We start from the raw sequence: 72089 nt of genomic DNA on the forward strand, positions 1-72089 counted from the left end.
TTGTTTTCAAGCACTTTTCAAGATCTGTGACCCTTCACTTATATGTTTGCCACCTACCTCTGTATGGCCTTCAATTTTACGGTTCCCAGCCCCTTGAGAACGTCTGTCATGGACAGGGGACCAGATGTCTTGCCGTCAGTACTTCCTGTCCCAGCAGACGATAGCATGTCCTTGTTCTTGGTCATAAACTATGCAAATTTAGGAGTCTGTCTCTGGGAAAATAGTGTTTAAAGCATGTGTGCGCAAGCTAATCAGGGACCACATTTCAGATTTAAAATGTGCTTTTGTTGAAAGGGAGTCTTTTTTTAGCAAAATTCCAGTTAAAGCACAGTGTTGTCCCTTATCATCAGCCTGTGCATACTGCACAGACTAATCTGGGACAACACATGCATTGAGCCCTGTTTTCACACAGCAGGGCTCATATTCAGGTGAAAATGGCTTACTTCTAAAAAATGTGAACCTTAAAACACATGGCTTTTTGTATATAAAACAAGAGATGTGTTCCTCAGAAACACATTGCCCACTATTGCGCCGCTTTGAAATTTTGTTTACCTTTGACCTTGAAGGATGGCCTTGACCTTGAACTTCCACCACTCAAAATGTGCAGCTTCATGAGAACGCTGCTTTGAAAATCTTTTTTTTTTACCTTTGACCTTGAAGGATGACCTTGACCTTGAGCTTCCACCACTCAAAAATGCAGCTTCATGAGAACGCTGCTTTGAAAATCTTTTTTTTTACCTTTGACCTTGAAGGATGAGCTTGAACTTCCACCACTCAAAATGTGCAGCTGCATGAGATACACATGCATGCCAAATATCAAGTTGCTATCTTCAATATTGAAAAAGTTATGGCAAATGTTAAAGTTTTCGGACGGACAGACGCCATACATTTGACATTTGACCTTGAAGGATGACCTTGACCTTCACCTTTCATTAGTTGAAATGAAATGCAATAATACGATGGTGGGCATGTACAAATGTACAGGTTAACGAATAAAAATTGTTTGGTTGTATGCGAAACAAGAAATTTACAATTGACTAATATGGCCCAAATAGAATGCCTGATATGAACTGCCCGTAGCAAATGAAACTGGGTGTACAAAATATGTGCGACCTGCCGCCTAGTTATGACTTACCGTTTGGATAAAAGACCATACGCGCCCCAAACGCTCAAACAAAAAATATCTTTAAAATAAGATATGTGTTGATGTTGTTTGTTTTAAAAAACTATCGTCACTCAGGGACCTATACAAACATGTATAGGTCCCTGCGTCACTTAAACCAATAAGACCAAAGAGTTATGACTAATATCGAGGATCTTTTTTCTGAACAATTCCTAGCCCTACACACATGCATAATCAAACAAGGGCGAACTAAGTTTACAACATAATAAGAGACCCTACTCAGCCAATGTACACGTCCTAATGAAGGCTTGTATTTGTGAAAACAAGTTTGGGGATGAATTTGTAGCGTCTCACGCTATTTATCATTCTTCTCGTCCTTCGCAGAACTTCAGTGCTCCAGATATTAATTTAAAACTGGTTCAGCCACTCAAAAAGTTTCCGTGTCTGACGGTGGTGGCAGATCAACATCGGTATATGGTCATTAAGTACGCCTTGTTTCAAATTTAGATTTAAAACGTTTCTTAGAAGACCTTAAGACATTTGCGATCTGGCAGTGTAACCAAATTAGGCTCCGATATTTACAATTTTACCGGAACTTATTTCGAGTACAAAGCCGATACCAATACGTTCACCCATATACGTTGCAAAACCAAAAAATGGGTCTACCGTATGTATGGTATGAACAAATTTAAAAAGTAGCGGGGAATTCCCAACGGCGTACACATCCTTAACACTATTCTGCGCATTAAAAAAGGTCAACCAGTTACTCATATGAAAATTTAACATTTTCGAAGGTCAATGCAACGTTTTCTATTTTGCTTAGTTTATGTTGTTTTCTTACAAATGCGAAAATTCCAGTTATTCATTCGGAAGTACTGGCGGGAAATTTCAACATTTTTTTCCGGCTGTTTTTAGAGGTCAATTAAGGTTAATACCTGGATCAGACAGCTACGCCGAAAAAGATGTACCGGTAACCGAAGCCTATATATATATGTTACCGTGGTTTTAAATTTATCTCAAAATTAATGTGTATGAGAAATGCTCTGTGAAAATGGGGCTTAATTCATGTGCAGTTCGCACACGCTGATCAAGAATGACTCTTTCTGCGTTTAGATTATTTTTCATTTAAAGGACGCCTCTTCTTAGCGAGAATCTAGTCTAGGCGGAAAGTGTCGTCCCTGACAAGCCTATGCGGACTGCAAAAGCCTCCTATTCAGCAGTGTCTGGAAGTGGCAAAACCGCCTCACATATAATGTAAGAATGATGAACTGAAATGTTGTTTGTGTATGTCGAACCTTACCATTTCAAGCAAACTCTTATGTGAGCAATGCCTGCTCTAACTGAAACAGGAAAGAGCAATGGCAATGAATGTAATGTTTATTTATACACAGGCTTTGATACAATTATACAGTTTGCATAAGAGCAAGGAACTATGGTACAACTAATAATAATACATAAAAACGCATCAAATATCACAAGACTCAACATGAATCCATTTCCAAACATACACACATCTGTGGTGTTTATATTTTTCCAAACAGGTATATCACAAGAAATATGACTAAAATGTCCAAATAATTGAAAAGGATGTTTAATGACTAAAATGAGTGTAAAATCAATGTTGTACCTAGATCAATCAAAATCTTACTAACAATTTGTGTTAAGTTCAAAAACAGAAATATATTATTTTTTATTAATGAAAATTATTAAACAGTTTTATTATTGATGATACAAATATCAAGGTTACCAAGTTAGCACTTTTCCTAACACAAACGTATGCCTGTAAAAAAATAATTAAACAAACGAGAAAACTGACAAAGAACAGTGTACATATTTCCGTTATTGGAAACTTAACTAAACAATTGAATAGAATCAGCGAATTAAAGAGAAATAAGATATAATGTGTCAGTTAACACATTAACACACAGATAGGTAAAAAAGAAGTGCAAACATTTGGAAAAACAACACAGAAATGGTTTTTGTTTTAGCATTCTAGGTAACAACCATGGTTGCAACCCAAACAGAGAGCGTTGTAAGGCTAGTTTGGCTGAAAGCTCTCGGCCTACAGACCTGGGATTTCTCCCTAGGTACACAGATTCTCCAGCCAACAGGTTATGTAGAAGTATTCGCCAGATAACAGGTTTGAGTATATCACTTGAGCCACGCTCTGGTATGGCTTAATGCCTGCGTGCAGTGTTGTCCCAGGGCTTAATGCCTGCATGTAGTGTTGTCCCAGGGAGGACACTTAATGCCTGCGTGTAGTGTTGTCCCAGGGCTTAATGCCTGCGTGTAGTGTTGTCCCATGGCTAAATGCCTGCGTGTAGTGTTGTCCCATGGCTTAATGCCTGCGTGAAGTGTTGTCCCAGGGAGGACACTTAATGCCTGCGTGTAGTGTTGTCCCAGGGAGGACACTTAATGCCTGCGTGTAGTGTTGTCCCAGGGCTTAATGCCTGCGTGCAGTGTTGTCCCAGGGCTTAATGCCTGCGTGTAGTGTTGTCCCAGGGCTTAATGCCTGCGTGTAGTGTTGTCCCAGGGCTTAATGCCTGCGTGTAGTGTTGTCCCAGGGCTTAATGCCTGCGTGTAGTGTTGTCCCAGGGCTTAATGCCTGCGTGTAGTGTTGTCCCAGGGAGGACACTGGTAGATCAGGGCTTAATGTCTGCGTGTAGTGTTGTCCCAAGGAGGACACTGGTAGATCAGGGCTTAATGCCTGCGTGTAGTGTTGTCCCAGGGCTTAATGCCTGCGTGTAGTGTTGTCCCAGGGCTAAATGCCTGCGTGTAGTGTTGTCCCAGGGAGGACACTTTGGTAGATCAGGGCTTAATGTCTGCGTGTAGTGTTGTCCCAGGGAGGACACTTTGGTAGATCAAGGCTTAATGTCTGTGTGTAGTGTTGTCACAGGGAGGACACTTTGGTAGATCAGGGCTTAATGCCTGCGTGTAGTGTTGTCCCAAGGCTTAATGCCTGCGTGTAGTGTTGTCCCATGGCTTAATGCCTGCGTGTAGTGTTGTCCCAGGGCTAAATGCCTGCGTGTAGTGTTGTCCCAGGGAGGACACTTAATGCCTGCGTGTAATGTTGTCCCAGGGAAGACACTTTGGTAGATCAGGGCTTAATGCCTGCGTGTAGTGTTGTCCCAAGGCTAAATGCCTGCGTGTAGTGTTGTCCCATGGCTTAATGCCTGCGTGTAGTGTTGTCCCAGGGCTAAATGCCTGCGTGTAGTGTTGTCCCAGGGAGGACACTTAATGCCTGTGTGTAGTGTTGTCCCAGGGAGGACACTTTGGTAGATCAGAGCTTAATGCCTGCGTGTAGTGTTGTCCCATGGCTAAATGCCTGCGTATAGTGTTGTCCCAGGGAGGACACTTAATGCCTGCGTGTAGTGTTGTCCCATGGCTTAATGCCTGCGTGTAGTGTTTTCCCAGGGCTTAATGCCTGCGTGTAGTGTTGTCCCAGGGAGGACACTTAATGCCTGCGTGTAGTGTTTTTCCAGGGAGGACACTTAATGCCTGCCTGTAGTGTTGTCCCAGGGCTTAATGCCTGCGTGTAGTGTTGTCCTAGGGCTTAATGCCTGCGTGTAGTGTTGTCCCAGGGCTTAATGCCTGCGTGTAGTGTTGTCCCAGGGCTTAATGCATGCGTGTAGTGTTGTCCCAGGGCTTAATGCCTGCGTGTAGTGTTGTCCCAGGGCTTAATGAGTGCGTGTAGTGTTTTTCCAGGGAGGACACTTAATGCCTGCGTGTAGTGTTGTCCCAGGGCTTAATGCCTGCGTGTAGTGTTGTCCCAGGGCTTAATGCCTGCGTTTAGTGTTGTCCCAGGGCTTAATGCCTGCGTGTAGTGTTGTCCCAGGGCTTAATGCCTGCGTGTAGTGTTGTCCCAGGGAGGACACTTAATGCCTGCGTGTAGTGTTGTCCCAGGGAGGACACTTAATGCCTGCGTGTAGTGTTGTCCCAGGGGGGACACTTAATGCCTGTTTGAGTATATCACTTGAGCCACGCTCTGTTAGTTCAGGGCTTAATGCCTGCGTGTAGTGTTGTCCGAGGGCTTAATGCCTGCGTGTAGTGTTGACCCAGGGCTTAATGCATGCGTGTAGTGTTGTCCCAGGGCTTAATGCCTGCGTGTAGTGTTGTCCCAGGGGGACACTTAATGCCTGCGTGTAGTGTTGTCCCAGGGAGGACACATGCCTGCGTGTAGTGTTGTCCCAGGGAGGACACTTAATGCCTGCGTGTAGTGTTGTCCCAAGGCTTAATGCTTGCGTGTAGTGTTGTCCCAGGGCTTAATGCCTGCGTGAAGTGTTGTCCCAGGGAGGCTTGATGCCTGCGTGTAGTGTTGTCCCAGGGAGGACACTTAATGCCTGCGTGTAATGTTGTCCCAGGGCTTAATGCCTGCGTGTAGTGTTGTCCCAGGGCTTAATGACTGCGTGTAGTGTTGTCCCAGGGCTTCATGCCTGCGTGTAGTGTTGTCCCAGGGCTTAATGCCTGCGTGTAGTGTTGTCCCAGGGCTTAATGCCTGCGTGTAGTGTTGTCCCAGGGCTTAATGCCTGCGTGTAGTGTTGTCCCAGGGCTTAATGCCTGCGTGTAGTGTTGTCCCAGGGCTTAATGCCTGCGTGTAGTGTTGTCCCAGGGCTTAATGCCTGCGTGTAGTGTTGTCCCAGGGCTTAATGCCTGCGTGTAGTGTTGTCCCAGGGCTTAATGCCTGCGTGTAGTGTTGTCCCAGGGCTTAATGCCTGCGTGTAGTGTTGTCCCAGGGCTTCATGCCTGCGTGTAGTGTTGTCCCAGGGAGGACACTTAATGCCTGCGTGTAGTGTTGTCCCAGGGAGGACACTTAATGCCTGCGTGTAGTGTTGTCCCAGGGCTTAATGCCTCCGTGTAGTGTTGTCCCAGGGGGACACTTAATGCCTGCGTGTAGTGTTGTCCCAGGGAGGACACATGCCTGCGTGTAGTGTTGTCCCAGGGAGGACACTTAATGCCTGCGTGTAGTGTTGTCCCAAGGCTTAATGCTTGCGTGTAGTGTTGTCCCAGGGCTTAATGCCTGCGTGAAGTGTTGTCCCAGGGAGGCTTGATGCCTGCGTGTAGTGTTGTCCCAGGGAGGACACTTAATGCCTGCGTGTAATGTTGTCCCAGGGAGGACACTTAATGCCTGCGTGAAGTATTGTCCCAGGGCTTGATGCCTTCGTGAAGTGTTGTCCCAGGGAGGCTTAATGCCTGCGTGTAGTGTTGTCCCAGGGAGGACACTTAATGCCTGCGTGTTGTGTTGTCCCAGGGAGGACACATGCCTGCGTGTAGTGTTGTCCCAGGGAGGACACTAAATGCCTGCGTGTAGTGTTGTCCAAGGGCTTAATGCCTGCGTGTAGTGTTGTCCCAGGGAGGCTTGATGCCTGCGTGTAGTGTTGTCCCAGGGCTTAATGCCTGCGTGTAGTGTTGTCCCAGGGAGGACACATGCCTGCGTGTAGTGTTGTCCCAGGGAGAACACTTAATGCCTGCGTGTAGTGTTGTCCCAGGGAGGCTTAATGCCTGCGTGTAGTGTTGTCCCAGGGAGGACACTTAATGCCTGCGTGTAGTGTTGTCCCAGGGAGGCTTAATGCCTGCGTGTAGTGTTGTCCCAGGGCTTAATGTCTGCGTGTAGTGTTGTCCCAGGGAGGACACTTTCCACCTAGACTGGATTTTTGCTAGGAAGAGACTTCCTTAAACAAACAATTCCATAAAAGAATAAATTGCAGGCTGCACAGGCTAATCATGGACGAAACTTAACAAACACGCATTTAGCCCTTTTTTCCCGGAACGTGGCTCACTTGTTTAGCCCCCGATGTCTCACTGGTTTCGCTCACTGAGTGGACTGGCACTGTTACGGCGCTCATGGAACAGCAGCGACCTTTTCTTGGTCTTCTTCAGCACATGTTGCCCAAACTGAAAACATAAAATATTGGTGCATTGGTAAGTGAATGTATCTCAATAATATGAGACCAGCTCTGTGAAAAGGGGGTTTAATGTATGTGGGAAGTGTTGTCACAGATTTGCTTGCTCAGTCTACACAGGCTTATCAGGAAAAACACTGTCCACTTTAATAGGATTTTTGCTAAGAATTGTTTTAAGCAAAATATAAAAGCGGAAAGTGTCATCCCTGATCAGCTAGTGTAGATTACACAGTCTGGGACGACACTTTACGCACATGTATTAAACCCCCTTTTCACAGAGCCAGGCTCATATAAAATGAATTCAGCAGTAGTCTTTACTACTTATTTGAGACATGTAACATAAGTAGTCAATTTGGAGATAATATGCATCACTTACAATCTAATTGGAAATGTATCAACGTAAATTAGAAATTAGAAATGAAAGTGAAAGTGGAACTTTAAGCAAAAGGAAAGCAATTATGGAAAGTAGTTCCAACATGAGTTAGTGTTGCCTGTTTAATTATTGGTAACTGAAAGGAGACATAATGTGCATAAAATAAGTAAGTGTATGTTAAATGCAATATAATGTAAAAAGCGTACGCCGACTGTCTTTGCATGCGCGTATGGTCCGTTTAGTATGTAAATTTTGGTAAAAAAACACTATAAAGCTATAAAATCTGTAAAAACATACATACACGTTGGTTCAATTGCGCTGGTTTAACTGGAGGGTATGTTTTGAAAAGTGTATTGTAAGGCTATGTAGTTATACACGGCTGCACGAGTAAAGTGATACAAAATCTGCCTCGCTTTGAGGAAACTAATGCATGTGCAAAATGTGTCGTTCCACATAAGCCTTGCAGTCTGCATAGCCTTGTCAGGGAATAAACGTTCCGCCTAAAATGGATATTCGCTAAGAAGAGACTTGCTTCAGCGGATACAGCGAAAAGTGTCGTCCCTGATAAGCCTGTGCACGTGCCAATGTTGGGTGATACTTTAAGCACATGCATTAAACACTAGTTTTCTAAGAGCGAGACTCATTTATGAAGTTTATGTTTCTGCAACTGATTTGTTACTCGAGTTCGAGTTCGGTATATGTACCAAATACAGTTATGTTCTTATGTATTTCTTTCTATACGCGTATTGTAATCATGTACATATATCTATATTTGTATTGCGCACTTCCCTTGCATTATCTGTCTTAAGAGCTTTCAAACTTTGATCTGTTAACTCTAAGTGTCAACCATAACAAAAAATGTTTGGCACTTCAATAGTATACATCAATCCTATTTTTATAAACGATGGCCTTTTTTATAATAACTAAATAATAACTTTAATAACTAAAACACATCTTTATGAAGTATAGAGAGGATTTTTGTTGGATTCGATGGCATGTCGATTTTATTTCACGAGTGATCATATAAATAATATTGCGCCACTCGTGAAAATATATTTTTTAATGATCACGAGTGAATTAAAATCGATATTCCATCGAATCCAACAAATTTTCTTTTTATTTTATGCTTTTTTAACCGTTTATTTCATTTCGTCAAAAAAATGACGTCATTTCACAGTAAATATAAATAGAGATTAATACGTAATAGTTTTGATTATAGATCAGGTTTACAATGCGAGGCTTAGAAAACAAAAAGCACGAGCCTTGGCGAGTGCTTTTTCGTTTTCGTGCCGAGCATGATAAACCTGATCTATAATAAACACTTATCTATTATTCTATTTATCCCACTTTTTATTTTGTAAACCTTTTTGTTTAAACAAAATTAGTTTGACTGGATAATTTCGCTGGATTTATGACGTCATTTTGTCGAAATATTGACGTCATTTCCTGCCGTTGATTATAGATGATATTTAATTACCGGGGCTTTAATCAACCGAATTCGCTGTAAAAGTGGGATAAAAGATTGTTTGCATTATCATTATTTTTCAGTTATTTTTCACTGTTTAAAACAGTGAAATATCAGATTTAAACCACCGGAAAACATAAAATAAATACCGGTAAGGCCAGCATTTTATATTATTTGTTTTACGGGAGCGCCCGACCCTATTTTTCGACAAATACAAATAAAAATAAAAGTCACTTTCTTTTTTTATTTACATTTCACCCGCCGACCTGGTATTTTATCCAAAACTAGAAAAAAAATTACGCAGATTGCCGAAAGTGTTGTTCAAAATTTGTTTATAATACGGGTTGTTTCGTTGTGCCAAGTCGACTTGTAAAGCTTCAGCGATTTTCATTGGAAATTGCAACCAATACCACACGCTTTTAGCCAATCGATGAGTATTTAACAAATGATTTTTATATTGCATTTCCGAAATGGCGGACATTAACAACAACGAGACAAATGTAGCATATGTTAAAATCAAATTAATTAAAAACGGAGCTGAAACAATTTCAATTAGAAAAGTTAATCTTCAGAACACCACGTTGACATCATTCCCATATTATGTGGTACGAAATTTAAAATAATTAGAGTTTTTGCAGATGATGCAGCGGTGTCACCATCAATAACTTTCGGTGTGTTAAAAAGTTTTGGGTAGGTTTAATAAATATGCGTGTTTATTAAAATGTAGATCCTGTAATATTTTTTATAGATAAAAATCAACATCCCGAAAATGTCCAAGAAGTATTACTTTACATTTCTTTATAATGAACATGAGGACTGAACCACAGGTACTTGCATCAATAATCCAATTCCCCATCCACCCATATGTATATTTTACTTAGATAAAAAGTATGCAACACAGCTTCTGAAGAAAATAACATTGGGTCCGGATGTTCGTATGTCCGTCAAAGCTATAAGAAAGTTTAAATTAGTTTTCTTGACACAGTATCAAATTAACATGCTTATTATTCTTCATTAACTTAAAGCAAAACTATTTTTCATATATTAAACTGTATAACTATAACTGTATGTATTGATCAATATTTTAACAATATTTCCGGTACCTTTTGACCAGGTTACGTCCCTTTGTTTGGATCAGTTCATTTTATTGAATTTCTACAGACAAAGCAAAAGTTTGACTTTCAAAATGTCATGAAAAAGTAAATGGAATTTATTTCTTAATTATTTGATCAGTTTTGTAAATCAGAAATACATCTTAATATATTTTTCAAAAATGAGTTGTTATTTAGCTTAAATATGATGTTCTATCAACTGTACATAATGTTTTCATACTGCAGGATTTGTACTGCAATGAATGCAAGTAAATTTATCACACCTCAGTAAATGTGCTCAATTGGCTTTATGTATTTGTTCCAAGGGTTATTATTATCTACACATTTATATAGCTCTCTTTGTTTGTTATATATCCACACAAATGCCATTGCTGTTTCTCCTTAAAATAATACAGACAACAAACTCCATAGAAAATTTTATTTGAACTTTAACTGTAAATAAGAGAGGAACAAAATAATATGTGCAAATGCTTACACCATTTTATTTTGACAATACTGTGAGTCTTTTACGAAATAATTAAAATATAATACTATTTTAAAATATACAATTACATAGTTCAAAAGTTGTTTTCTATATTAATCTTGCGAGTAACATATATACAGTCACCAGAGTAATTCTACTAGAACAATTTAAATCCTTGCTACATGTATATAAAATGTTCAATTAAATGAATCTAGGTTTCTAGGTAAATTGTGTCTTTTACCTCAATATTTTGTTGGGGCTAATGTGAAGCCAATTGACATGATACAAAAACTACGAAGATTACAACCATACAATGTCACATACAAAATAATTATCACCTAACCCATGCGTTTTGAGAGAATTAGATTGTTTAAGCTCTTTATTATATAAGTAAATATTAATCATGTGAAACAAGCCAATGACGGGTTATTTTTTACTCCAAATGTATGATTTGATAACACCTAGAAGAAGAAAACACTAACATGTTACACACCAAATATTGAACCCATGGCCTTTGCGGTTTCTGTGTTGTTAGGGATTATCAAATACATTAATGTATATAAATCAGTTGACCCCTGAAGCGCAAACAGTTTTGACCACGGAGACATGCTTTCAGGAAACTTAGCAAAGAACCACTATTTGGTTGGCATGCAACGTAAGAAACCGATGGGTCTTGCGGTTTCAGAGAATGAGTATATTATTTATATTTACATATATAAACAATATAACTCTCTCTGAATTTAAAAATGAAATGCAGCACATGTTTTATAAGTCTATAACTCTCGGTTTCTTAAATGAAAAATTCACATTTTATGTACTAGAACTTTCACTGCACAAAGTTTGGATCAACATCAATTCAAGCGCAGTCTGATCAGGATCCAAAGTGTTCGCTTAACATCTTTAGATGTACTGACTGAATGACAATTATGTTGAACATTTTGGATCCTGATCAGACTGCTCTTATGGAGCCAAAATGGTCGCAATCGCCTTAAGGTCCAAATTCCTGTTACGTGGCTCATTTTTTCTCATGATTGATACAAACTATCATGATATAAAGAAAGTCTGTTGTATATTAAAGAGTATTTTTAGTGTGCATATTCCACCCATGGATGAACGTTACAAAGTTGGTTGTTATTTAAAGGTATTAAACAATGTAAAAAGTTTTAAAGTCTTTTTTATTTTAGCAAAATGCATGCTATATTTGTTATAAACATACATATGATATACACTCAACAAAGTTTAACGATCACTATAATACACTAGTTACACACCTGGCGTGTTTAATAGTCTCTATTGAAGCAATATAGTATAATACATGTGAAAGATGCTTTTACCTATAAATATATATAAAAATATTTTTACTATTATTATAAAAAGCTTCTACAACAGTGTAATGAGAATGATATTTAAAACACTTAAAGGTTAATGCAAGTATACATAAGGTTAAATTTGCTGAATTTTAAATTTTCAAAAAATAAAAAATTATCGGTTTAGACAGTTTTATTTTTATTTTGTTGGTAGACTGCTCACTTTTCATGCTTTTTTATTATTTTTATTTATCCCCCCCTCCGACTCAATGTTTTTGAAAAATTTCCCGTAAAACAAATAAAATAAAAATGCTGGCCTAATACATTATACAGTACAGCTTACCATTTCAATTCATAGTTCGTATACATCCACAAAATATCATTCATTTATAGAAGCCCATCTGAACTTGCTTCTACTTTGATTTAAACATCCTCTGTCACGGTGTTTACCATGAATTGATCTCTGTTTTTATCCGATCGCGCGCATTGCCGTCTCGAATGTTGCTTGTCGCAGGTCCGCTTACATTTCTAGTTACTTCCCTTGATATATTGGATGCTGATTTTATTTTGTAAGTTTGCTTCACTTCACATGTAGCCATCGAACCAGTAACACGCAATAAAAGTATGTATATACAAACGTATGGAGTTCTTATGATTGATGAACACATAATTATAATGACCAACATTATGACAGCAACGACAAAAGAGAAATTCATTACCACGCAGATCAATGACAAACAATATGAAAGCACTATGTTCCCCTGGCTTATTTCCCCTGGAAATGGTTCCATAAACAATATCGGTCATTAATTAACCCATTTATGCCTAGTGGACTCTCCCATCCTTCTAAAGTGGATCAATATGATAAAATATGAGAATACCTTGATTTTCGTCATTAAGCGAGAGCTTTTTCCCCCATTTTTTGCGTACGATGTACTTTTGTGATCACGTGATTCCCCGCAGTGATAAAATATTATCCCTATTGAACTTTGTTATATAAGTACAAACGGAGCTGATGTCTTGCCTTGTATACATAACAGACTTTCATGTGTCTGGCTTTTCATTATTCTCATACAAATACAACTGATCATTAAGATTCCCCGCAGTGTTTATATACGCGCTTTGTCGTAGTTTGACACTTTTAAATCCACGTTTTGGCTAAAAGCTCTTCACTTAAAAGGTAAACTTAATATTTACAGCGTTCAATTATTAATAAGTAATTTGTCACTGAAATTCTTGACGTAATTTCTATTTATAGAATGACTACATCTAGATAACTTCATCGGGGACGGAAGTAGTTAAACGAGGTTATAATATTAGATCGGGGAAATTTTCATTCGTGTACATTTGTTTCGTAAGTAGATTAAATGTTATCTCTTACCTTTATTATCGTATTTAGAAATGTGTTATTTTATATGAAATAACCATTGACTTATATCAACTGCGCAGTATATTGCTAACCCATCGCATAACTTAACTACTTTGTTCGAAGGTTTTTGAAATCGAAAGTGCATGCATTTTAATAATGAATAATAAAAAACATATCCTTCTATGTGTCGTTTGTCCAAGCTGAATGGAAACTTTTATAAAATTTATTTGGTCGTATCATGTATTTGATTACACATGTATTAAATATAAAACTATGTCAGATACACTATAGTCAAATGGACCTTGAAATCGAAAGTGCAAAACATTTTAATATTGATACAAACTACATTACCCTCAAACTAGTCAAGTCAAGTTAAGTTAATTTGTAAACAAAGGCCTACGGCCCACAATTATTATACATTAACATTATTATTAGATCATAACATAGTTGTCAAGGTATTATAAAATTTTGTTTTCGTTCCTAGAATGCCAGATTGTTTTCGCGTATGTTTTGATCAGCATTTGATTGAGAATACGTGTATATGCGTTATGCGTATTTACTGATTCCTGTATATATTGGTGCACTTTGATATTATATGTTTAATGTTTATGAATACCACGTGCGTACTGTTTTTTCCTATTTCAATGACCTCTAGACGGTTTATTTTCATTAATAATATCAATTTATTTCCATGCCTATAAATCATTATTCACATATAAGTTTACTCTGTGTATCATGTCAATGTTTACTGTGCTGATCGCTAAGTTTACTCTGTGTATCATGTCAATGTTTACTGTGCTGATCGCTAAGTTTACTCTGTGTATCATGTCAATGTTTACTATGATGATCGCTAAGTTTACTCTGTGTATCATGTCAATGTTTACTGTGCTGATCGCTAAGTTTACTCTGTGTATCATGTCAATGTTTACTGTGCTGATCGCTAAGTTTACTCTGTGTATCATGTCAATGTTTACTGTGCTGATCGCTAAGTTTACTCTGTGTATCATGTCAATATTTACTGTGCTGATCGCTAAGTTTACTCTGTGTATCATGTCAATGTTTACTGTGCTGATCTCTAAGTTTAACTCTGTGTATCATGTCAATGTTTATTGTGCTGATCGCTAAGTTTACTCTGTGTATCATGTCAATGTTTACTGTGCTGATCGCTAAGTTTACTCTGTGTATCATGTCAATGTTTACTGTGCTGATCGCTAAGTTTACTCTGTGTATCATGTCAATGTTTACTGTGCTGATCGCTAAGTTTACTCTGTGTATCATGTCAATGTTTACTGTGCTGATCGCTAAGTTTACTCTGTGTATCATGTCAATGTTTACTGTGCTGATCGCTAAAGAATTGCACTATATTGTACTACGTATACTGTGCTAATCGCTAAAGAAGTGCACTATATTGTACTACGTATACATACTTTCATTACTCTTATGCTTTTGTTAACAATTGTGTCTTATTATTTGTTCAGCTCTTCGTGTATTTGGAGGAAATTAAGTAAGTCATATATGTCTAGAACATGCTTATAAAAAAACATAAGGGTTGTGTAAATATAGAATGTACATTATTCAGTTATTTATATTTCTTAGATCTTGGCATAGTTGGTTTGAACATATTCACACACACGCACATAAGCATGCTATTCCAACCAGATATCGAACTTAGTTTGCAGAACAATTATTGCATATTCTGTTTTCTTTTTGTACATTATTGCGTCTCCCCAGTTTGATTTGTAAATTGTGAGTGAGGCTCGGAATTTCAAAAGCCCAATCTTTTATTTGGTGCTAAATCAATAGATAAGTACATTTCTGTGTTATGTAGGCTTTTGTATGTTTATGATGATGACATCGACTCGAGTTTAAAACGTCGTCGGCCCATTTTTGCGTGCAGCAATCAATTACGCGTTTCTTAAAAGATTATTTAAATAATTTGCATCACCAACTGCACCATCTTGACTTATCCAAGCTTATCCATGTCCGCATATGAACAATATAGTTCTTATTTAGATGTCCAGCAGATTCTCACAGCGTCATCTAGTGATTTTAACAATCAATAACGAAGCTCGGGCATTCGTATATGGTTACACCAATAACTACCAGGTTCATTGATACGAACAGGACTTCACTGTCTTGACTCGTTTGATGGAACACCATTATATAACAGTTAAAGTTGAAACTAACCTACTGTTCAAGTCTTTAACTTTCTTCACAGAAATGTTATCTGGGTACTTATGATAAAAAAAAATCAAACTACAACATGTACTATTTTACACCACACTCATCAAACACTATTTTTTTAACGCAACCAGGTGCATATAGACCCATCGTGTACAGAGTAGTATATAAGACTTTTAAATGTTATGTTCATGTGCATATATATTATTAAGTGCTTCATAAGATGTTATGCGACATTAGGATTAAAGGATCAAACTTGCTGTTATGCTGATGTTTTATGAGAGTTTATAAGAACGTAAACTCTGAAGAAAAAAACATTAAAACAATAATATATATTATTACCATTCATTTTGCCTTTTTTTAATCTAATCACATTTTTGACAATTAAAACTTATATATATTTCCAGCATTTTACAAATGGCAGAAGGAGGCGTCGGATGTACAGAGTCAGAGTCTGGATACAGCAGCCTGTACAGTCGTCACCCTCGGGTAAGTCAGAGACTGGAAGCATTTGCAGGCACAGCAGCATGTACAGTCGTCACTCTCGGGTAAGTCAGTGACTAGAAGCATTTGTAGACACAGCAGCCTGTACAGTCGTCACTCTTGGGTAAGTCTGAGACTAGAAGCATTTGTAATCACAGCGGCCTGTACAATCGTCACTCTCGGGTAAGTCAGAGACTGTAAGCATTTGTAGACACAGCAGCCTGTACAGTCGTCACTCTCGGGTAAGTCTGAGACTAGAAGCATTTGCAGGCACAGCAGCCTGTGCAGTCGTCACTCTCGGGTAAGTCTGAGACTAGAAGCGTTTGCAGGCACAGTAGCATGTACAGTCGTCACTCTCGGGTAAGTCTGAGACTGAAAGCATTTGTAGGTACAGCAGCCTGTGCAGTCATCACTATAATACAGAGGCCTACGCAGAAATTATTCAAAGGGGGGGGGGGCTCAACTGGGGAGGGTGCTGGAGGGGGGTCCCCTCCTGCTGTCGATTTTTTTTAATGGCACCTTGAAATGATGCAATTTCCTGCTGTCTAATTATCATTTTTGCATGCTAAAAGTGCATGTAAAACAAACAAGAACTTGAGTTCAGACATCAAGTGTGACAGACACACAGACAGACACACAGGGTTAAATCAAAAGTCTCTCAAACCACTAAAGTGGTGGGAGACATAATCTTTATCCAGAAACTGTTTAACAGTGTTAGATGGGTGGGCCTCCTATTTAACTTTGTTGGATATCCTACAAGGTCATCCTGTTGGATGAGTGGATATTTATCAAACTTTGTTGTAATCGTATTATGTATACATTGTTGAGTCTTGTGGTTCAAAAACTGTCAAATAAGGCAAAGTCATTGATAAACCTTTTTACAAATTACAAAAATAACAGTTTAAGCAACACTCTTCATTTAAAGTTCAATCAAATATTATGTCATTTTTGTAACAAAAACAATACAACAAAATATATGCACAAGTATGTTCTTACAACTATTCAACTAATGTTATGATATTTGTACTTTCTCAGAAATGATCACTTAGATAATTCATATAACTCTTCGTACTATGTCTGGTTACAATCTACAACTCAGACATGATGTCAGGAAGATCCATCCGCCTAGGATGCTTCCAAGCAAACTCACGTACAACATTTCAAATGTTTATGTCCATGTCCCTATGAATGGAAAGCAGGCACAAAGCGAGCAGAAAATAGATAATAATAATAATAGTAATAGTAATCGAAGATAATTAATTACTTCAAAGTTTTCAATAAACTTTCTTTCCATGAAATTAAAAAACACAATTTAAAATTTATTTGAAAACATATGTAACCAAATTGTATTTTTTTGTATGTGTTTATAATTTAAATCAAATACAATTGCGTATTTTAAACTTACTTAAAAATCGTATTATTTTGTTCATAGAATCATCTTGAACACGTATCCATGGAGATCTGTACTATAATGACCCGGTTGGGTTACGGCGAGATGATGAGACGGTGGCGCGTTGAGAAGTACAGGGAGTATGACAGGCTGAAGAATGCACGATATTTGAATGAACAAGGAAACGCAGTTACATGTATCACAGCTGGGAGCAAGGCAGAGGGACTGACCTGCTATTTGGAAAGCGACTGGGACATATTATTTGTGCTGGAGGATGTCCTCTGTGTGGAAGCTGATATCAATCTGCTCACTATTTCAGACGACAAAGATGTGTTTAGGATGGATACGATGGATACACGTGTATATCCAGGGCACTGCAGACTGTTACAAGAGAGACCAGCTGCTCATGCACGTTATGATACAATTACCAAGGCTCTGTGTGATAATGGATATGGGGGCGTTCTATTAAGTAGTAGCGTATTGCTAGATGAATATGAATACTCACGTTCATTACCACATAACGCATCTGCGGAGCATCATAAACGAGCCGGGCCGTCGATACCTGATACAGTAGATGGTGTACTTCATTTTGACAGAGTAATCGCACTACGTTGTTCCTGCCCCAGCATCCTACAGAGATGGGCTGACAGACGTCGTAATTGGCCATCACCAACTATAGTTCAGAAAGTAGTATCATTAGGAGCCTTGGTTACTCCTGTAGGGTTTAAGGGAAGCGATTACAAGCACATGGAGTGGAGGATTTGTTTCAACACCGGCGAGGCAGAACTTGTAAACAACCTCAACGACACACAAGCAAAAGTATATGTCATTCTTAAAATGATCCTCAGAGATATAATAAAACCAAATAATAAAGAAATAACATCGTACGTGTTGAAAAACATCATATTATGGCAAGCTGAAAATACTCCACAGACAGAGTTTCATTCACGCAGCTTACTTTACTGGTTGCATGACGGACTGAAAAAACTTAGGACTGCTATTGAGAAAAAACGACTTTGCTATTACATGATTCCGGAAAGAAATCTTATGGAAGCCTGCGGTATGCATGATTACCAGCAACATAAATGGGTAGCAGATATCACGGACATGCTAGAGGAAGGGCCCAATGTAATACTGAGACTGGAGAAGATAAGAAAGGCGATTGTCGCGTCCCCAGAGCCGATGATGTGGTTCAGCAAGAAAAGGATGGAGCTAGAGATGCTGCATCTGGAGTTCATGCACCGATCCGTGGAAATTAGAGAGAAGAATGGGGATGTGGGTGACTCGGATTCCATCCTGAAGAAGATAAACAACCGCCATTGCGATCTATTGAGACAGGTTGCGACACGAATGTTCGTAAAAGTCAGTTCTGCTAATCTGATGGATATTCACAACAGAATACTTATGTGATAATGAATCAAATCGATTATTCCGCCCGTATATCAGGGCTACGTGCACGATAATTTAGTTGTTTAGGTAAACTGTTTTATATAAAGACTCGGTACTTGCAATCTGTATGTATGAAAACAATAATCTCGTGCAAAGCTATAGATGATAAGTCTTGTATTGTATACTTAAGGTTATGCAGACGGCCGTACTAAAAACAGTTTGTTAAGATATACAGCGGGAATAGTGTTTTGATAAATATCCATTTATTTTGCAACCTTAAAATAACCATGTTATTTTAGAAAAGACATCAACTAGTTTTGACAATCAAAATGTGCAGCATGTATAATGTTACCACACAAAATAAGCTAGACGATGTTTCCGGATGAACCAACTGATGAACACAGTGTGATCGCTGTATAAAACATTCTCACAATAAGCACTTAGGTGTCCTTATAATCATTTGTCTGTGACCTTTCATTCGATTTAGTAATGTTCTGACAACATCACCAGTAGGGCCCCGAAGGCGCTGACTTTAGACGCCACATAATTTAACTGTTAATAGCAGGTATTAATAACAATGTAACACAATAGACTTATGAGGAAAACTGTCCTAATTGCAGCCATGTTTTTAGACAAACAACGTCATTTTCGAACTCAGCCGAAATGTAATACTAACGCAATTACTTAAATGTTGTGAGCAACTATCATTATGCATGGGTCGACATTGTGATTTGTAGAGGGTTAACCCTTGCCACATAAGAAAACTTCCCCCCCCCCCCCCTAATTGCAGACATGTTTTAAAATTGGCAGGAACCATATCACACTCGGTAGACATATCATTAGATTAGAAGTGACGCACCTTTACATCTGAAATATGCAAATTTTGTCATTTTAGCAATAAATATTACATTTATATTTGAGCTACAGACACATGGTTTCCCCATAACACGCCGCCTTTAAAAAGTCGCATTTGTAGTGAGAAAATAAAAAAGTGGATCGCCATGTCGAAATTCCAAATTAAACCTTATAGGAGAAGGAAAATCAATGGTATCGAATATTTCCTACTTTATTGAGTTAAAAGTAAATTATGTGCAATCCATGAGGAGCGGTCATGCTTCATTATAAAGTATACCATTTGTTAATATTTTGAAGTAATATGTGTTCGAAAAGCTGGGGAAAAGATCTGGTTAACAGAAATAACACGTACATCGTAACATTACCTTCTGTAATGCTTCAATATTGTCACATTTAGTACCTCTTTTACTCTTGCCTTTACAGTATACTGAATATAACATTCAATTTTATGTTTATTTATAATGATCATATGTCTTCTTTTTCTAAGACATTGTTTTTTTATTCAAGAAAATCGTTTTAAATAATCTTAGCAGATATAAATTCACACATTAATAAATATACCGATATATCCGTCACAGCATCTGTTGCGTTTAATTCAGAAGTACGTGTAAAAGGTAAACTGTGAAATCGCTATAATTCTCTTTTAAAGAAGGTTAAGTTTTAACATATGAAGTACACTTTTGATTTAACTTTTATTCTTATTATGCCCCCCTTCGAAGAAGAGGGGGTATATTGCTTTGCTCATGTCGGTCGGTCGGTCTGTCGGTCCGTCCACCAGGTTGTTGTCAGACGATAACTCAAGAACGCTTGGGCCTAGGATCATGAAACTTCATAGGTACATTGATCATGACCCGCAGATGACCCCTATTGATTTTGAGGTCACTAGGTCAAAGGTGAAGGTCACGGTGACCAGACATAGTAAAATGGTTTTTGAATGATAACTCAAGAACGCATACGCCTAGGATCATGAAACTTCATGGGTAGATTGATCATGACTTGCAAATGAGTCCTATTGATTTTGAGGTCACTAGGTCAAAGGTCAAGGTCACGGTGACCCGAAATAGTAAAATGGTTTCCGGATGATAACTCAAGAACGCATACGCCTAGGATCATGAAACTTCATGGGTAGATTGATCATGATTCGCAGATGACCCCTATTGATTTTGAGGTCACTAGGTCAAAGGTCAAGGTCACAGTGACCCGAAATAGTAAAATGGTTTTCGGATGATAACTCAAGAACGCATACGCCTAGGATCATGAAACTTCAAAGGTAGATTGATTATGACTTGCAGATTACCCCTATTGATTTTGAGGTCACAAGGTCAAAGGTCAAGGTCACGGTGACCCGAAATAGTAAAATTATTTTCGGATGATAACTCAAGAACGCTTTTGCCTAGGACCATGACACTTCATAGGTACATTGATCGTTACCTGCAGATGACCCCTATTGATTTTCAGGTCACTAGGTCAAAAGTCAAGGTCACAGTGACAAAAATCGTATTCACACAATGGCAGCCACTACAACGGACAGCCCATATGGGGGGCATGCATGTTTTACAAACAGCCCTTGTCTGGATTTATGTTAGTTTTATAAACCAAATTAATTGGTTGAAGATTATTATCATTATTATAATTAATATTTTTAAATTTTCTTTTTGAATGTTCATATATTATTTTTCTTTGCTTGTTTCTCGTAAAATAATAAAAATCATAGATAAACTTATATAAGATAGATTTGGTGGTAATCTTGCATTGTGTTTATGTTGGATACATTAAAAATAAAATAACAGTTTGATAGATTTTATTTACACTTTGTTATAAATGTTAAATGTTTTGTCTTAAAGTGTTACCTGGAGAAAATAAAGATATTATTAATAGTAAAAGTTATAGTTATAGTATTACTATTAGTATTTTATATAGATAGGGCATACAAAAGGATATTGTTATAGATCACAACTTTATAAACTATTATCGATGGATTATTGTATTTATAAACACAAACATACGCATTCTGAACAAATATCATAAAGAGTGGTAACACGTTTTTTTTAAATCAATATGACGCACTTGGTCCAGACTTGGCTTAGACATCGCGCAGATAGTCAATCTGACCAAGTTTTATCAATATAAAGTTATAGACGTGGCCTCTTAAAGGGATCTTTTCACGGTTTGGTAAATTGACAAAATTGAAAAAAGTTGTTTCTGATTCGCAAATTTTCGTTTTAGTTATGATATTTGTGAGGACACAGTATGACTGAACATTTATAGCCATTATATGTATCTTTTGACCATTTAAAAACCTAAAAAATATAAAGCGTTGCAACGCGAGACGATTGAATAATTTGGAGGGTTCTGTTGTTGTCCTTTAAATTTACGAAACTACGAAGATTGCTTATATAAAGTATAAAATACGCGTTTTTACTTCAGACTAACTCCTGGACTCCGGGGGTTACTGGTTCGAGCCCTGGTACCGGCTACTTATTTTTCCTTTTTTTAATTTTATTCTTGATTTTTTACTGGAGCTTTTAAGATCCAGTGTTTACATTTATCAATATAAAGCATTTATTGACAAACTTCAAAATATGCCAAAATCTGTGAAAAGACCCCTTTAAATGGTAACAAGGCTTTTCTAAGATTTGACCTGGCTTTCGACGCACATAACCCAAATTCGAACTCGGCCTAGATATTTTCAATATAAATATTCTGACCAAGTTTCATGACAATTGAGTCTTAAATGATGTGTTTATAGACTGGTAAAGAAGGTTTTCTAAGATTTAGCCCGGTGATCTAATTTTTGACGCATGTGCCACTGATTCGAATTCTTTCAAGATATCGTCCAGATAAACATTCTGACAAAGTTTCAACAAGATTGAGGTTAATGTATGCAACGAGACGGATGTGTTCGCAGTCGGTGTGCAGTACGCAGACGTCAACTACTTCACTCAGTACTTCTGCATGCAGAACAGTCTAGACGGGAACCACTTCAACAACTACACAGACTATACCGGAAATACACAGGTACGACTGAAAATGCTCTTAGGATATACGATCGAAACTGAATGTAAGGTTTAACATCAAACGCAGTTGTAAAGAATATACTGGTATCATGTCATAGGTAGAACTATTTAAATATGGGATGCGCAGTGCTCACTAGCCAGAAATACTGTTTTCATAAATCCACGGTTACCGTAGTAACACTTGTGAATATTAATGCTCAAATTTTGTCCATTGCATATAGTATGAGGTAAAAAGGCAAAACTACAGAGGAATGACCCATGCATTTTACTGAAACCATTGTTTAAATTGAAGTGAATATGCTGTCTGGAAAATCTGCACGCAGAGTGTATTTCAGACACGACAGAAGCAGTTCTAGGTTCTTAAATTTACGTTTTACAATACCTTGATTCAATATTTAAATGTTTCTTACTATAACCTTTTTTCTAGATGCTGAGCGGTAACACGGATGGGGGAACTCATATGGAAACGTTACCGAGCGTGATTACGGCACGTTACGTCCGTGTGTACCCCTGACGTGGAATACGTCATACAAGCATGCGTTCAGACTGGAGATGTACGGATGCTACAGCTATAAGGTCAGTCTTGGATTTTGTAATAATATTCTAGCGTAAATGTCGATGAGTTTGCTACAAACTTATCATAAAATCCGCACGTGATCACTTCATATGAGCCTCACTCTAGGCAAACGGGGCTAAATACACGTCACGTGATCACTTCGTATGAGCATCATTGTAGGAAAATGGGGCTAAATGCATCACGTTATCACTGCATATGAGCCTAACTCTAGGAAAACGGGGCTAAATGCATGTCACATGATCACTTCGTATGAGCTTCGCTCTAGGAAAACGGGGCTAAATACATGTCACGTGATCACTTCATATGAGCATCATTGTAGGAAAACGGTGCTAAATGCATCACGTTATCACTTCATATAAGCCTCGCTCTAGGAAAACGGGGCTAAATACTTGTGCGTAAATTATGATAATCAGGGACATAACTATCCGTCTTAACTGGATTTTCGATAAGACGAGACTTCATCGAAACGTAAAATTATATAGAAGCGGAAATTATAGAAACGGAAAGTGTCGTCCCTGATTAGCCTGTGCGAACACTATGTGGGACGACACTTAACGCACATGCGTTAAGCCCCGTTTTTCGAGAGCGAAGCAAGTATACTCATATGATACGTGCTTATGTTTCTGAAAATAAATAACACGATAACAATCTACGTATCTAGAAATCTTCCTATTAATACAATGTACCTGCGAGTTCGCATAGTAAAATGTGGTTCTTAGCACAGGTGCTATTTTAAAACAACATTTAACAGTTATTTCCATAGTGTCGCTATTTATCGAAAATTGATCCAGTCTTTGTGTTTCGGTGTGTCTGTTTAACATCACGAGTTAACCTAAAGTGATTTCAGTATTTCCAACCAAAAATCAATATCGTTTTTATAGGACGGTTATAAACGATAAATTCTTATTAAATTAATATTTGCCTGCGCAGCTTTTTCTGTTTGAATATACCATAACTTGGGAACTTGTTAAATGGATAACTTAATACCCTCTAAGTCGTCATCGTCCCAGTGAAAAAAATCCGATTTTGAATAGTTGGACATGATGCACTGATGTCAAAATACGAAATGACCTGCGTAACACCGACCGTGATTTTCAAGAATCTTAAAATAATTTTAATTAATTGATTATTTAAGGTAAATAACCTTTCATATATAATTATACATAATTACCTTTTTGATAATTAACAACAAACGATGAATGTTTTTGACATCCATTTTATTTGAAGTATGCAAAGCCGAAAAATATCAAGAGGGTCCGCTATATACGTGGTCTCGTCATAAAATTAACACCCTTTCTGTGTTATAAACAAGAGCCGAAATTCTTAATTTATTAAGCTTCATTAATTATTAGCTTTATTGATAGGGTCAAATACTCGATTCATCTCCTATCAATATATACTCCGTGATCACACTAAGGTTTTAAAAGGAAAAAACACACAAATACAAGAGTAATGATATACACAGCGACAAAATTATGCGTAGCACAAAGCCGATATCGACACGTTACTAGTAAACGTCTCAGAACCAACCTTGTCGTATGAATGTCTGCACAAAAAAGGGATTTTCCGAAACTGAACATCCTTTACGCTTGAACATCCTATTTGTAAGCAATACGAAAATAAAACAGACATTTATTTATTCGAGCCTATTAACGGGAAATTTTCTCAAAACTTAATTGGAAACATAGGTCTACACAAGTCAAAACCTGCGTAAGACTGCTACTCCGAATAAAAACAAAATCAAAATGCTGGTAATAAGGGTCAACAAGCACACCGCAATCTGAACTATAAATGCTATTTGTACATGCATTAATAATATTAACTGGTAAAATCGTCGTAATTCAGAATTAGTTGAAATAAAATGCAATAATACGATGGTGGGCATGTACAAATATACAGGTTGACAAATAAAAATTGTTTGGTTGTATGCAAAACAAGAGATTTACCATCGACTAATATGGCACAAATAGAATGCCTGGTAAGAACTGCCCGTAGCAACTGAAACTGGTCGTACAAAATGTGTGCGACCTGCCGCCTAGTTATGACTTACCGTTTGGATAAAAGACCATACGCGCCCAAAAGCTTAAACAAAAAATATCTTTTAAATAAGATATGTGTTGATGTCAATTGTTTGCTTTGTAAAAACTATCGTCACTTAAACCAATAAGACCAAAGAGTTATGACTAATATCGAGGATCTTTTTTTTCGGAACAATTCCTAGTCCTACATACATGCATAATCAAACAAGGGCGAACTAAGTTTACAACATAATAAGAGAACCTACTCAGCGAATGTACACGTCCTAATGAAGGCTTGTATTTGTGAAAACAAGTTTGGGGATGAATTTGTAGCGTCTCACGCTATTTATCATTCTTCTCGTCCTTCGCAGAACTTCAGCGCTCCAGATATTAATTTAAAACTGTTTCAGCCACTCAAAAAGTTTCCGTGTCTGACGGTGGTGGCAGATCAACATCGGTATATGGTCCGTAAGTACGCCTTGTTTCAAATTTAGATTTAAAACGTTTCTTAGAAGACCTTAATACATTTGCGATCTGGCAGTGTAACCAAATTAGGCTCCGATATTTACAATTTTACCGGAACTTATTTCGAGTACAAAGCCGATACCAATACGTTCACCCATATAAGTTGCAAAACCAAAAAATGGGTCTACCACATATGTATGGTATGAACAAATTTAAAAAGTAGCGGGGAATTCCCAACGGCGTACACATCCTTAACACTATTCTGCGCATTAAAAAAGGTCAACCAGTTACTCATATGAAAATTTAACATTTTCGAAGGTCAATGCAACGTTTTCTATTTTGCTTAGTTTATGTTGTTTTCTTACAAATGCGAAAATTCCAGTTATTCATTCGGAAGTACTGGCGGGAAATTTCAACATTTTTTTTCCAGCTGTTTTTAGAGGTCAATTAAGGTTAAAACCTGGATCAGACAGCTACGCCGAAAAAGATGTACCGCTAACCGAAGCCTATATATATGTTACCGTGGTGTTAAATTTATCTCAAAATTAATATGTATGAGAAACGCTCTGTGAAAATGGGGCTTAATTCATGTGCAGTTCGCACACGCTGATCAAGAATGACTCTTTCTGCGTTTAGATTATTTTTCATTAAAAGGACGCCTCTTCTTAGCGAGAATCTAGTCTAGGCGGAAAGTGTCGTCCCTGATAAGCCTATGCGGACTGCACAGGCTTATATTGGACATCACTTAACGCACGTGCATACAGTCCTGTCATCCCAGAACACGGCTTATATTGAATATCAATTAACGCACGTGCATACAGTCCTGTTATCCCAGAACACGGCTTATATTGGACATCACTTAACGCACGTGCATACAGTCCTGTTATCCCAGAACACGGCTTATATTGGACATCGCTTAGCGCACGTGCATACAGTCCTGTTATCCCAGAACACGGCTTATATTGGACATCACTTAACGCACGTGCATACAACCCTGTTATCACAGAACACGGCTTATATATATTTCCTCCTATTCAGCAGTGTCTGTAAGTTAAGTAAATTTCGTTGAATATACTCTTAATTTTAAGAGTGGCAAAACTGCCTCACATATAATGTAAGAATGATGAAGTGAAATGTTGTTTGTGTATGTCGAAGCCTTACCATTTCAAGCAAACTCTTATTTGAGCAATGCCTGCTCTAACTGAAACAGGAAAGAGCAATGGCAATGAATGTAACGTTTATTTATACACAGGCTTTGATACAATTATACAGTTTGCATAAGAGCAAGGAACTATGGTACAAATAATAATAATACATAAAAACGCATCAAATATCACAAGACCCAACATGAATCCATTTTCAAACATGCACACATCTGTAGTGTTTATATTTTTTCAAACAGGTATATCACAAGATATATGACTAAAATGTCCAAATAATTGAAAAGGATGTTAAATGACTAAAATGAGTGTTAAATCAATTTTGTACCTAGATCAATCAAAATCTTACTAACAATTTGTGTTAAGTTCAAAAACAGAAATATATTATTTTTTATTAATGAACATTATTAAACAGTTTAATTATTGATAATACAAATATCAAGGTTACCAAGTAAGCACTTTTCCTAACACAAACGTATGCCTGTAAAAAAATAATTAAACAAACGAGAAAACTGACAAAGAACAGTGTACATATTTCCGTTATTGGAAACTTAACTAAACAATTGAATAGAATCAGCGAATTAAAGAGAAATAAGATATAATGTGTCAGTTAACGCATTTAGACACAGACAGGGAAAAAGAAGTGCAAACATTTGGAAAAACAACAAAGAAATGGTTTTTGTTTTAGCATTCAAGGTAATAACCATGGTTGCAACCCAAACAGAGGGGGTTGTATGGCTAGTTTGGCTGACAGCTCTCGACCTACAGACCTGGGCTTTCTCCCTAGGTACACAGATTCTCCAGCCAACAGGTTATGTAGAGGAATACGCCAGATCACAGGTTTGAGTATATCACTTGAGCCACGCTCTGCTAGATCAGGGCTTAATGCCTGCGTGTAGTGTTGTCCCAGGGAGGAAACGTAATGCCTGCGTGTAGTGTTGTCCCAGGGAGGACACTTAATGCCTGCGTGTAGTGTTGTCCCAGGGCTTAATGCCTGCGTGTAGTGTTGTCCCAGGGAAAACACTTAATGCCTGCGTGTAGTGTTGTCCCAGGGAGGACACGTAATGCCTGCGTGTTGTGTTATTCCAGGGAGGACACTTAATGCCTGCGTGTAGTGTTGTCCCAGGGCTTAATGCCTGCGTGTAGTGTTGTCCCAGGGCTTAATGCCTGCGTGTAGTGTTGTCCCAGGGCTTAATGCCTGCGCGTAGTGTTGTCCAAGGGTTTAATACCTGCGTGTAGTGTTGTCCCAGGGCTTAATGCCTGCGTGTAGTGTTGTCCCAGGGCTTAATGCCTGCGTGTAGTGTTGTCCCAGGGCTTAATGCCTGCGTGTAGTGTTGTCCCAGGGCTAAATGCCTGCGTGTAGTGTTGTCCCAGGGCTTAATGCCTGCGTGAAGTGTTGTCCCAGGGAGGACACTTAATGCCTGCGTGTAGTGTTGTCCCAGGTGGTAAATCAGGGCTTAATGCCTGCGTGTAGTGTTGTCCCAGGGCTTAATGCCTGCGTGTAGTGTTGTCCCAGGGAGGACACTTAATGCCTGCGTGTAGTGTTGTCTCAGGGAGGACACTTAATGCCTGCGTGTAGTGTTGTCCCAGGGAGGCTTAATGCCTGCGTGTAGTGTTGTCCCAGGGAGGCTTAATGCCTGCGTGTAGTGTTGTCCCAGGGAGGCTTAATGCCTGGGTGTAGTGTTGTCCCAGGGAGGACACTTAATGCCTGCGTGTAGTGTTGTCCCAGGGAGGACACTTAATGCCTGCGTGTAGTGTTGTCCCAGGGAGGACACTTAATGCCTGCGTGTAGTGTTGTCCCAGGGAGGACACTTAATGCCTGCGTGTAGTGTTGTCCCAGGGAGGACACTTAATGCCTGCGTGTAGTGTTGTCCCAGGGAGGACACTTAATGCCTGCGTGTAGTGTTGTCCCAGGGCTTAATGCCTGCGTGTAGTGTTGTCCCAGGGAGGACACTTAATGCCTGCGTGTAGTGTTGTCCCAGGGCTTAATGCCTGCGTGTAGTGTTGTCCCAGGGCTTAATGCCTGCGTGTAGTGTTGTCCAAGGGTTTAATGCCTGCGTGTAGTGTTGTCCCAGGGCTTAATGCCTGCGTGTAGTGTTGTCCCAGGGCTTAATGCCTGCGTGTAGTGTTGTCCCAGGGCTTAATGCCTGCGTGTAGTGTTGTCCCAGGGCTTAATGCCTGCGTGAAGTGTTGTCCCAGGGCTTAATGCCTGCGTGTAGTGTTGTCCCAGGGATGACACTTAATGCCTGCGTGTAGTGTTGTCCCAGGTGGTAAATCAGGGCTTAATGCCTGCGTGTAGTGTTGTCCCAGGGCTTAATGCCTGCGTGTAGTGTTGTCCCAGGGAGGACACTTAATGCCTGCGTGTAGTGTTGTCCCAGGAAGGACACTTCATGCCTGCGTGTAGTGTTGTCCCAGGGGGGGACACTTAATGCCTGCGTGAAGTGTTGTCCCAGGGAGGCTTAATGCCTGCGTGTAGTGTTGTCCCAGGGAGGCTTAATGCCTGCGTGTAGTGTTGTCCCAGGGAGGCTTAATGCCTGCGTGTAGTGTTGTCCCAGGGAGGACACTTAATGCCTGCGTGTAGTGTTGTCCCAGGGAGGACACTTAATGCCTGCGTGTAGTGTTGTCCCAGGGAGGACACTTAATGCCTGCGTGTAGTGTTGTCCCAGGGAGGACACTTAATGCCTGCGTGTAGTGTTGTCCCAGGGCTTAATGCCTGCGTGTAGTGTTGTCCCAGGGGGGACACTTAATGCCTGCGTGTAGTGTTGTCCCAGGGCTTAATGCCTGCGTGTAGTGTTGTCCCAGGGGGGACACTTTTCACCTAGACTGGATTTTTGCTAGGAAGAGACTTCCTTAAACAAACAATTCCATAAAAGAATAAAGTGCAGGCTGCACAGGCTAATCATGGACGAAACTAAACAATCACGCATTAAGCCCTTTTTTTCCTAGAACGTGGCTCACTTGTTCAGCCCCCGATGTCTCACTGGTTCCGCTCACTGAGTGGACTGGCACTGTTTCGGCGCTAATGGAACAGCAGTGGCATTTTCTTGGTCTTCTTCAGCACATGTTGCCCAAACTGAAAACACAAAGTATTGGTGCATTGGTAAGTGAATGTATCTCAATAATATGAGACCAGCTCTGTGAAAAGGGGGTTTAATGCATGGGGGAAGTGTTGTCACAGATTTGCTTGCGCAGTCTACACAGGCTTATCAGGAAAGACACTTTCCACTTTAACAGTATTTTTGTTAAGAATTGTTTTAAGCAAAATATAAAAGCGGAAAGTGTCATCCCTGATCAGCTAGTGTAGATTCCACAGTCTGGGACGACACTTTACGCACATGTATTAAACCCCCTTTTCACAGAGCCAGGCTCATATAAAATGAATTCAGCAGTAGTCTTTACTACTTATTTGAGACATGTAACATAAGTAGTCAATTTGGAGATAATATGCATCACTTACAATCTAATTGGAAATGTATCAACGTAAATTAGAAATTAGAAATGAAAGTGGAACTTTTCACAGATTTTGGCATTTTTTAACTTATTCATTTAATGCTTTATATCGATAAATGTAAACATTGGATCGTAAAAGCTCCAGTAAAAAATCAAGAATAAAATTAAAAAAAGGAAAACAACATTGCCCGGACTAGGTTTCGAACCAGTGACCCCTGGAGTCCTGCCAGAGTCCTGAAGTAAAAACGCTTTAGCCTACTGAGCTATTCCGCCGAGTACATATACTAGAAGTATTTTATACCTTATATAAGCAATCTTCGTAGTTTCACAAAATTTAACGACAAAAACAAAACTCTCCAAATTATTCAATCGTTTCGCGTTGCAACGCTTTATAATTTTTAGGTTTTCAAATCGTCAAAAGATGCATATAATGGCTATATTAGACCATGGTAAATGTTCAGTATTACTGTTTCCTCACAAATATCATAACTAAAACGAAAATTTGCGAATCTGAAACAACTTTTTTCAATTTTGTCAATTTACTAAAGCGTGAAAAGATCCCTTTAAGCAAAAGTAAAGCAATTACGGAAAGTAGTTCCAACATGAGTTAGTGTTGCCTGTTTAATTATTGGTAACTGAAAGGAGACTTAATGTGCATAAAATAAGTAAATGTATGTTAAATGCAATATAATGTAAAATGCGAAATCTAGTTGCACCATTAAAATGCAGCGTACGCCGACTGTCTAGGCATGCGCGTATGGTCCGTTTAGTATGTAAATTTTGGTAAAAAACACTATAAAGCTATAAAATTTGTAAAAACATACATACATGTTGGTTCAATTGCGCTGGTTTAACTGGAGGGTATGTTTTGAAACGTGTATTGTAAGGCTATGTAGTTATACACGGCTGTACGAGTAAAGTGATACAAAATCTGCCTCGCTTTGAGGAAACTAATGCATGTGCAAAATGTGTCGTTGAAGATAAGCCTGTGCAGTCTGCATAGCCTTGTCAGGGAATACACGTTCCGCCTAAAATGGATGTTCGCTAAGAAGAGACTTGCTTCAGCGGATACAGCGGAAAGTGTCGTCCCTGATAAGCCTGTGCACGTGCCAATGTTGGGTGATACTTTAAGCACATGCATTAAACACCAGTTTTCTAAGGGCGAGACTCATTTATGAAGTTTGTGTTTCTGCAACTGATTTGGTACTCGATTTCACGCAATATGTACCAAATACAGTTATGTACTTATGTATTTCGTTTATACGCGTATTGTATTCATGTACATATATCTTTATTTGTATTGCGCACTTCCCTTGCATTATCTGTCTTAAGAGCTTTCAAACTTGGTTTTGTTAACTCTAAGTGTCAACCATAACAAAAAATGTTTGGCACTTCAATAGTATACATCAATCCTATTTTTATAAACGATGGCCTTTTTTATAATAACTAAATAATAACTTTAATAACTAAAACACATCTTTATAGAGTATAGAACGGATTTTTGTTGGATTCGATGGCATGTCGATTTTATTTCACGAGTGATCATATAAATAATATTGCGCCACTCGTGAAAATATATTTTTTAATGATCACGAGTGAATTAAAATCGATATTCCATCGAATCCAACAATTTTTTTATTTATTTATGCTTTTTTAATCGTTTATTTCATTTCGTCGAAAAAATGACGTCATTTCACAGTAAATATAAATAGAGATTAATAGGTAATAGTGTTGATTATAGATCAGGTTTACAATGCGAGGCTTAGAAAACAAAAAGCACGAGCCTTGGCGAGTGCTTTTTCGTTTTCGTGCCGAGCATGATAAACCTGATCTATAATCAACACTAATCTATTATTCTATGTATCCCACTTTTTATTTTGTAAACCTTTTTGTTTAAACAAAATTAGTTTGACTGGATAATTTCGCTGGATTTATGACGTCATTTTGTCGAAATATTGACGTCATTTCCTGCCGTTGATTATAGATGATATTTAATCAACGGGGCTTTAATCAACCGAATTCGCTGTAAAAGTGGGATAAATAGAGAATAATAGGTTAGTGTTGATTATAGATCAGGTTTATCATGCGAGGCTTAGAAAACAAAAAGCACGAGCCTTGGCGAGTGCTTTTTCGTTTTCGTGCCGAGCATGATAAACCTGATCTATAATCAACACTGACCTATTATTCTATTTATCCCACTTTTTATTCAGTAAACTTTTTTTATTTAAACAAAAATAAGTTTTCATGAGTGTTTGTCGTACTTTGATAATGATTGTAGTGTAACCAAGGTCAGTGTATTACTCCGCGTTCCAAAAATAACCGCTGATCAAATAATCATTTTATTAATCAGAATATCGTTCTGTAACAAAGTGTCGAGCGTTATTAATTACAAATTAAATCATACTGAATTGCAAATCTTTACGTTTTATGATATCAATGTGACATTAAGTTGTTATATACAAGGAACTACATTTGTTTACAACGTAGCCTAACATCACACACAATTCACTTTCGATCTCAAACTATCGAGTCGATCACGAGGTGCACACTATTTGCTTCTTTGTTATAATATATGGTTATTTCGTGACAAAATAACAAAGATTACTTGGATTTAAGCTAATTATATACATTAACATTTTGAATGTTGAAAGTGGCACCAAAGAATTGAGAGGCAAAGTTGTTCGAACTAGAGAAAGACATTTGCTGGTGAAGTGACTGGGTGGGGCAAACATCAAGATCAACTTGTTCGACGGTAGACAGTGGTTGTCTAGGCTGCATTTCGGCCATATTTTCGGTGCGTGAAGGCGAACAAGAGGAATCTGTTGGATTGTTACATTTACTGGACTGAGCAAGAATGAACACTTTTGCTGCTGTTCAACAGATATGTTGGAATAATTGGTTATGGACTGGACATTTTTGTGCCCTGTTATGGCCATGGTTTCAGTGGGTGGAATGTTTGCATTTCGAAGTTTTTGGACCAGGAATTTGCGAACTGAGTGGTTCGTTATTCTCGTGTGCTTGAGAAAGCCGGCGTCTTTTGCCATGGCCTTCAGCATCAGACCTAACTTGTTGACACCCAATTGTTGACGCAAGAATCACCGGGATGCAGTTTCATTTGTGCGTATTGCCAGGTAGAAAAGATGCTTTGAAGAAAAATCAGATGGACGCATATCCGAGTACAGCTTGTAAATTAACACAGGATTTCTTGGTCCAGACGATTGTTTTCTACGGTCAAAGGGGAGCAACTCGAACTGACTTCTTCAAAGGGGAGCAACAACAACAGAACCTAGGTTTTAATGACAATAAATGACAAAAAACACACGTTTTTTGCTACTTTCCTTTCTTTTAAGGTCATTAAGATTGACAAACTTTTGAGATTGTTTTTATTACTGATGCACTTGGCAAATTCAGGTGACGAGGTGCGTGGGAAAAAGTAGTCCCGGTTCGGCAGTTGATGACGTTATTTCGTGCCATTGATTATAGCCTTGCCGTTGATTATAGTTGAAATTTAATAAACGGGGCTTTAATCAACCGATTTCGCTGTAAAAATGGGATAAAAGATTGTTTGCATTATCATTATTTTTCAGTTATTTTTCACTGTTTAAAACAGTGAAATATCAGATTTAAACCACCGGAAAGCATAAAATAAATACCGGTAAGGCCAGCATTTTATATTATTTGTTTTACGTGAGCGCCCGACCCTATTTTTCGACAAATACAAATAAAAATAAAAGTCACTTTCTTTTTTTTATTAACATTTCACCCGCCGACCTGGTATTTTATCCAAAACTAGAAAAAAAAATGACGCAGATTGCCGAATGTGTTGTTCAAAATTTGTTTATAATACGGGTTGTTTCGTTGTGCCAAGTCGACTTGTAAAGCTTCAGCGATTTTCATTGGCAATTGCAGCCAATACCACACGCTATTAGCCAATCGATGAGTATTTAACAAATGATTTTTATATTGCATTTCCGAAATGGCGGACATTAACAACAACGAGACAAATGTAGCATATTTTAAAATCAAATTAATTAAAAACGGAGCTGAAACAATTTCAATTAGAAAAGTTAATCTTCAGAACACCACGTTGACATCATTCCCATATTATGTGGTACGAAATTTAAAATAATTAGAGTTTTTGCAGATGATGCAGCGGTGTCACCATCAATAACTTTCGGCGTGTTAAATAGTTTTGGGTGGGTTTAATAAATATGCGTATTTATTAAAATGTAGATACTGTAATATTTTTTATAGATAAAAATCAACATCCCGAAAATGTCCAAGAAGTACTACTTTACGTTTCTTTATAATGAACATGAGGACTGAACCACAGGTACTTGCATCAATAATCCAATTCCCCACCCACCCATATGTATATTTTATTTAGAAAAAAAGTATGCAACACAGCTTCTGAAGAAAATAACATTGGGTCCGGATGTTCGTATGTCCGTCAAAGTTATAAGAAAGTTTTAATTAGTTTTCTTGACACAGTATCAAATTAACATGCTTATTATTCTTCATTAACTTAAAGCAAAACTATTTTTCATATATTAAACTGTATAACTATAACTGTATGTATTGATCAATATTTTAACAATTTTTCCGGTACCTTTTGACCAGGTTACGTCCCTTTGTTTGGATCAGTTCATTTTATTGAATTTCTACAGACAAAACAAAAGTTTGACTTTCAAAATGTCATGAAAAAGTAAATGGAATTTATTTCTTAATTATTTGATCAGTTTTGTAAATCAGAAATACATCTTAATATATTTTTCAAAAATGTGTTGTTATTTAGCCGAAATATGATGTTCTATCAACTGTACATAATGTTTTCATACTGCAGGATTTGTACTGCAATGAATGCAAGTAAATTTATCACACCTCAGTAAATGTGCTCAATTGGCTTTATGTATTTGTTCCAAGGGTTATTATTATCTGCACATTTATATAGCTCTCTTTGTTTGTTATATATCCACACAAATGCCATTGCTGTTTCTCCTTAAAATAATACAGACAACACACTCCATAGAAAATTTTATTTGAACTTTAACTGTGAATAAGAGAGGAACAAAATAATATGTGCAAATGTTTGCACCATTTTATTTTGACAATACTGTGAGTCTTTTACGAAATGATTAAAATATAATACTATTTTAAAAATATACAATTACATAGTTCAAAAGTTGTTTTCTATATTAATATTGCGAGTAAATTATATACAGTCACCAGAGTAATTCTACTAGAACAATTTAAATCCTTGCTACATGTATATAAAATGTTCAATTAAATAAATCTAGGTTTCTAGGTAAATTGTGTCTTTTACCTCAATATTTTGTTGGGGCTAATGTGAAGCCAATTGACATGATACAAAAACTACGAAGATTACAACCATACAATGTCACATACAAAATAATCATCACCTAACCCATGCGTTTTGAGAGAATTAGATTGTTTAAGCTCTTTATTATATAAGTAAATATTAATCATGTGAAACAAGCCAAGGACGGGTTATTTTTTACTCCAAATGTATGATTTGATAACACCTAGAAGAAGAAAACACTTACATGTTACACACCAAATATTGAACCCATGGCCCTTGCGGTTTCTGTGTTGTTAGGGATTATCTAATACATTAATGTATATAAATCAGTTGAACCCTGAAGCGCAAACAGTTTTGACCACGGAGACATGCTTTGAGGAAACTTAGCAAAGAACCACTATTTGGTTGGCATGCAACGTAAGAAACCAATGGGCCTTGCGGTTTCAGAGAATGAGTATATTATTTATATTTATAAGCAAAACTGTAACCACTAGGGAGGACAAATTTTCTGCAGGATTTTAACAAACTTCAAAGAGAACCTTATAACGATGTTACACACCAAATATTGTAATCATGCCCCTTGTGTTCACTTTACATATATAAACAATATAACTCTCTCTGAATTTAAACATGAAATGCAGCACATGTTTTTATAAGTCTATAACTCTCGGTTTCTTAAATGAAATATTCACATTTTATGTACTAGAACTTTCACTGCACAAAGTTTGGATCAAGATCAATTCAAGCGCAGTCTGATCAGGATCCAAAGTGTTCGCTTAACATCTTTAGAAGTACTGACTGAATGACAATTATGTTGAACATTTTGGATCCTGATCAGACTGCTCTTTTGGAGCCAAAATGGTCGCAATCGCCTTAAGGTCCAAATTCCTGTTACGTGGCTCATTTTTTCTCATGATTGATACAAAGTATCATGATATAAAGAAAGTCTGTTGTATATTAAAGAATATTTTTAGTGTGCATATTCCACCCATGGATGAACGTTACAAAGTTGGTTGTTATTTAAAGGTATTAAACAATGTAAAAAGTTTTAAAGTCTTTTTTATTTTAGTAAAATGCATGCTATATTTGTTCTAAACATACATATGATATACACTCAACAAAAGTTTAACGATCACTATAATACACTAGTTACACACCTGGCGTGTTTAATAGTCTCTATTGAAGCAATATAGTATAATACATGTGAAAGGTGCTTTTACCTATAGATATATATAAAAATATTTTTACTATTATTATAAAAAGCTTCTACAACAGTGTAATGAGAATGATATATAAAACACTTAAAGGTTAATGCAAGTATACATAAGGTTAAATTGGCTGAATTTTAAATTTTCAAAAATAAAAAAATTATCGGTTTATACAGTTTTATTTTTATTTTGTTGGTAGACTGCTCACTTTTCATGCTTTTTTTATTATTTTTATTTATCCCCCCCCCCCGACTCAAATTTTTTGAAAAATTTCCCGTAAAACAAATAAAATAAAAATGCTGGCCTAATACATTATACAGTACAGCTTACCATTTCAATTCATAGTTCGTATACATCCACAAAATATCATTAATTTATAGAAGCCCATCTGAACTTGCTTCTACTTTGATTTAAACATCCTCTGTCACGGTGTTTACCACGAATTGATCTCTGTTTTTATCCGATCGCCATTTGCCGTCTCGAGTGTTGCTTGTCGCAGGTCCGCTTACATTTCTAGTTACTTCCCTTGATATATTGGATGCTGATTTTTATATTGTAAGTTTGCTTTACTTCACATGTAGCCATCGAACCAGTAACACGCAATAAAAGTATGTATATACAAACGTATGGAGTTCTTATGATTGATGAACACATAAATATAATGACCAACATTATGACAGCAACGACAAAAGAGAAATTCATTACCACGCAGATCAATGACAAACAATATGAAAGCATTATGTTCCCCTGGCTTATTTCCCCTGGAAATGGTTCCATAAACAATATCGGTTATTAATTAACCCATTTATGCCCATTGTGTACACACCGGTCTTACTGACAATAACGTAGTGACGTCACCATCTATGTATAGAATGATTTATGCCTAGTGGACTCTCCCATCCTTCTAAATTGTATCAATAGTATAAAATATGAGAATACCTTGATTTTCGTCATTAAGCGAGAGCTTTTTCCGCCATTTTGTGCGTACGATGTACTTTTGTGATCACGTGATTCCCCGCAGTGATAAAATATTAACGCTATTTAACTTTGTTATATAAGTACAAACGGAGCTGATGTCTTGCCTTGTATACAATACAGACTTTCATGTGTCTGGCTTTTCATTATTCTCACACAAATACAACTGATCATTAAGATTCCCCGCAGTGTTTATATACGCGATTTGTCGTAGTTTGACACTTTTAAATCCACGTTTTGGCTAATAGCTCTTCACTTAAAACGTAAACTTAATATTTACAGCGTTCAATTATTAATAATTTGTCACTGAAATTCTTGACGTAATTTCTATTTATAGAATGACTAGATCTAGATAACTTCATAACGGACGGAAGTAGGTAAACGAGGTTATAATATTTATCGGGGGAATTTTCATTCGTGTACATTTGTTTCGTAAGTAGATTAAATGTTATCTCTTACCTTTATTATCGTATTTAGAAATGTGTTATTTTATATGAAATAACCATTGACTTATATCAACTGCGCAGTATATTGCTAACCCATCGCATAACTTAACTACTTTGTTCGAAGGTTTTTGAAATCGAAAGTGCATGCATTTTAATAATGAATAATAAACAACATATCCTTCTATGTGCCGTTTGTCCAAGCTGAATGGGAACTTTTATAAAATTTATTTGGTCGTATCATGTATTTGATTACACATGTATTAAATATAAAAACTATGTCAGATACACTATAGTCAAATGGACCTTGAAATCGAAAGTGCAAAACATTTTAATATTGATACAAACTACATTACCCTCAAACTAGTCAAGTCAAGTTAAGTTAATTTGTAAACAAAGGCCTACGGCCCAAAATAATTATACATTAACATTATTATTAGATCATAACATAGTTGTCAAGGTATTATAAAATTTTGTTTTCGTTCCTAGAATGCCAGATTGTTTTCGCGTATGTTTTGATCAGCATTTGATTGAGAATACGTGTATATGCGTTATGCGTATTTACTGATTCCTGTATATATTGGTGCACTTTGATATTATATGTTTAATGTTTATGAATACCACGTGCGTACTTTTTTTTTCCTATTTCAATGACCTCTAGACGGTTTATTTTCATTAACAATATCAATTTATTTCCATGCCTATAAATCATTATTCACATATAAGTTTACTCTGTGTATCATGTCAATGTTTACTGTGCTGATCGCTAAGTTTACTCTGTGTATCATGTCAATGTTTACTGTGCTGATCGCTAAGTTTACTCTGTGTATCATGCCAATGTTTACTGTGCTGATCGCTAAGTTTACTCTGTGTATCATTTCAATGTTTACTGTGCTGATCGCTAAGTTTACTCTGTGTATCATGTCAATGTTTACTGTGCTGACCGCTAAGTTTACTCTGTGTATCATGTCAATGTTTACTGTGCTGATCGCTAAGTTTACTCTGTGTATCATGTCAATGTTTACTGTGCTGATCGCTAAGTTTACTCTGTGTATCATGTCAATGTTTACTGTACTGATCGCTAAGTTTACTCTGTGTATCATGCCAATGTTTACTGTGCTGATCGCTAAGTTTACTCTGTGTATCATGTCAATATTTACTGTGCTGATCGCTAAGTTTACTCTGTGTATCATGTCAATATTTACTGTGCTGATCGCTAAGTTTACTCTGTGTATCATGTCAATGTTTACTGTGCTGATCTCTAAGTTTAACTCTGTGTATCATGTCAATGTTTATTGTGCTGATCGCTAAGTTTACTCTGTGTATCATGTCAATGTTTACTGTGCTGATCGCTAAGTTTACTCTGTGTATCATGTCAATGTTTGCTGTGCTAATCGCTAAAGAAGTGCACTATATTGTACTACGTATACATAATTTTATTACTCTTATGCTTTTGTTAACAATTGTGTCTTATTATTTGTTCAGCTTTTCGTGTATTTGGAGGAAAGTTATATATGTCTAGAACATGCTTATAAAAATACAAAAGGGTTGTGTAAATATAGAATGTACATTATTCAGTTATTTATATTTTTTAGATCTTGGCATAGTTGGTTTAAACATATTCACACACACGCACATAAGCATGCTATTCGCAATCCAGATATCGAACTTAGTTTGCAGAACAATTGTTGCATATTCTGTTTTCTTTTTGTACATTATTGCGTCTCCCCAGTTTGATTTGTAAATTGTGATTGAGGCTCGGAATTTACAATCGCGCAATCTTTTAGTTGGTGCTTAATCAATAGATAAGTACATTTCTGTGTTATGTAGGCTTTTGTATGTTTATGATGATGACATCGACTCGAGTTTAAAACGTCGTCGGCCCATTTTTGCGTGCGGCAATCAATTACGCGTTTCTTAAAAGATTATTTAAATAATTTGCATCACCAACTGCAACATCTTGACTTATCCAAGCTTATCCATGTCCGCATATGAACAATATAGTTCTTATTTAGATGTCCAGCAGATTCTCACAGCGTCATCTAGTGATTTTAACAATCAATAACGAAGCTCGGGCATTCGTAAATGGTTACACCAATAATTACCAGGTTCATTGATACGAACAGGACTTCATTGTCTTGACTCGTTTGATGAAACACCATTATATAACAGTTAAAGTTGAAACTAACCTAGTTTTCAAGTCGTGTACAGAGTAGTATATAATATAAAGAAGTGAAACTCCAGCTGCTGGAGCAGTATTGAATTTTCATTAAAAACAATTAGTTGGTCCTTTATTTAAGGCAAGTGACCCATTGCCCAAACAGTACAAAACAGCACAATACAGCACAATACAAACCAACATAAACACAAAATATGAATAAAGCTGGGGTCACCGCCTTGGAACGGTCAATGCAAAGCATTGGGGGTTTAAACCTGGTTATAGAGCGCTCAACCTCACACTTGGACCAGCAATATTCATAATACATTTAAGTGTAAATAAAATTTAACGTCATAGGATTGTAACTCAAATTAAACAATAATAAAAGGGAATTAAAATGCATTCAATTTAATTACTATTTAATTACTCAATTGCATTGAAGATACAAGAGTAACAGAATTACAACTTTTTGACGAACGATCAAATAAAACTATAAACAATTGTCAACTACATTCCTTCTTTATAGAAAAGATTTGAGAATATAGAATCATATAGTTAATATCTCCGATAATCATCGCGCAAATACAGGAAGAAGCAGCAATAATGGGTGTAAAAATTCCATATTACATAGCTTGGTTGTTTATGTGACTGCTAAACAAATTAAAAATAATTAAATCAAACAAGAAACGCCTATCAGAGAGAAAATATAAATAAAATGGAACGTTATAAACCCAATGACCTATGCATGTAGATTACAACTGGGAAAGTCGGTCGTATGACGTCACAAAAATCCATAATGACATAATGACGTGAACAAATTCCAAGGGCAGGACTAAATAAAAATATTAATGGGGCTGTGCTACTAATAAAACAAGTTTAGGTGATATAATATTAAGAAGCAAATGAATAAAAATGGTAATTCCATTAAAGCGACATTATTGGAATTAAACAGTATATAGGTGTTTTGACAACTGAAGACAGAAATGATTTGATGTACGAATTGAGTCCAAATGTAGTTTACATGCAGATTTGTTCATACGACACAATGACACAATTTTATTCAACAGTGAAAAATGCCTATAATGTAGTATTCATGCAGATTTGTTCATACGACACAATGACACAATTTTATTCAACAGTGAAAAATGCCTATAATATCACTAATGATTCCAAATTTTAAGGGAAGAAAGATATAGTGAATCGAAAACCATCAAACACGTGTTTTTAAGTACATAAGCATCGTATCCTTTTGATAAAAACAAGTTAATTAAATTGAAAAGTTTAATATGAACACTTGGTTTAACATATTTTAATTTGCGGACACGCTTCAAAACATCACCGTAAAATGACTTGTAAATGTTATGTTCATGTGCATATATATTATTAAGTGCTTCATAAGATGTTATGCGACATTAGGATTAAAGGATCAAACTTGCTGTTATGCTGATGTTTTATGAGAGTTTATAAGAACGTAAACTCTGAAAAAAACACATTAAAACAATAATATATATTATTACCATTCATTTTGCCTTTTTTAATCTAATCACATCTTTGACAATTAAAACTTATATATACTTCCAGCATTTTACAAATGGCAGAAAGAGGCGTCGGATGTACCGAGTCAGAGTCTGGATACAGCAGCCTGTACAGTCGTCACCCTCGGGTAAGTCTGAGACTGTAAGCATTTGAAGGCACAGCAGCATGCACAGTCGTCACTCTTGGGTAAGTCAGTGACTAGAATCATTTGTAGACACAGCAGCCTGTACAGTCGTCACTCTCGGGTAAGTCAGTGACTAGAAGCATTTGTAGGCACAGCGGCCAGTACAGTCGTCACTCTCGGGTAAGTCAGAGACTGGAAGCATTTGTAGACACAGCAGCCTGTACAGTCGTCACTCTCGGGTAAGTCTGAGACTAGAAGCATTTGCAGGCACAGCAGCCTGTGCAGTCATCACTCTCGGGTAAGTCAGAGACTAGAAGCGTTTGCAGGCACAGCAGCATGTACAGTCGTCACTCTCGGGTAAGTCTGAGACTGAAAGCATTTGTAGGTACAGCAGCCTGTGCAGTCATCACTATAATACAGAGGCCTACGCAGAAATTATTCAGAGGGGGGGGGGGTCAACTAGGGAGGGTGCTGGAGGGGGGTCCCCTCCTGCTGTCGATTTTTTTTAATGGCACTTTGAAATGATGCAATTTCCTGCTGTCTAATTATCATTTTTGCATGATAAAAGTGCATGTAAAACAAACAAGAACTTGAGTTCAGACATCAAGTGTGACAGACACACAGACAGACACACAGGGTTAAATCAAAAGTCTCTCAAACCACTAAAGTGGTGGGAGACATAATCTTTATCCAGAAATTGTTGAACAGTGTTAGATGGGTGGACCTCCTATTTAACTTTGTTGGATATCCTACAAGGTCATCCTGTTGGATGAGTGGATATTTATCAAACTTTGTTGTAATCGTATTATGTATACATTGTTGAGTCTTGTGGTTCAAAAACTGTCAAATAAGGCAAAGTCATTGATAAACCTTTTTACAAATTACAAAAATAACAGTTTAAGCAACACTCTTCATTTTAAGTTCTATCAAATATTATGTCATTTTTGTAACAAAAACAATACAACAAAATATATGCACAAGTATGTTCTTACAACTATTCAACTAATGTTATGATATTTGTACTTTCTCAGAAATGATCACTTAGATAATTCATATAACTCTTCGTACTATGTCTGGTTACAATCTACAACTTAGACATGATGTCAGGAAGATCCATCCGCCTAGGATGCTTCCAAGCAAACTCACGTACAACATTTCAAATGTTTATGTCCATGTCCCTATGAATGGAAAGCAGGCACAAAGCGAGCAGAAAATAGATAATAATAATAGTAATAGTAATCGAAGATAATTAATTATTTCAAAGTTTTCAATAAACTTTCTTTCCATGAAATTAAAAAACACAATTTAAACTTTATTTGAAAACATATGTAAACCAAATTGTATTTTTTGTATGTGTTTGTAATTTAAATCAAATACAATTGCGTATTTTAAACTGACTTAAAAATTGTATTGTTTTGTTCATAGAATCATCTTGAAAACGTGTCCATGGAGATCTGTACTTTAATGACCCGGCTTGGGTACGGCGAGATGATGAGACGGTGGCGCGTTGAGAAGTACAGGGAGTTTGACAGGCTGATGAATGCACCATATTTGAATGATGAAATAAACGCATTTCAAATCACAGCTGGGAGCAAGGCAGAGGGACTGACCTGCAATTTGGAAAGCGACTGGGACGTATTATTTGTGGTGCCGAATGTCCTCTGTGTGGAAGCTGATATCAATCTGCTCACTTTTTCATACGACATAGATGTGTTTAGGATGGATACGATGGATACACATGTATATCCAGGGCACTGCAGACTGTTGCAAGAGAGACCAGCTGCTCATGATCGTGACCCAATAATTACCAAGGCTCTGTGTGATAATGGATATGAGGGCGTTCTATTAAGTAGTAGCTTATTGCTAGATGAATATTCGGCTACATTAACACATATTGCAGATGTGGAGCGTCATGAACGAGCCGGGCCGTCGATGCCTGATACATTTAGAGGTGTAGTACATGTTGACAAGGTAATCGCACTACGTTGTTACTGCCCCAGCATCCTACAGAGATGGGCTGACAGACGCCATCACCAACTATAGTTCAGAAAGTAGTATCATATGGAGCCGTGGTTACTCCGGTAGGGTTTAAGGGACGCGATTACAAGCACATGGAGTGGAGGATTTGTTTCAACACCGGAGAGGCAGAACTTGTAAACAACCTTAACGACACACAAGCAAAAGTATATGTCATTCTTAATATGATCCTCAGAGATATAATAAAACCAAATAATAAAGAAATAACATCGTACGTGTTGAAAAACATCATATTATGGCAAGCTGAAAATACTCCACAGACAGAGTTTCATTCACGCAGCTTACTTTACTGGTTGCATTTTTACGGACTGAAAAAACTTAGGACTGCTATTGAGAAAAAACGACTTTGCTATTACATGATTCCGGAAAGAAATCTTATGGAAGCCTGTGGTATGCATGATTACCAGCAACAGAAATGGGTAGCAGATATCACGGACATGCTAAAGGAAGGGCCCAATGTAATCTTGAGACTGGAGAAGATAAGAAAGGCGATTGTCGCGTCCCCAGAGCCGATGATGTGGTTCAGCAAGAAAATGATGGAGCTAGAGATGTTGGAGCTGGAGTACGCGAACCGATACGCGGTAATTAGAGAGAAGAATGGGGAGGTGGGTGACTCGGATTCCATCCTGGAGAAGATAGGCAGCCGCCGGTGCGATCTGTTGGAACAGGTTGCGCAACGAATGTTCTTAAAAGTCAGTTCTGCTAATCAACTGGTTGATATTTTTTACAGAATGCTTATGTGATAATGAATCAAATAGATTATTTCGCGCGTGTATCAGGGCTACGTGCACGATAATTTAGTTGTTTATGTATACTGTTTTATATAAAGACTTGGTACTTGCAATCTGCATGTATGAAAACAATAATCTCGTGCAAAGCTATAGATGATAAGTCTTGTATTGTATACTTAAGGTTATGCAGACGGCCGTACTGAAAACAGTTTGTTAAATTATACAGCGGGAATAGTGTTTCGATAAATATCCATTTATTTTGCAACCTTAAAATAACCATGTTATTTTAGAAAAGACATCAACTAGTTTTGACAATCAAAATGAGCAGCATGTATAATGTTACCACATAAAATAAGCTCGACAATGTTTCCGGATGAACCAACTGATGAACACAGTGTGATCGCTGTATAAAACATTCTTACAATAAGCACTTAGGTATCCTTATAATCATTTGTCAATGACCTTACATTCGATTAAGTAATGTTTTGACAACATCACCAGTAGGGCCCCGAAGGCGCTGACTTCAAACGCCACATAGTTTAACTGTTAATAGCAGGTATTAATAACAATGTTACACAATAGACTTATGAGGAAAACTGTCCTTATACCTCGCAGCCCTGTTTTAGACAAACGACAGTCATTTTCGAACTCAGCCGAAATTTTTATACTAACGCAATAACTTTAATCTTGTGAGTGGCTATCATTATGCATGGGTCGACATTGTGATTTGTAGAGGGTTAACCCTTGCCACATAAGAAAACTTCACCCCTTAATTGCAGACATGTTTTAAAATTGGCAGGAACCATATCACACTCGGTAGACATATCATTAGATTAGAAGTAACGCACCTTTACATCTGAAATATGCAATTTTTGTCATTTTAGCAATAAATATGACATTTATATTTGAGCTACAGACACATGGTTTCCCCATAACACGCCGCCTTTAAAAAATCGCATTTGTAGTGAGAAAATAAAAAAGTGGAACCCCGCGTCGAAATTCCAAATTAAACCTTATAGGAGTAGGAACATCGATGGTATCGAATATTTCGTACTTTATTGAGTTAAAAGTAAGTTATGTGCAATCCATGAGGAGCGGTCATGCTTCATTATAAAGTATACAATTTGTTAATATTTTGAAGTAATATGTGTTCGAAAAAGCTGGGAAAAAGATCTGGTAAACAGAAATAACACGTACATCGTAACATTAACTTCTGTAATGCTTCAATATTGTCACATTTAGTACCTCTTTTACTCTTGCCTTTACAGTATACTGAATTTTACATTCAATTTTATGTTTATTTATAATGATCAAATGTCTTCTTTTTGTAAGACATTGTTTTTTTGTTCAAGAAAATCGTTTTAAATAATCATAGCAGATATAAATTCACACATTAATAAATATACCGATATATCCGTCATAGACAGCGTCTGTAACGTTTGATTCAGAAGTACGTGTAAAAGTTAACTATGAAATCGCTATAATTCTCTTTTAAAGAAGGTTAAGTATTAACATATGAAGTACACTTTTGATTTAACTTTTATTCTTATCTGGATTTGCTAGTTTTACAAACCAAATTAATTAGTTGAAGATTATTATCATTATTATTATTAATATTTTTAAATTTTCTTTTTGAATGTTCATATAATATTTTTCTTTGCTTGTTTTCTCGTAAAATAATAATAATCATAGATAAACTTATTTAAGATAGATTTGGTGGTAATCTTGCATTGTGTTTGTGTTGGATACATTAAAAATAAAATAACAGTTTGATAGATTTTAGTTACACTTTATTATAAATGTTAAATGTTTTGTCTTAAATTGTTACCTGGATAAAATAAAGATATTATTACTAGTAAAAGTTAAAGTTATAGTATTACTATTAGTATTTTATATATATATCTAGGGCATACAAAAGGATATTGTTATAGATCACAACTTTATAAACTATGTATCGATGGATTATTGTATTTTTAAACACAAACATACGCATTCTGAACAAATATCATAAAGAGTGGTAACACGTTTTTTTTAATCAAAATGACGCACTTGGTCCAGACTTGGCTTAGACATCGCGCAGATAGTCAATGTGACCAAGTTTTATCAATATAGAGTTATACACGTGGCCTCTTAAATGGTAACAAGGCTTTTCTAAGGTTTGATCTGGCTTTGGACGCACATAACCCAAATTCTAACGCGATCTAGATATTTTCAATTGAAATATTCTGACCAAGTTTCATGAAAATTGAGTCTTAAATGATGTGTTTATAGACTGGTAAAGAAGGTTTTATAAGATTTAGCCCGGTGATCTAATTTTGGACTAATGTGGTGCAAAGATTCGAATTCTTTCAAGATATCGTCCAGATAAACATTCTGACAAAGTGAGGAGATGAGACGGTGGCGAGTTGAGGAATACAGGGAGTATGATAGGCTGCTGAATGCACGAAATACTGGTGTAACTTTTACCGCAGTCGGCAGCAAGGGAGAAGGCCTGACCAGCCTTTTTGAAAGCGATTTTGACATGTTATATGTGCTGAACGATGTCCTATGTGTAGAAGCAGGTATCAATCTTGACGCTATTCCGGACGACATTGATGTGTTAAGGATGGATACACGTGTTTATCCAGGTCACTGTAGAAAGTTTCATGAGGGACCAGTGAATAATTGTCGTGAAGACATTTGCAGTGCTCTTTGTGATAACGGATATGGAGACGTTCTGTTAAGTAGTGGTTTATTTTTAGATAGTAGGTCGACATTTTATAATAAAGTGATATCATTAATTAATGAACCAGCGGGGCCGTCGATACCGTTGAGCTTTACATTAATAGCTCAGGACACAGTATTGTCACTACCCTGTCTTTGCCCCAGCATTGTCACTACCCTGTCACTGCCCCAGCATCCTACGAAGATGGGCTGCCAGACCCCGACATTGGCCGTCCTCAGTCACAGTTCAGAAAGTCGTTTTATTGGGAGCTTATGTAACCCCGATAGGATATCAGGGAAGTGATTACAAACACATGGAATGGCGGATTTGTTTCAACACCGGCAAGGCAGAGCTAGTGAATCACCTTAACGAAACACAAGCTAAAGTCTATGTTATTCTTAGAATGATCCTCAAAGATATAATGAAACCAACTAATAAACAAATAACATCGTTCGTGTTGTAAAACATCATATTATGGTAAGCTGAAAACACCCCACAGACAGAGTTTCATGCATGCATGCTTACTTTACTTGCTGCATGACGCACTGAGAGAGCTTAGGACTGCTATTGAGAAAAAACAACTTTGCAACTACATGATTCCAGAGAGAAATTTTATGGCAGCCTGTGGGTTGGAGAATGCGCTGCAGAAAAAATGGGTAGCAGATATCACGGACATGATGGACGAAGGCCTCAGTGTAATAATTACATTAGAGAAGATACGAAAGGCCATTGTCGCGTCCCCGGTACAGATGTCGGGTTTAGCCAGAAAAGGGTGGAGTTGGAGATGCTGTTCCTGGAGTTTCTCAATAGATGGTGTCAAAGTTTCTATGAAAATGGGGAGTTTGATATTGACCGGGCTTTCATATTGTGTTTTGAATGCAAATTTATTGAGGTTCATGAACGAATTCATCATGACGGCAGTCCTGCGATTGGTTTGTTCGATATTTTTAAAAGACTGCTAATGTAACTCAATTAAAATACTTAAAGTACATCTGTATCATAGCTGTAATAATTGTAGTATCGCATCTTTAAAAGATGCATAAAGGGACACATCGACGGCTTATAATTTAAAACATATAATAACGTGTATGCAATATATATTAAATGGATGCTAAACTCATAGGTCTGGTATTTTTAACTTTCATTAAAGTTCATTTTTTAATATAAATGCTAGTCCCGAATACTTTTGAAACGTGCGCGAGAAACGAGAAGTTGAGAGTTGTTCTGACTATTTCGTGTTTGTGCACTTGACTAAGTATTTGACTTGACCGCTACAACTGTTTATTATTGGTAAGTGTTCGGGTAACACGTAGGGCATATTTGTTACATATACGTACTCATTTTGTTTGTACTAGACTTTTGTATCAACATTCGTTGTGTACATCATGTGCATATATTGCAAAACGAGATCAGTTAAATCTATCTTTAAAACACGATATAAACATTGTATTGAATATTAAAGGATGCATCGTTGAGCTGGCTACAGTTTTATGGTACAGTATTTGCAAATAAAATGATGCAATTACAATATTTGCTTAAAAGTATAAAGTAGGGATGAAATAGGTTACAAAAATAATTAACGGGTTAACCTTTTTCCGTAGCCGGTTATTAATCGGTTAACCGAAACGACTTTAGTAGTTAAAATGATTTACACTACGTAAAAAATGGCATACCGCTCGGACCGCTCTGTAGAAATAAAAGCTATTTCAAATTTGAAATCGCTTGCGTTGATAACATGACAGTTTCGTAATAAAATGTATTATACAATTTATTTTAATAATTTTGTAAATGTATGCTATATATTTTATTTATTTTTCATGCGTAAATGCATAGGAGTAAATGATAAAGAACTACAATGTTAATTTTCACATGTTATTAACTTATTTTTTGTTGGGCCGCTTATAATACGTTCGCGTCGTATTAATCGCTCACAAAAATGGTGTGTTCTTTTGTTCATTCTGTTTCAATTTTTGAAACTCAAATTGGCTTATTATGGAAATGTTTTTCCCTTTCAATCAGACGTAAAGTGGGTCATGTGTGTTTTACGAATCCGCATCCCTTCTTATTTGATAATTGCATATTTTGTTGTTTGCATTTTATCGCTTGTAGCCGAAATATTATCGTTTGATTATCATTATACAATTACAAATGTGGGTAAAATAAAGGCCAAAAATGCTAATTAAATTAATTTTGAACGAAATGTAAGTTGAATATTTTCTTTAATCAGTACATTTATTTAATAGCGAAGTAACTTAGTATTATGATCTAAAATACTGATAGTTACGTATGTTTGTTAACGTACCATAGCGCGCAAATTTTAAGCAATTACACAAATACTAAATTTAACGGTTTTATTTTTTAAATATTTTAGTTGATGTTTAATTATTTAATTAGTTAATAATTTGCTTTCTTAAATTAAACTTGCATCGAACGTTAATGGTGGAATCGTTGTACGTTAATTATCCTATTGATATTAAATTTTGATAAATATAAACGACGTTTACTCGTCATGATTTTAACTACGAATGCAATTTTTGTTAAAATTGTTATCTAAAACACGGTATGTTCGCGAGCAATCAGTGTTGGATATTGGTTAACAAAACATCAAAATAAGCCGTCCAATGTCTCAACTGTTTTTATCGCGAGTTCAATAAACGTGTATAATCTATATATATATAATTTATATATATATATATATATATATATATATATATATATATATATATATATATATATATATATATATATATATATATATATATATATATATATATATTTATATATATAGATGCATATAGCTCCCACTCGTGTGTAGCACAGCAGAATATGGTTGGCTGACAGTAATACCTAATTTCAAAACGACTTTACGTGATCAGGTGAGCGGAATAAAATAGTATTGTTACGACGTATAAAAATGTGTTCAAAAATGTTGTAAGTCTGGATATTTTTATGCAGATATGGCAAATAAATTTAAAATAAATAACACAAAATAAAATATCAATAAACTATTCAAATAGTTTATATTAGCCATTAATTGGTTTAAAACATATCGACACAGTTAATAATATGCCGCTGGTCGATTTATACATCGAATTTCCGTGTTATCAAAGTATGCTTTACCTTTATTTGATGCCTTAGCATTACTCAGCTATATGAATATTGAATTGCATGTGCAACAAAATTTATTTCAAGGTGTTGCTTTCAATGAATCATTCCACAAATTATGCATACGTTAAAAATAATATAGATTCAGCAGATTTATGAAAATTTATAAGTAAGAGGACACCATATAACACTCGCATACATATGTAGGCATATATAATTTCCCTATACTAAATGAGCAAACACCCCTTTAATGTTACATATCATGACGCTTTAAATTAAATGTTAAATTTTGTTAAGAAGTACATGTACTCTTTAGCTCTCTGTACACGCTTTATATTTAGGCGCGTCATGCGAAAAGGGGTTTTATATTAATGGGGTCAGCGTAGTACCTGGAAATCGCGCAGTCTGAACCGGAGTTTCCTTGTCCGCTAACGATATCACGAAACTTTACGTGACGTAATATCGGACACGGTAGCTCCCAACGAGAATGTGCGATCGCATTAGACTCAGTTTTGCATGACGCAGGTCATAATTCTTTAATATGGATTTAGCATTTCATTTTCATGTTCTGAACTAAATATATATTCAGTCTATAGCTATCCCATAAATAAACGTATTAAAACTTGGCAAAAACATATTAACTTTATGTTCAAAACATTATATATAGTACTGCACATGTAGCGCTCAGTTCAAATTATCAATTGGTTGGAATGAGAGCATAACAGTCCTTCCTATTTGATTTATAACTTTTATTATTATTGTAGTAGTAGTAGAAGTAGAAGTAGTAGTAGTAGTAGTTGTAGTAGTAGTAGAAGTAGTAGTAGTAGTAGTAGTAGTAGTAGTAGTGGTAGTGGTAGTGGTAGTGGTAGAAGACGAAGTAGAAGTAGTAGTAGTAGTAGTAGTAGTAGTAGTAGTAGTAGTAGTAGTAGTAGTAGTAGTAGTAGTAGTAGTAGTAGTGGTTGTGGTAGTGGTAGTGGTAGTGGTAGTAGTGGTAGTAGTAGTAGTAGTAGTAGTAGTAGTAGTAGTAGTAGTAGTAGTAGTAGTAGTAGTAGTAGTAGTAGTAGTAGTAGTAGTAGTAGTAGAAGTAGTAGAAGTAGTAGTAGTAGTAGTAGTAGTAGTAGTAGTAGTAGCAGTAGTAGTAGTAGTAGTAGTAGTAGTAGTAGTAGTCGTAGTAGTAGTAGTAGTAGTAGTAGTAGTACTAGTAGTAGTAGTAGTAGTAATAGAAGTAGTAGTAATAGTAGTAGTAGTAGTAGTAGTAGTAGTAATAGTAGTAGTAGTAGTAATAGAGACAGAAGTAGCAGTAGTAGTGGTGGTGGTGGTGGGGGGGGGGTGGTGGGGGGGTGGTGGCGGAGCCGGCGGCGGTGGCGGCGGCGGTGGTGGGTGGTGGCGGCGGTGGTGGGTGGTGGTGGCATGGCAGCGGTGGTAGTAGTAGAAAGAGTAGTAGTAAAAAGAGTAGTAGTAATAATAATAGAAGCAGCAGCAACAAAATAAATATTATTTGTGTTATTGTTGTTGTTGCTGTTCATCGAACGGTAGTGCGATTATGTGATGCTGAATATACACTCAACGAAAGTTATAACCGACCACTTGATATTTTGGGATATTTAAACTCTGCGTAATGTGCTTAGCAAAAACATATTATACCTAATACTTAAACATTTTATTATCACCATTTGTACCAAATTTCAATAGGATCAAAATAATTTTAGGAGGTAAACATAGTGAGTTAATATGGTCACACTCAAAACTAAAAGTAACAAAATTACCATCACGGATTGTCAATATCGAGTGTGCCCTCCATTGGCAGCATTTATGGCTTGGCACCTTGCTCTCATTGAGACAATGTAATTTCGGATCTCACGTTGGTTTATATCCGCCCAAAACTGCATTAGGTCACGTGATAGGTCCTGTAAGATGTTTTGTTGTGGCAGCTCCCGGACCCTTCTCTTTAGTAATTCCCATACGTGTTCAATGGGGTTCATATCCAGACTTTTCGCTGGCCATGGAAGAATACGGACGTTATTCTGTGCAAGCATGTCAGTGTTGCCCTAGCAGTATGGCACGTAGCATTATCCTGTGCTAAAACCATTCCTCTATTCGCTCGAATGTTGGGTAGAACGTAAGGTTGAATGATATCGTTTTGGTATTTAAGGGAATTCAGACTACCATTAACCTGCACTATTGGGGTCTTTGTATGCAAAGAAATTCCAGCCAACAGCATTATGGAATCACCACCGAAACGATCCACCTCCAACAAACAATTATCGTGGTTTCTTTCTCCACGGCGACGATATATCCGTATACGGACATCAGCTCCACGTAACTTTACGCTTACCTCATTAACAAAAAGGACATTTTCCCAATCGGCTGGTGAATACCTAAGATATCGCCTTGCCCAAACTAGACGAGCTCTTCGATGTCTAGGGGTGAGTATTGGGACCTAACGAGGGCGTCGAGAGCGTACTCCAGAGACTCTGAGGCGATTCTTTACAGTCTGCGGAGTAACATGACGATTGTTCATTGCGTTTTTTTTTCTTGCAGTTTATGAAGCAGGTAAAAATATGTTGCGTAAATGTGTTAGTACAATGTACCATAATTTATTCAGTCCTGGCGATGAGATGCAACTCTCCGGCGAGGACGGCGATGAATGTTAGCAACACTTCCGGTTCGTTGAAACCGCTGACAACTTCAGTAGAGTGAGGATGTGGTGTGTAACAATTCATAAGTGCGCACGTGATTTTCGCGCACAAAGTAGAATTCGAACCCTCCTATCCGCACGACCATTCCGCACTATCGCAAACATGTGAATTTAGTATTTTTCGATACAAAATAAGGTTGAACCAGGAGTTTTGAAGTTTGGTTATTTTTCATGAAACCGTTTTCAAAATAAATAATATCAAAAAGTGGTCGGTTATAACTTTTGTTGAGTGTATATGTAAAAATAATTTCAAAATATGCAACAGTGACGATTCACATTTGTAAAACCACATAAAATACGGTATATACCGTATTATAGACAGACATACATACAGTGTATTCAGACTTATGCATAAGTACATCGTCTTCATGCGTAAATACACATATTATACTACGTAAAGTAACTAGCTAGAACAACATAACATTACATAATATAATATATTCACTTAAAAATACAAATAAATAAAATCGATGGTAAGAACACGTAGGTTCTATCAAGGCGGTACTTACGTTTCGTAAACAGTATTTTTCAAAATCGAATTTCTTATCACAAAAGCTGCTTTGATAAGTTTACATACATTATAAAATATTCATTTGTCACATGAAATGTATTCAGATAGGATGAAATACAATATACGGCTTTTTTCATAACTCAGTGAAACAGCGGCATAAACATAAAATATGGTATGCATCTGCTAAATCAAAGCCATGATGTGCATTTCGTAAAATGTTATTCTGAGCGTGTTTGCAATTTGGATTCTCAACGGTTTTGCAGAGACTCTTAATCTTACAAAAAATAAATGTATTTATATTAACCTGTAACAATCGTTTGCAAAATTTTCAATGAATCTGTTAAATATCATCTGACTTTATAGCTTCTCAAGTATAATTTAATATAGAACCCATACAGGAGTTAAAAAACAACAACAGACAAATCATTTTTAATTTGCATTTAAACAAAAGTGCCACCATTGCCTTGATGGCTTTACCAACCAAATGATCCTGGTTAAATAAAAAATGTCCTGTATATTAACACTGTTCCTCAATAGTTAAAAATATCAATCACTACAATGACATTTCAATTGTTTGTCCATTAATCATTTTATTTTAACCCCCCCCCTCTTCCGAAGCAGAGTTTTTGCATTGTTAACTTTAAGAAAAATGTAATAAGGCCAAACAGATTTTAACACCCCTACAGTGGGATTCGAACTTGCGACTCAACCAATCATACAATAAAAAGAGAATTTTACTACACTATCGCTTTATATCTATATAATGAACGTGTAACGTGAGACATTAACTTTCAAATGGTCGTAAAAAGGAATTTGGGCTGCTTTAGAATTATGGCTGCGTTAGAATTATGGCCTTACGTCTGTGTTTCCACTGTAGAATACATGTAAAGTATGTGCCCTCAAATCCTATTGAACTACTGGGTTGATCTCGCTCAGACTTTCAAAGTTGAATCATCTCAATGTGTATATGATAAAGAAGGACGTGTGGCTGCAACAAATGTCGGCACTATTATGGCCGTTTTGTTTTCAACTGCTACATTAACGTCACTCAAACATTCACAGCTAAATGACCTTAACGTGGACATGATCGCTTTTCTAAACAGTATGACTCTTTGTAAGTTTTGTCCTCTATAGAATATTCAGTAATAAAATTTTGTATTTTCAACTTGTCCTTAACTGCTCGGTGGATTGTGATCAAACTGTTATAGTTTAAGTACCTTAATGTTTGTAAAGAAAGGACGTATGCCTGCGACGTGTTTAGGCAGAACTATGGCCGTTTTGTCAATTGTATAATATCCAAGAATAGTGGACTTGTCTGCGACCAACAATATGTCGTAAGGGCATCATTGCCTGTGACACAGTTTTAGTTGAAAATATAATACTAGTACCACATTACGGATTGACCTGTAATTGTATGTTAGGGATGTCTCTTATACATAATCTTTAGTAAGTAATCTTTATAAGTATCTACTTAAATCCCCTTGTATAGTATAATAATAAGCTGAAACAAACAGGAGGTCTCTTCTATATCTGTATCTGTTTATTTGTGATATAGGCCTCCGGCCCTGACACATATACATATATATAACAATTCATGCAAGACAATGGTGTGTGCACACATGGTTGGCATAGCATATAAACATATTGTCGAGTGGTGAACAATGCTTTACAATAGCATGCTACAACAGTATACAGTTTCTGCATGAAGTAGAGCAAAAGGATTTATATTCACATCTTTTCATCCGAAACACACGCATTCGCACACGCACGCACATTCACACATGTACACAAATATATTTATTTATATGCATACATACACATATACAAATGATATTGCGTATATTTACGATATATAAAGGTATAACCCCTGTATATAACCTACACAAATCTAGGAGCCAGCGAATAGGATGCTTACAAGTTGTATAGCTGAAAAAAGGTTATATAGGTAGGGCCTACAGTAAATTGACAGAAGACAGTAGTAAGCCTATCGAAACGAAATATAGGACTTTCTCGGTAAGAGACTAAAGTTTAAGCATAAGTACACTAACATTTTTTGAAAATATAGCTAGTCCTGTGGCAACTCTCAAAATTAAACAACAGTCCAGGTTATGCGGAAAGTGTCGTCCTTGATACGCAAGTGCGGACTTCAAAGTCTAGTGTGGGAATATACTTTAAGCACATGCATTAAGCTCAGTTAAGAAAAAATATTGTTAAAAAAAAACAGCCTATTTAAAGACTTTCACTCTAACCCAGCCACAGGCATTCATTAAGGAAAATGACATTGGCAGTTTTTTATATCAGGGAAACCACGGTAGGCAAAGAACTACCTTAATAGGCGCAAACATTGAACCTTAAGTCTTAGTTGGTGTCAACTAAAAGACAGTATCACAGATAAACTACGGCATGGAACATTTTTACACAGAGACGTTGTACTCGGAGGATTTGTTTATTTAATAGTGTTCAAGCAATATTCTTGTCTTAGCAAAAAACTGAATGAAAACTACACTATCATACCACACTAAAATGCGTGTTGTCATTATGTTTCTTAAATTACTTGTTTGATAAATAACTTGCTCCAGGATAATTGTTTGATCTATCTGGTCTTGGAGCGAGCGCAGAGCATTTTATAAAAGAATGATCCTATCGATCCCGATGACCATGACTTCGACTTTATGTGTCTTCAGGCACTAACAAGTATGCACCTATCCTGCCAGTTTACTTAAAAAAATACACAAGGTTGAACGATTAATCAAAGCTGCTGAAACGTAAAAATTTACACTTACGTTAAAACATACTGTACCAAGAAGGCGGTCGATCGACTCTTATACATCAAAAATGAAGTCGCTTGAAACATAGTGTCTGTATTTACGCTACATTTAACGAAATTTCGGTCATAAAACGGCGGTTTAAAACGGTACTTAAACACTTTCCTGCGCATTCTCAGTCTACCTTAGTGGCTACACAGCACTAATTGCACATGCTCTTAAATCAGACGGTTAGCAGAAAATGCCGTAGTAACCATTGGCCAAAATTGCGTGACGGGGACGGGAGAGAACTCACAAATTCCGCATTAGCAGTCCGTCGGTCAACAACGGAGGTAGCGGGTCCGACTAGTGCACTAATGTCAGAACAATTTCATAAGCTGTTCAACGGACTTTTACCCAACACCTTATGAGCGAGAAAAATAAACATATGTGTATTTCATTTTGAATATACTCAAAAAAGAGTGCAAAGCGCAAAAAATATGGTGAACATATTTGTTGAACATTTCTGCCAAACGCATTCAGTTAATTAAATATTCCAAACGAAAGATTAACAGTCTATAAAATATGTAAGCTTAAACATAACGGAACAAATAAACAACAATCCTGCTTTTAAAAAAATCGGATGTGGGGCAAATGGCATTTTACGATTGTTAGACGCGGAACATCCGACATACATCTGATAAATTTGTAATAGCCTAAAATCGAAATAATCATTACAAGCCATGTGAATTCACAAAGTTTATACCCGAACAAAAGTAAATGCATGGGGACGAATAACACTCTGGTATACAATTAGTTGTGTGGATATTGCATTCGTGTTTTTTAAACTGTTTATGGCTGTCATTTATTAACAGTACAATGGACAATATTAATACACACCGGTAAATGGACAGATTCAAAATACATGCGCATGCGTACTGATTCTGCAGTGATAGTTAAGATTTGTGCGAGTCTTGATTGTGTGTGTTTGTTTTATTCCACTTAAGTATGAACATATAGTGGTCAATGCACTGACTCACTTGAACGTTATTTTATAATATCGATCATAAAGATACGAGGATGTTCTCAATGCCGCACCGGCAGACTTCGGTTTTGCTGGCGGGGCGTTGCCACCAGATGCTTTGTTGTCCGGATTGCTGATGCCGGTAAGGTTAGATTCTTGCATCATCTCAATGTTGCAGTATTCACCTAAAAAAAGATGATTACAAACAAAAAGTGTTATATTGTCCACATGTATATATTTCACATCCAAAATGTTTGCTTGTTAATTAAACGTATTCTTAGTCCAGGACATACACGTTTTAAACTCAAACAAATTTCAACCGAAATCAAATCAATTGCATTATGAATAAGTACATATTACAAAAAATCGCCATGACAATTCGCAACCTTACTCACCTTTACTTTGACAAACGTTCAAAGATTATGATCAAAATGTAAGTCATATTATACACCTATTTCATGGATGCGCGGTGAACAGTCAAAACTGTTTCCCAAGGTATCAGGGGTGACTTTGGTACTGTTGGCCGAGGCCGATAGGCCGAGGGCAACAGTTCCAAATGTCAGCCCTGATACCGAGGGACAACAGTGTAGACTGTTCACCAAGCATCCATGAAATAAGTGTTTTATTACCTGATAAAATTTCCAACATAGAAATAACAGCAAACTAATTTTTTATTTACACACAACAGTAATCGATAAAGTAAATAATTTTGACTGTTTAACTGTAAAATGACGTCATTTTTTCGACGAAATGACGTCATTATTCCAGCGGGCAACAGTATATAAATATTACATGGCTGACAGGGTGACAGTAAATTTGTCAACTTGAGGAAATACTGTCAACCGAGGCGAAGCCAAGGTTGACAGTATTTTTCCGAAAGTTGACAAATTTACTGTCACCCTGTCAGACATGTAAAATATTTATTTTATTATACCGAATAAACTAGTCAAACATGAACAATTTATATTAACCATGAACAATTTTAATATTCAATAATTGAATTTAATTTCAGCAATGAATAACCATTAATATGTTGAGTGGTTCAGATTTACGGGCAGAGTAAAATGAACTTCGCTTTATTCGGCACCGGCCTAGTAATCAATTTATCCCATCAATTTTCTTAGACGTCAATTATTTCTTTAAAAATATAGATCTATTACAGAACCAGCTTTCCGTATTTTATTTTCATCACTTGATTACGCAATTTATTACGTACTTGTGTGACGTCATTTCGGTGACGAAACATTTTGGGACAACAATATTGACGTGGTTGTTTTTTTAACAGTAAAATATTTGTTTAAAGCATCGAACGAATCCAAAACGTATTTCGGATTGTGTGTTTGTCATGCATAACACCTTAAGAACAGACACTGGAAGTGTATATCGTTGTAAATTTATTGTTATTAGCATTGGATTAAAGTTGCCTTTGAGGTAAGCGTGTCGTTTATACTAAATTGATTTTCTTTTTGACTCCTGCCAGTCCTGGCAAAGCTTAAATAATGACATTAATCTTCTATACAGCACAGTTTCAGCTGCAATCGATATTTTAATTATCCAAATACAACGGACACGCAAAACTGCGTACTGCGCATGCAAGAATGGGACAGTATAATTTTCGAACATTCCGCATGTGATTGCTAAGGCAGCGGGATTTTTTTGTCAGCAATTTTTTTCCCGCTGGTGGCACGCGATTGCTATGGCAGCGGGATACAGTATATTTTTGACAGTAAATTTATTCCCGCTGGGTCTGACAGTATTTCTATGTCACGATGGCCTATGGGAGTTTAGCATTGTAAATAAAAGTGAGGTATAATAATTCAAACTGTTGACCGGTCAACAGTTCTATATTCACCGGTAACAGTTTAAAACATTGCAAATTTCTTTTTCGACGAGGAAATAGCAAAAAATAATTAATTATCATTTATATAAGACATCAGGTAATTATATATATTATTAACATGTAAATATGAAACAGCTACCTTTATCCCTCGTAATTATAGCCGCTTTGTATTGAGATTTACGCAATATTAATATAGTTACTATGTTGAGGCGTTATGTTGACGTCATAACACACGAGGATATGTTTTTATCATTGAAACAAGATATACATTTCTTTGTATCCGTTATTGTTGTATTATGGTGATTTACAAAAATGCATTGGATGTGATACCCATTATATTATGTAATTGTTGACAAATAGAATAATAAAAAAACATATACAGGGCATTTTTTTGTTCGAATTGTAAGCAAAATAAACTAGACGTATCTGATATCGATGTATAAAATGAAGAGGTTCAATGTCCGCTGGCTGGACCGAGGTCAAATCCTCAAGGTCATATCACTAAATTCCATTCCATTGTTTATTACACATGTGTAATTCTGAAAATGAAAATGCATTAGTCGCAAAATTGCATCGCGTGGACACTACAAGAATGTTAAATGTGTAAAGCACCGTGTTCATAATATTCGTTTTTTATTTCGAAAGAAACCTTTAATGTCATTTTTAAGAGGCGAAAAACTACTATTTACTCTTGATCTTTCAATCGCGATTTTTTTACGTAAAAGGAAACGTGTAATCTTAAAACATTTTCTGTTGCATTTTGTTTGAGGTTCGGCGAAAAAATCGCATATCAGTCCAGGCCTATCATAATATATATATGGACAGGTTCAATGTCCGCTGGCTGGGCCGAGGTCAAATCCTCAAGGTCAAGGTCATATCACTAAATTCCATTTATGTTTATTACACATGTGTTAATAACTACTGACAAGACAAAATATGGAAAAATAATATTAAATATCTTGCTTATACATTTTGCAGATCATTCATAAACTATAACATACGTAATTACATGCATATTGTATTGTATTGCAACATGTATTGCTTCGCCTAGAAGTAAGAAGCAGGTAGAAATTTGATCGAGAAAGGAATTAATTTAGAGAATGGCCTGTTTCAATTTAGCAGAAAAAATTACTTATATCTCACATACCGTACAATTGTCTGACCCTCTGATCCGTGATGTTGTGTGGCGGTCCTGAAACATACGCTCTTTCAGCCGGAATAAGTATATAACAGCAATAAGCAATATGCAATAAGAACAACAGGTAAACATATAATGGAAAATACAAATTCTTACCTTAAGTAGTAAACAATCATTTGACTTTATTACGCTATCATCATACTAAAACAAAGTCAATTTTAAAGGTGCTCAGACAAAAAATGAGACAAACAAAGGCTGGGAAGGTATGTGAGAAACAGTCCGACTCAACTGAACAAAAGTGGCTGATCGAAAAAAATCTAAAAGTGTACAGAATTTTTGTTTGGCACCTGAAATGATATTAAAATAGTATCGATTCTTGAAATGTGCTTACTAATGTAGTAGGGCAAATCGAAACCACAAATCAATTAAGACAATCACTGATAAATGCGCCTTGTGATAGTTGTAATGCATAAAAAACGTGGCCTGAATATTAGCAATACTTTGACATTTGAACCATTTGCTGTAAGAAATGCACGTGCACTTTATTTTTCGTTTCTAGCATAAAAACAATTTACTTATCGTAGACATGGTTTTTATTATTATTTACTATATCCTATGAGTTTCTGTAGCATTGAGGTTTATTTCATCTGCGACCAAGTAGAAAGTTGAACATTTGAGGTTAGTTGGCTGTGGTAATGGTAAGGGGCGGTTGTCGAAAGTTCACTGCGTACCTGGCCAGACGGCGGGGTCATAGTCAATGATCATGAGGTAATACTGCCCATCCTTCTTCAGTGATGACAAAAGCAGGTCGCGGTACCTATAAACGAGAACATCCTCTGATTTGAAACACGTGCATGTTAAGCGTTCAAGTCAACAATTTATATTGCTAACCGGTCACAACTTGTGACGCTGTTTTATATGCATGTAGTTGGTTAACGTTTGTGCGTAAAATGAAGTTGTTTTTATGTGAGTGTCTCTGCGTTTCTATTGGTCATGTTCTTCATAAGATTGGCGTCCATGGATTTATCAAATGAGCATGAATATTTTCATGTGTTATTCTTATGTAAAATATATAACACTGATATAATTGGCATTATAAATTTGTAAGAATGTGTTTTAACCCTTTCAGTTGTTGCGGAAGAATCCACATGGACAAAACAAACACAATCCGCCTTGTAAAACTGCTCGTACATGCCGAAAGAGGTCCGAAACGGAGGCACGTCACAGCAAAATATAAAACTTTTTTTGTTTTTGATAATACAATCATCACCTCTCCTGATCCACCACGTTAATAGCCACGAGTGACCTGGAATCCCAGACTCGGTCAAACTCGCACAAGCTATCTATGAACATATACAATTAATAATAGGTGTGTAAGATTTAGTAGCGAACAGGCGTGGCATAAATAGAATCGAAAGAGATATATCATTTCAAATCGAGTCAATGTTATATTGAGTGGTATATCGAAGCTGTAAAAGCTGTTAAATATTTTGCAATACACGCACTTCAACGTGAATAAAGTTAGGGGGAAAATAAAGGTTGGTATTTTTAACAGTGTGCCCGAAGATTGTGATAATGTTTCTGTTATGAAACAAATGCAATTATTTTAGGCACGTCGTGTGAAAAACATTAGAGTCGCGTTCTGAGAAAACTGGGCTGAATGTATGTGCGTAAAGTGTCATCCCAGATTAGCTTGTGCAGTCCGCACAGGCTAATCAGGGACACACTTCCCGCTTTTATGGTATTTTTTGTTTAAATGAAGTCTCTTCTACACGAAAATTCAGTTAAGGCGGAAAATGTCGTCCCTTATTAGCCTGTGCGAACTGCACAGGCTAATCTGGGACGACACTTTACGCACATGCATTAAACCCAGCTTTTTCATTAAGCGATACAGTATTGCTCCTACTTGGTCAAATCAAACAGATCTCCGACATACACTTGTAGCCGACCGTCCGTGCCGTCCGTGCTCTGTGAATAAAAAAGACAACTCTAAACTGGGGCATCTACCAATATCTTGTAACTCAGCTTATTTATTTTAAAATAATAAGGTAACCAAGGTGGGGGACAACCCACGTAAAAGTAAGTTAAACTTAGAAACTTAAAGGCTGACCATAAATACGTTTTCCCTTCGTTTCTACAATAAAAGTCTATATCTGGGTCATGAATTACTCCATGGGTTCATTGCAAGTTGACAATATTGGGCTCTTGTTTAAAAAAAAATAAAAGTAAATTATTCAAGGCATAGAAAACAGAGTAACCCAGGCTCGTAAAACAACGTATACACGTTTGCGATGTATTAAATGATTGCCATATTGTTCTCCAAGGAGAAACACCTGCTTTGCAAGCTCCGCCCCCAGTAAACGTTCACCTTGAGTGTACATACCTTGTACAGCGGCCCAACTCCCTCTACGTGCTGCACGTGAACATCAAGCTTTTTCTCTGAGAACAGTTCTTGGACCGCTTGCTCTGCTATCTCCGCGCCAACCACGGTGTGACCACGATTATACATCCTTGAAAAATGATCATGCATACACTATATATATAGCAGTCACATTGGCAAATGTTTGTACACCGACAGAACTAAAATTATTTGGGTATTGTGATGCTAAGGCATGTTAACACTGGCCCCATATCTTTTCGGAGATTTGAGCCTTTACTCACAGAGCTCAGAACAGGAAATTAATCCAAAACATAAATAACTTCGCAGAACGTCAATCCAATCATTAAAAGAACATTAGGCGCGTCTCCTACCAGATCAGATCCAGCGATTTGCCACACAGTGGCGCAAACACGGACTTCGCCCCGCCCTCGAACATCATGTCTCCGTGCGTGTCAAACAAGGGATCATGGGCACCTTGATGGAAAGCGGTGTCTCCAGCCTCTCATCTGCAAGGAATATGGCATTGTCGGTAATTGTTCAATAGTCAACACATAATCAGTAAATATGGCATTGTCGGTTATTGTTCAATAGTCAATACATATTTCTTGTCCCGTTATATATGCAGATTTAGAGCGGTCTTCAAAAAGCATAACTACAAAAGTGTATTTAAACATCAAATATTTGTGATATCATACCGCCCGTGCTTTCGTGAGCTTCCGTGTGAAAATACAAACAAGTGCACTTCACATGCCGATACACGTTTTTTCAAAAATGAGATTGTAGGAAAAAATCTACAAGGTAAACAAACAAAATGGTGGCGCTCGCATGACGTAATTTTTGAAACAAAACTGACATGGTGCATTCTTTAGAGTTCAGTTTAATTTGAATGGTGTATTTATTTCAATTACGCGCTACACAAAGTTAAGTAATTTTCAACGCCCAAAATTAAACCATCGGTAACTACAAAGTGTCGGTATTATCTTCCGTCCTCTCCCTAGAGGTAAAATAGTCATCCTCGATATGTATGTTATAAGAAAATATAAATATCGTAAAGACAGCAAACAGAAACGAAAGCATCAGTCAGTTATTGTAGGCAGTGTTCACAACTAAGTGTCTGGATCATCTTCATTCCTCGCCATATAGGCGAAATATCCTTTACACGTATGTTATAAGAAAATAACAATACCTTAATAGTAAAAACAAAACAAGAAAAGAAAGCATAGGTAAATCATTGTATTTCTGAGCTGTAAAGAACAGGCCATGATCGTAACAGAGCTTCACTATCACAAAAGTGACTTTAAAATAATTATGAATGAAGGACTAGGTTCCACTGTGGCCCAGCTAATACTCGCCTCTTGACCCATTCCGAATTGTTAAGCACGCCCGCATCCAGGTCTGTTTCGGCATCTTTGGCTGATATTAACACAACAGCAGCTGTTCAACAGTAGACTAAAAGGGAAGGAAGTCCCCGGATGGGATTCAAGAGTTAGCGGAGAATGACGTCGACGAAACGAAATGTATGTGATAATAAGTGGTACAATAATAGTATAATAATACAGATTGATGCCGGTAATGGTGTCGTATACTTTCTTTCTACTTAATCATTATTGTCTGAGTTTAAAGAGGAAGACAAATTAAGAATGTGCAATAGTTACACGTCATCCACGTTAACAATGCTATTAATAGCTGCTCGCAAGTGAAAATTGGACGCACTTGGGACGCGCTAGGAAAGCAGAGTAACTTAAGAGATTCAAGCCATATCATAGACAACAGAAGACACGCAATGAACGCAGAGCTTGTCAATGCAACACAAATTTCCAAGGGGTCGATTAACTGCCTCAGCCTATATATGCCTCTTGCTACGCCACTGAACGATTAACTGCCTTAGCCTTTATAGCATTTACTCACAGAAGTCCGAAACATGCGATAAAGTATTCACGTTTGGCGTTAACCAATTTGTAGTTATAAGTGAGTACGAGATTGAACATTGCGAACATGAATGATACTGTAGGCGTTAATCCACTTCACTTCAAGGGTAAACTGCATACATTTGTATCAGGGACCTATACATGTGCTTATGGTTAAAACGTATACAACAGCCTAATTCTGTAGCATAAATCTATCTTACGGAGGACTCCGGAAATAGTCGATGTATCACGATTGACACATCCTTATAGAAAAAGCTATAAATACAATTAAACAATTAAAAGTATTTTCGGTAAGAGCATAGTTATACGTTAGTACGGGATTGAACATTGCAAACATGAATGATACAATAGGCGTTAATCCACTTCACTTTAAGGATGTACTGCATACATTTGTATCCGCGACCTATACATGTTTTGTATGTAGTACTAATGTTCAAAACGCATATAACAGCCTAATTCTGTAACAGCAGACGATTTATTGCATATATCTATCTTACGGAGGACTCCGGAAATAGTCGATGTGTGACGATTGACACATCCTGGAACAAAGCTATGTAAATAGGTTTATATGAAACGAGTTAAACGCAACTTGGTTTAATATGCCTGTTAGTTTTCGCAATTTTTATAACACAATTACGTGACTGCTAATTTAACGCTTTGCAGCGTGTATTTATGATCAAATCAAAGCAATTCATGCATAAATGAACATACTGATACTTGCTCGTAACCCTAGGTCAAGATCAATCTCTTGCACGACGGTTACATTACATTCACCTCTGTGTTGGGCTCAGAACGGACTATTGTTATGAAAGCGTCTCATTCATGTCATGATCATACCAAGCGTTCATCATTGAGGTTACAGTATACTAAACAATCTCTTGCACGACGGTTACATTGCATTCACTGCATTAAAGAAAACCATCTCATACCATGATCTCTTATATCAGTCTTAATTCATTATTATAAAATTGATATGTTTTTTTGTTGTTAAGAAACCAACATACATACACACATCGAAGAAATTCCTAACGTCACTCAATAAACATTATGTTCAATTATTTACATATGTAAAGTGCGTGGAATGATTCCATCTGCGTAAATGGGCAATAAAATAGTTCCAAAGAGTTGCATTAAAACTCGCAAGTATTTGCACGATTTATCGTACATTTAAAAGTCGTATTTCTTAATTTAATGCATGCGATCTTAAATATCCAATCTAATATACATTGAATGCGTTTGTTCGGTTTTAGCTATTTTATAGACAAAATGGCGTGCTGAGCCTTTCACGGAGTTGTATGCGAGAGCAAGGAACGACAACTCTGCGTGGAGATTGGTTCAAGATTGAGAACTTTAGCGGCAACTCGTAAAACAAGGTAGATAACTTATCTTAATCGATACGTGTAGATCGTACAAACGTAACATAAGAAGTTTACGCGAAAAAATCATCACTTGTATCAAGAAGAATTTAATTTGTGCAAACCATGAAAGGGACGCCATTAAGTTTATATTGCGACGCAAGTGAATCAAATCGCGACATGATCGTATCTGATAATAAATTATTCAATAAATAGAGGATATTTGTTGGCTTTGTTGGAATATCGATTTTAATTCACTCGTGAACGTGTTTGAAGTTAGCCTATTTAGCCTATTAAGTACATAGGTTGAAACAAACATCCTATTTAGCCTATTTAGCCAATTTAACAGCCTCTTCAGCCTTTTTAGCCTATTTTAGCCTATTAAGCCTATTTAGTTAATAGGTTGAAACATACATCCTTTTTAGCCTATTTAGCCTATTTAACAGCCTATATAGCCTATTTAGCCTATTTTAGCCTATTTAGCCTATGTTATAGCCTTTTCAGCCTATTTAGCCTATTTAGTACATAGGTTGAAACATACATCCTATTTAGCATATTTAGCCTATTTAACAGCATTTTCAGCCTATCTAGCCTATTAAGTACATAGTTAACAGCATTTTCAACCTATTTACCCTATTTAGCCTATTTAGTACATAGGTTGAAACAAGCATCCTATTTAGCCGATTTAGCCTATTTAACAGCCTTTTTAGCCTATTTAGTATATAGGTTGAAACATACATCCTATTTTGCATATTTAGCCTATTTAGCCTATTTAACAGCATTTTCAGCCTTTTTAGCCTATTTAGCCTATTTAGTATATAGGTTGAAACATAATCCTATTAAGCCTATTTAGCCTATTTAACAGCATTTTTAGCCTATTTAACCTTTTTAGCCTATTTAGTACATAGGTTGAAGCATACATCCTATTTAGCCTATTTGGCCTATTTAACATCATTTTTAGCCTATTTAGCTTATTACGTACATAGTTAACAGCATTTTCAGCCTATTTAGCATATTTAGCCTATTTAGTACATAGGTTGAAACATGCATCCTATTTAGCTGATTTAGCCTATTTAACAGCCTATTTAGCCTATTTAGCCTATTTGGTATATAGGTTGAAACATACATCCTTTTTAGCCTATTTAGCATATTTTACAGCCTTTTCAGCCTATTTAGAAAGTTTAGAACATAGGTTGAAACATACATCGTATTTAGCCTGTTTAGCCTATTTAACAGCCTTTTCAGCCTATTTAGCCATAGCTTGAAACATACATCGTATTTAGCCTATTTATCCTATTTAACATCCTTTTCAGCCTATTTAGAAAGTGTAGTACAAATGTTGAAACATACGGTACATCCTAATTAGCCTATTTAGCTTATTTAATAGCATTTTCAGCCTATTTAGCCTATTTAATACATAGGTTGAAACATACAACGAACAAGAGTTATCCCCCGGAAGAGACCTAGTGCACGCTGACCAGCCGTCGACTGCCTGTCGGGCTGACCTAGTTTCGGCCGGGACTTTAAATTAGGATCGGAGCCAGGTGCAATCTATTTAGCGTATTACGCGACATTTTTGCCTGTGAGCGGGTATGCCCCTTTAAGGGCCCCTTTCGGACGAACAAGAGTTATCCCCCGGAAGAGACCTAGTGCACGCTGACCAGCCGTCGACTGCCCATCGGGCTGAACTAGTTTCGGTCGGGACTTTTAATTAGGATCGGCCCCGTGCATGCAGCCTATTTAGCCTTCATCTCGTATGCGTCATTTCCCAGTGAGCGGGTATGCCCCTTTAAGGGCCCCTATCGGACGAACAAGAGTTATCCCCCGGAAGAGACCTAGTGCACGCTGACCAGCCGTCGACTGCCTGTCGGGCTGACCTAGTTTCGGCCGGGACTTTTAATTAGGATCGGAGCCAGGTGCAACCTATTTAGCGTATTACGCGACATTTTTGCCTGTGAGCGGGTATGCCCCTTTAAGGGCCCCTTTCGGACGAACAAGAGTTATCCCCCGGAAGAGACCTAGTGCACGCTGACCAGCCGTCGACTGCCCATCGGGCTGAACTAGTTTCGGCCGGGACTTTTAATTAGGATTGGCCCCGTGCATACAGCCTATTTAGCCTTCATCTCGTATGCGTCATTTCCCATTGAGCGGATATGCCCCTTTAAGGGCCCCTTTCGGACAAACAAGAGTTATCCCCCGGAAGAGACCTAGTGCACGCTGACCAGCCGTCGACTGCCTGTCGGGCTGACCTAGTTTCGGCCGGGACTTTTAATTAGGATCGGAGCCAGGTGCAACCTATTTAGCGTATTACGCGACATTTTTGCCTGTGAGCGGGTATGCCCCTTTAAGGGCCCCTTTCGGACGATGAAGAGTTATCCCCCGGAAGAGACCTAGTGCACGCTTACCAGCCGTCGACTGCCCATCGGGCTGAACTAGTTTCGGCCGGGACTTTTAATTAGGATCGGCCCCGTGCATGCAGCCTATTTAGCCTTCATCTCGTATGCGTCATTTCCCAGTGAGCGGGTATGCCCCTTTAAGGGCTCCTTTCGGACGAACAAGAGTTATCCCCCGGAAGAGACCTAGTGCACGCTGACCAGCCGTCGACTGCCTGTCGGGCTGACTTAGTTTCGGCCGGGACTTTTAATTACGATCGGAGCCAGGTGCATCCTATTTAGCGTATTACGCGACATTTTTGCCTGTGAGCGGGTATGCCCCTTTAAGGGCCCCTTTCGGACGAACAAGAGTTATCCCCCGGAAGAGACCTAGTGCACGCTGACCAGCCGTCGACTGCCGATCGGGCTGAACTAGTTTCGGCCGGGACTTTTAATTAGGATCGGCCCCGTGCATGCAGCCTATTTAGCCTTCATCTCGTATGCGTCATTTCCCAGTGAGCGGGTATGCCCCTTTAAGGGCCCCTTTCGGACGAACAAGAGTTATCCCCCGGAAGAGACCTAGTGCATGCTGACCAGCCGTCGACTGCCTGTCGGGCTGACCTAGTTTCGGCCGGGACTTTTAATTAGGATCGGAGCCAGGTGCAACCTATTTAGCGTATTACGCGACATTTTTGCCTGTGAGCGGGTATGCCCCTTTAAGGGCCCCTTTCGGACGAACAAGAGTTATCCCCCGGAAGAGACCTAAAGCACGCTGACCAGCCGTCGACTGCCGATCGGCTGAAAATGCTGTTAAAAAGGCTTAATAGGCTAAATAGGATGTATGTTTCTACCTATGTACTAAATAGGCTAAATAGGCTAAATAAGCTGAAAAGGCTGTTAAATAGGCTAAATAGGCTAAATAGGAAGTATGCTTCAACCTATATACTAAATAGGCTAAATAGGCTAAATAGGCTGAAAATGCTGGTAAATAGGCTAAATAGTTAAATAGGCTAAATAGGCTAAATAGGATGAATGTTTCAACCTATCTACTAAATAGGCTTAATAGGCTTAAATAGGCTAAAAAGGCTGATGAGGCTGTTAAATTGGCTTAATAGGCTAAATAGGATGTTTGTTTCAACCTATGTACTAAATAGGCTTAATGGGCTAAATAGGATGTATGTTCCAACCAATGTACTAAATAGGTTAAATAGGCTAAATAGGCTGAAAAAGCTGTTAAATAGGCTAAATAGGATGTATGTTTCAACCTATATACTAAATAGGCTAAATAGGCTAAATAGACTGAAAATGCTGTTAAATAGGCTAAATAGGCTAAATAGGATGTATGTTCAACCTATTTACTAAATAGGCTAAAATAGGCTAAAAAGGCTGAAGAGGCTGTTAAATTGGCTAAATAGGCTAAATAGGATGTTTGTTTCAACCTATGTACTAAATAGGCTAAATAAGCTAAAAAGGCTAAATAGGCTAACTTCACACACGTCACTCGTGATCATAGAAAAAATATATTTTCTATGCACTCGTAACTTGTTTTGTGTTGTGTTGATAGTAATAGTATTTATTATAATACTGTCTCATACCACATCATACCATTTTTAGTTCTTCGCGATAGCTAACGGCTAATGTTGTTAATAAAAATTTCAAGTCAGTTCGGTGTTATCTACTACCCGCCACAACTGCCGTATCCGCGCGAGAAAGCGTTGTATAATTTATGCAAGAGGTTTGAGTTCTCCAACTTTATCCCATATTCAGCGCGACATTTACGGTATAACACCCCATGGAATAAACGAGCTTTTCTCCCACCTTGTTGAATATACTTGTCGCGTACACGGACTACTTTTTATTCTACCACTGAATGATTTTTCATAAGAAATATCTGGAGTCGAGAAAACTTTAGCTTTAAAATTATACGACCTTCAACCTTTAGATCTAGTCAAGGGACATAATTTTTCGCCATCCGTATAATGAATCAGCTGATTAATGGCGTCATAACATGGCATACTTATTGCGTCATTTTCCAATAATATGTGATGTCATTTTGTGCTGTACACGAAACTAGAATGCCATGTCTGGGAATTAAAACATTGAAGACGCGCACTTTTTCGTGTTAATGTATCCTGGGTGTTATTATGAAAAAGTGCATATTCTATGGACTACTTACCTCGGATGGAACCGGTGAGACAAAGGATTTAAATCTACGTGTAGATCTGGCTTATTCGTGTTATTGATTTTCAGAATGTGCGTGTTTATTTGGATGTGAAACTGCGTGTGTAGAGCATACTGATGGGTATGTATTTTGGTTCAGAAGTCTATTCGAATTGTTTTGCTTTTGGATGTAAATGAACGTAAGGGTATTTTTTTTGATGAATAAACTTTGTCTTTGTTATTTTACCAAAGAAAGTCTATTCAGTAAGAATACCCCGTTTGCAACAATTGTTTAAAAGTTTAATTAGAATTAATACGGATTATCTTGTGTTTGGGTCACAAACTTCAGGATGTGAAGGCTAGATTTAGACGCCATCAAAATCTGCAGCGTCCAAGAACAAATTAGGCGAGTATAGTTTTTTTTCAAATAATTTATGTTTAGAACAACTCTTTGTGTAAATCTACATGTACATGTATGTTGAAACACAGGTGGTTAGCGTGCGGCTATGATAATTAGTGAAAACATCATTTTGAATGATAAATAATCATATTATAACGAACAATCAACTTTTCTATAAAAAAAATCACTATCAAATATATATATAACAAGGTATCCGACTCAAATTCATCCGGAAAACGGGGTGCATCGCTTTCAGAACAGCCATAACTTCATCAAGTGTACAGCGATTTTCACGATCTTGGTCTTATTCAACGCAAACATGAATTTCCTTTCTATAAATGTATATATCTTGTTATATTTCTACAAATGTTGGGTCAAATTTTAAGAAATAACACGATACACAACTCGCGTAACCTACTTGACACCGATCAGACAGAATTAATGAATGAAATCTTCAGTTGTAAAGACACACCTTCGCATTGGACCAATGAAATCACTCGTGTGTTGAAAATGTCGGTAAGTTGAAATGTATGTAAACAAAGGTTTCAAACGGCGCTGGGCAGTTAGTTTTGATGCATAATGCAACGACAAGCACGGTAAGAATGTTTTTTTTCATACGTTTTATTGAATTATGGTATCGAGGTCCGTGACTTTTGAAGGAAAAATGCCCTTTACTCCGTGAAGATTTCATTCATTTAACCTTTATGATCGATGTTAAGTAGGTCATGCGAGTTGTGTATCGTGTTATTTCTTAAAAGTTAACCCAGCATTTGTAAAAGTATTGCAAGACATGTACATTTCCAGAAAGGAAATTCATTTCTGCGTTGAATAAGACCAAGATCGTGAACATCGCTGCACAATTGATGAAGTTATGGCTGTTCAAAGCGATGCACCCCGTTTTCGGGTGATTTTGAGTTGGATACCTTGTTATGTATATATATTTGATAGTGAAATATTTTTTTTCTGAAAAGTTTATTTTTTGTTATAATGTGATTATTTAGCAATCAAAATGATAATTTCACTATTTAATATCATAGCCACACGCTAACCACCTGTGCGTGTTGTATACGCTAAAAACAAGTGTAAGGCCATAATAAAAAC

The 72089-nt window shown here is 37.0% G+C and overlaps 2 protein-coding genes and 1 long non-coding RNA gene across 5 annotated transcripts; 2 read left to right on the forward strand and 1 right to left on the reverse strand.

The window, feature by feature from the left end:
* Window positions 1–13023: 13023 nt before the first annotated feature.
* Window positions 13024–18547, forward strand: LOC127851221 (uncharacterized). Its single transcript, XM_052384842.1, has 4 exons — window positions 13024–13097; window positions 15701–15782; window positions 17209–18441; window positions 18530–18547. Exons 2-4 carry the CDS (start codon window positions 15711–15713, stop codon window positions 18545–18547), a joined length of 1323 nt encoding a protein of 440 aa, XP_052240802.1. The 5' UTR covers window positions 13024–13097; window positions 15701–15710.
* Window positions 18548–18555: 8 nt separating this feature from the next.
* LOC127850911 (uncharacterized) lies at window positions 18556–46396 on the forward strand. Its single transcript, XR_008035557.1, has 2 exons — window positions 18556–19120; window positions 45186–46396. It is a non-coding gene; the product is annotated as an uncharacterized LOC127850911 (long non-coding RNA).
* Window positions 46397–57050: 10654 nt separating this feature from the next.
* LOC127851212 (thiopurine S-methyltransferase-like) lies at window positions 57051–65619 on the reverse strand. 3 transcript variants are annotated; one of them, XR_008035694.1, is made up of 6 exons: window positions 65413–65619; window positions 63145–63279; window positions 62777–62903; window positions 61125–61210; window positions 60403–60447; window positions 57051–57600 (listed from the first exon to the last, which is right to left on the reverse strand). XR_008035694.1 is itself a non-coding variant. In XM_052384839.1 (4 exons), exons 2-4 carry the CDS (start codon window positions 63210–63212, stop codon window positions 61148–61150), a joined length of 258 nt encoding a protein of 85 aa, XP_052240799.1. In that variant the 5' UTR covers window positions 63213–63279; window positions 65413–65619; the 3' UTR covers window positions 60882–61147. The 3 variants fall into 3 exon arrangements, 2 of the variants coding, with proteins under 2 accessions (XP_052240799.1, XP_052240798.1); XM_052384839.1 differs by lacking the exons at window positions 57051–57600; window positions 60403–60447 and having other exon boundaries at window positions 60882–61210; XM_052384838.1 differs by lacking the exons at window positions 57051–57600; window positions 60403–60447; window positions 61125–61210 and adding an exon at window positions 62285–62361.
* Window positions 65620–72089: the final 6470 nt, after the last annotated feature.

This window comes from Dreissena polymorpha, chromosome 11, assembly GCF_020536995.1.
Source record: "Dreissena polymorpha isolate Duluth1 chromosome 11, UMN_Dpol_1.0, whole genome shotgun sequence".
Taxonomy (NCBI): Eukaryota; Metazoa; Mollusca; class Bivalvia; order Myida; family Dreissenidae; genus Dreissena; species Dreissena polymorpha.

Excerpts from the sequence above, each read along its gene's own strand:
- LOC127851221 (XM_052384842.1), top strand. The coding sequence starts at position 15,711 with ATGGCAGAAGGAGGCGTCGGATGTACAGAGTCAGAGTCTGGATACAGC. Across the intron at positions 15,783-17,208 it reads TGTACAGTCGTCACCCTCGG|AATCATCTTGAACACGTATC; the intron begins GTAAGTCAGAGA and ends TTTTGTTCATAG.
- LOC127851212 (XM_052384838.1), bottom strand. The coding sequence starts at position 63,212 with ATGATGTTCGAGGGCGGGGCGAAGTCCGTGTTTGCGCCACTGTGTGGC. Across the intron at positions 62,904-63,144 it reads AAATCGCTGGATCTGATCTG|GATGTATAATCGTGGTCACA; the intron begins GTAGGAGACGCG and ends TCATTTTTCAAG. Across the intron at positions 62,362-62,776 it reads GAGTTGGGCCGCTGTACAAG|AGCACGGACGGCACGGACGG; the intron begins GTATGTACACTC and ends TTTTATTCACAG.